The 53,136-nt window shown below is 49.2% G+C and overlaps 2 protein-coding genes across 2 annotated transcripts; both read right to left on the bottom strand.

Annotated features, from left to right (window-relative positions):
• Positions 1 to 493: 493 nt before the first annotated feature.
• On the bottom strand, positions 494 to 22,641 carry SYDE1 (synapse defective Rho GTPase homolog 1). Its single transcript, XM_056848315.1, has 8 exons — positions 22,575 to 22,641; positions 16,391 to 17,059; positions 10,756 to 11,484; positions 7,152 to 7,369; positions 6,575 to 6,701; positions 5,370 to 5,521; positions 1,981 to 2,203; positions 494 to 918 (listed from the first exon to the last, which is right to left on the bottom strand). The coding sequence occupies exons 1-8, from the start codon at positions 22,639 to 22,641 to the stop codon at positions 494 to 496; spliced, it is 2,610 nt and encodes an 869-aa protein (XP_056704293.1).
• Positions 22,642 to 27,811: 5,170 nt separating this feature from the next.
• Positions 27,812 to 52,266, bottom strand: ILVBL (ilvB acetolactate synthase like). The gene is made up of 15 exons (XM_056847799.1): positions 52,132 to 52,266; positions 50,598 to 50,799; positions 49,434 to 49,561; positions 47,695 to 47,833; positions 42,750 to 42,861; positions 41,468 to 41,567; positions 39,519 to 39,616; positions 38,362 to 38,498; positions 36,766 to 36,900; positions 35,663 to 35,777; positions 34,784 to 34,953; positions 33,204 to 33,274; positions 31,098 to 31,169; positions 28,761 to 28,866; positions 27,812 to 27,990 (listed from the first exon to the last, which is right to left on the bottom strand). Exons 1-15 carry the CDS (start codon positions 52,264 to 52,266, stop codon positions 27,812 to 27,814), a joined length of 1,899 nt encoding a protein of 632 aa, XP_056703777.1.
• Positions 52,267 to 53,136: the final 870 nt, after the last annotated feature.

Raw genomic sequence — 53,136 nt, 5'->3', positions numbered from 1 at the left:
GGTGACCTTGGGGGCCTTGGCAATCTCTCAGCCTAACCTACTGCCACTGGTTGCTGTTGTGGGGGTTAAGTGGAGGCGGGGAGGGGGGAATGATGTGAAAAGCCACCTTGAGTCAAGGCAAAAACGGGATATAAATAAAAAATAATAATAATATGTGGGCAAATTAAGGCACAATTCTCCCCTGTGACTTCTTATACTTATCCGTTTCTTGTTTGTTACATAGCAGTTTCTCCTGAAACCAGTTTTCTAAAAGTTCTGTCCTCCCCCTTCCAGACTAATCAAGTGAAAAAGACCTTCAAGGACACTTCAGTTAGTTTCTCTCCTGCTACAGCACCATTCCTCGTTCTTACAAATGCAGGCTTTCATCACCAGAAGTCTGGCATTTCTTGGCTATAAACCCTGAACAGAGGAAAGCTACGTCCGAGTCCTTCCGTAAGACCCCGAAAGGTTCGGAAGCTCCTGGGCTTCACTCTGACCGTCCCGAGAAAACGGATCACAGGCAGACGTTGATCTGTTTGCGGAGTTCGTGCTCCAGGTCCAGCAGGAGAGCATCGAAGTCCTTCAGGCTGATCCTTCGGCTGAAGGTGGCTTCTGGATCCTCCACCAAGGCAAAGATGCTCTGGCCGCGGCATCTCAGACCGTCTCGCGGGGCAACCCCTTCGCCGTCTTCGTCACGGTCGCTCCCGCTCCCAGCTAACTCATCTTGGTCCTCGCTTCCCCCGGGGGGGCCTGGTAACAGCTGTTGCCCGCATACGCTCCAGTCCCCAGCATAGCGATGGCTAGGAGGGCTTTCCAGGCCTCTGGGATGGCTCCGAACTACAACTGGGGGTTGCTGCAGAGGCAGGACCAGAGATAGGTGACCTGGCCGATGTTCCCTGGAAAGGGGGCGTTCCTCCCCGCCGGCCATCCTACGCTGAGCTACAGAAACAGGAAAGCAAATTAAGCAGCTGAACAAGGGGTAGTTTTTCCCCCCAAGGATAAGAAGTGAGGAAGTCAGAGACTAAATCAGGGGACATCTGACTCCTCACCTTCCTTCATCCTTTCCTCCCTACCCCTCCTTGCTGCCAAGAAGTTATTGTCCTTTGCACACCAGTGTTTCCTTGCGACACCCTAGTCCCAGGTCTAATGACCATCGAGGTGAAAGCAGGCTTCAACACCATAACTAGAGATCACGCGAAGTGATGGTATCGCTTTACTCTGCTCTGGTTAGACCTCACCTAGAGTACTGTGTTCAGTTCTGGGCACTGCAATTTAAGAAAGATGTAGACAAGCTGGAACGTGTCCAGAGGAGGGCAACAAAGATGGTGAGGGATACGGAGACCAAGTCCTATGAGGAAAGGTTGAAGGAGTTGGGTATGTTTAGCCTGCAGAGGAGAAGATTGAGAGGGGACATGATAACCATCTTCAAGTACTTGAAGGGCTGCCATAGAGAGGAGGGTGCCGAGTTGTTTTCTGTTGCCCCAGAAGGTCAGACCAGAACCAATAGGTTGAAATTAAATCAAAAGAGTTTCTGTCTAGACATTAGGAAGAATTTCCTAACAGTGAGAGCGTCTCCTCAGTGGAACAGGCTTCCTCGGGAGGTGGTGAGCGCTCCTTCCCTGGAGGAGAGGCTAGATGGCCATCTGTCAGCAATGCTGATTCTATGACCTGAGGCAGATCATGAGAGGGAGGGCACCTTGGCCATCTTCTGAGCATGGAGTCAGGGTCACTGGAGGTGTGCAGGGAGGAGGTAGTTGTGAATTTCCTGCCTTGTGCAGGGGGTTGGACTAGATGACCCTGGTGGTCCCTTCCAACTCTATGATTCTATGTAATAATTAACAAGTGCCCAGCAACCTAATCTGAGGGACACCCTTTTCCCAGGCAGGAAGGCAAACCTTCATTCGATGATAACCTTAAGTATAAGTTAGGATCCTGGTGCACTGCACACCTCCCCCTCCAACACTCGGTGCATGCGCCGCCCCCCACCTGAGGTTTGCTCACCCGGCCAGGCCCGCAGCAGGTAATGCAGAACTTCAATGTGGTGCTTGAAGTCCACGGTGCTGGAAACAGTGGGGTGCTGGGAGCAGAGGTCCCCTGTCCTCCCAGGACCCTGGCTGAGCAAAACAGGCCCAAAGCACACGGCAAGGTTCTGGGCGTTCATGCGGTTGAAGTCGTAAAACGCGGCGACCAAGCTGAGGTGGTCCAGCAGCAGCCGCAGGGTTGCCTGGAAAATGGAAGCATCGGGTTCCGGAAACTGAAGCAAATAACGACGATCTGAAACTTAACCTGGAGATACTCTCAGAGGGCAGCAGTGTTGGACTGCAGTAGAACAGCTAGATAGCACCTTGGAGACCAACATGATTTTCGGTGTAAGTAATTATGGGTATTAAGTAAAAGGTAAAGGTCCCCTGTGCAAGCACCGGGTCATTCCTGACCCATGGGGTGATGCCCCAACGTTTTCTAGGCAGACTTTGTTTGCAGGGTGGTTTGCCACTGCCTTCCCCAGTCATCTTCCCTTTACCCCCAGGGAGCTGGGGACTCATTTGACCGACCTTGGAAGGATGGAAGGCTGAGTCAACCTTGAGCCGGCTACCTGAAACCGACTTCCTCCGGGATCGAACTCAGGTCGTGAGCAGAGCTTGGACCGCAGTGCTGCCACTTACCTCTCTGCGCCACGGGGCTCACTAATGGTGGGTATTAAATAATTATAAATAATATTTCGACCAAAGAGAATAGATGGACTGTAGTTCAGACTAACATACTAGCTATAAATGATTAGAAGTTTATATTCTATGCCTTATAGCTAAAAGGCTTATACTGATCATATTAAAAATAATAAATATGTAGTGTTATTTAATCTTTAATGATGCTAAGTGAGAGGATTCGTATAAAGTTCTAGTATCACAGAACAGCAAACACTTTGGCCATTTTTGCATGGTCAATTTTGATGCTGGCTCAAAGCTCTTTTTTAAAATGCGACTTTAAAAATGCCTTTTCACGGTCCCCGGCGCAAAAGGAGAAGTTCCACTCCCCCCCCCGCTCGCCTGATCCTTTGTTCCTGTTTGCATAGCCATTAGCATGTGCATAGCTAACGAGCCTCTGTTGTTTTGCATTGTTCCTTGAGGGGGATTCTTCGCGGCAGGCACCAAAGGTTGTGTTAAATGGGCTCTTTAGTAATGCGAAGCTGATAAGCGCCGGCTTCGCAGTCACTTCCGGAATGACGGTTCAGTGTGCAAAATTCCCAAAAAAAATGGGGGGCAATTCAGCCTGGAACGCGCTGCCAATTACCATGCAAAAACGGCCATAATGTAATTCAAATAGTCTGCATGAAAGTGTCAGTATATACATAGATAGTTTTTGCTTTGTAATAGATTTTTGTCAAAAATAAAAGAGGTGTATATTTTAGTGAAGCTAACCACTTACCAAAACAATACTGATATTAATAGTGTAGACCTGCTATGGACAAGAACCATTCAAAGAATGGAAATGTCCATTTTATAATAAGATATAGTTTCAGTTAAGCGAGAAGGGGGGACGAATGCAGGGTCGTAAAGTATTTTATGTGACTTTATGTGATGATGTGACTATTTGTTTCTAGTTGAGAGCCAGCGTGGTGTAGTGGTTAAGAGCGGTGGTTTGGAGCGGTGGAGTCTGATCTGGAGAACTGGGTTTGATTCCCCACTCCTCCACACGAGCGGTGAACTGGATTTGTTTCCCCAGCTGGGTGACCTTGGGCTAGTCACAGCTCTCTCAGCCCCACCGACCTCACAGGGTGTCTGTTGCGGGGAGGGGGAAGGTGAATGTAAGCCGGTTTGATTCTCCTGTAAGTGGTAGAGAAAGTTGGCATATAAAAACCAACTCCTCCTCTTCTTAATTGCAGAATTATATTTTGTATTTTAATGTAATACAGATTATATTGTCATTGATACCTTGATGTGAGCCGCTCTGAGCCCGGCCTTGGCTGGGATAGAATGGGGTACAAGTTTAAAAATTAGATAAGTAAATAAATAAATCTACTGACAGAGGGTGTGCTTAGTCCCTTGTGGGAACTGTAATCGATGCTCTCTGTCGTTCAGAGCTTGCTGAATGCTTCTCTTGTTTTTCCCGTATTCTGTCATGTTTTCTTGTCTGCTTACAAGTAATATATATCCCGAAGGGCTCTCTGCTACTGGAAGCCCTACAGTTAATTAACGCATCTTGCAATCCTGTTCTTGCAGTAAAAGCGACAGCGGAGGCTAATCTGGTGAACCGGGTTGGTTTCCCCGCTCCTACTCATGAAGCCAGCTGGGAGACGTTGGGCTAGTCACAGCTCTCTCAGCCCCACCTACCTCACGGGGTGTCTGTTGTGGGGAGGGGAGGGTGACTGTAAGCCGATTTGATTCTTTATTAAATGGTGGAGAAAGTCGGCATTTAAAAACCAACTCCTCTTCTTCTTTTACAGATTTCAGCTCTGCATCTGTGGGGCTAGCTCATTTCTGCAGATGGGCTAACACTCTTTGAAGGGAAGTCCTGTCAGTGTGGGGATACTAGAAAGGCTCAGTGTTGAGAAGGGAAGCATGATCCTTCCAATGGGATGGAAAGTGCTGTCAAGTTAGCGCCGACTTATGGTGACCCCATAGGGTTTTCAAAGCAAGAAATCAACAACCCGGGGCTTCCTTGGTGGTCTCCCATCCCAAGTGCTAACCAGGGCCGACCCTGCTTAGCTCCTGAGATCTGACAAGATCAGGCTACCCTGGGCCATCCAGGTCAAGGCAGACAAACAGAGGGGATTTGCCATGGCCTGCTTCTGGGTAGCAACCCAGGACTTCCTTGGTGGTCTTCCACCCAAGTGCTAACCAGGGCTGACCTTGCTTAGCTCCTGAGATCTGACAAGATCAAGCTAGCCTGGGCTGTCCAGGTCAGGGCGTGGGAAGTCTAGGGCAATGTTATTTGTATGCCAAACCATGCCCCCATTTTGGTCAACCAGCCCCATGTCACATTGTAGAAGAAGAAAAAGAAGAGTTGGGTTTTATATGCCGACTTTCTCTACCACTTAAGGGAGAATCAAACCGGCTTACAATCGCCTTCCCTTCCTCTCCCCACAACAGACACCCTGTGAGGTAGGTGGGGCTGAGAGAGTTCTAAGAGAGCTGTGACTGGGCCAAGGTCACCCAGCTGGCTTCATGTGTAGGAGCGGGGAAACCAACCCGGTTCACCAGATTAGCCTCTGCTGCTCATGTGGAGGAGTGGGGACTCAAACCCGGTTCTCCAGATCAGAGTCCACCGTTCCAAACTGCTGCTCTTAACCACTACTCCACACTGGCTCTCCCTGGCCCCCAGCAGAGAGAACTGACAAAAGAATCAACAAACCCCAGAACAAGGGCACCTTGAGGCAAGATTTGGGCACTTACCTGCTCAGCCTCTGGCAAGCAATCCAAAAGACCTGTTGTCTCCTCGGCTTCTTGGCCCGCTGCCCGGTTAGACATCGCTTCTAGTACCGCCTGGTAGAGATGGCTAGTGATGAGGGGCGTCGGCAGCTCACGCAAATAGTCTTTCAGGATGCCTGGGGAGGGGAGCAGAAAAAACAACACCTCAGCCTTTCCAAGAACATAAGAAAAGCCATGTTTCATCAGACCATGGTGCCTGTATTCCACCTCACCTAATAAAATAGGCATGCTCCTCTGGAGAGAATAGGGATGCATCATAAGAACATAAGCAAAGCCCTGCTGGATCAGACCCAGGCCCATCAAGTCCAGCAGTCTGTCCACACAGTGGCCAACCAGGTGCCTCCAGGAAGCCCACAAGCAAGACGACTGCAGCAGCATTATCCCGCCTGTGTTCCACAACACCTCATATAATAGGCCTGTTCCTCTGATCCTGGAGAGAATAGGTGTGCATCATAAGAACATAAGAAAGGCCATACTGGAACAGACAACGGCCCATCAAGTCCAGCAGTCTGTTCACACAGTGGCCAACCTCGTGTCTCTCGGACGCCCACAAACAAGACTGCAGGAGCATTATCCTGCCTATGTTCCCAAGCAGCACCTAATATAATGGGCATGCTCCTATGATCCTGGAGAGAATAGGCATGCATCATGACTAGTATCCATTTTGACTAGTAGCCATGGATAGCCCTCTCCTCCATGAACATGTCCACTCCCCTCTTCAAGCCTTCCAAGTTGGCAGCCATCACCACGTCCTGGGGCAGGGAGTTCCACAGTTTCTCTGTGTTAAGAACATAAGAAAAACTGTGCTGAATCAGACCAAGGCCCATCAAGTCCAGCAGCCTGGCTTTCTCTACCACTTAAGGAAGAATCAAACCGGCTTACAATCACCTTCTCTTCCCCTCCTCACAACAGACACCCTGTGAGGTAGGTGGGGCTGAGAGAGCTCTAAGAGAGCTGTAACTAGCCCAAGGTCACCCAGCTGGCTTCATGTGGAGGAGTGGGGAAACCAACCTGGTTCTCCAGATTCACCGCTCATGTGGAGGAGCGGGGAATCAAACCCGGTTCTCCAGATCAGAGTCCACCACTCCAAACCACCGCTCTTAACCACTGCACCACGCTAGCTCTCCATTCTAGTAAAGGGAAGCGCAGGTAGGAGTTGGGCAGCTGACCTGTAATGGCATTGATATCTGGGTAGAACTCTTCCGAGAGCACCACGCCAGAACTGTCCTTCTCAAAGGCATCACGCAGCTCCTTCTTCACCACCGCTGAGCCACATAAGCGATACAGACCCACAACCTACAAGCAAAGAGATACTGGTCACCGGGGCAAACAGGCATCCCTCCAGGCAACAGAGGAAGGGAAGCTCTGACGTCGGCTAGGGGGAAAAGCCAGACCTCTCCTGTCCCAATAGGCCCAGGTACTTAAATGGAGACCCTGACCTGGATGGCCCGATCTCATCACACCTCGGAAGCTAAGCAGGGTCGGCCCAGGTTAGTACTTGGATGGGAGACCACCAAGGAAGTCCAGGGTTGCTGTGCAGAGGCAGGCACTGGCAAACCACCTCTGCTAGTCTCTTGCCATGAAAACCCCAAAAGGGGTCGCAATAAGTAGGCTGCGACTTGACAGCACTTTACACAAACACACACACCCCTAGATGGAGAGGGCACTCAGCTAATACATATCCCAGCAACCTTAGCAGCCCATTCTCCATCCCCCCGTTTGCCACGGTCACGGGAGGCCATTTACCTTCAGTCCTCGTTTCTCAATCTGATCCACACACTTCTGGATCAGCAGCGGCACCTTGACAGCGGCCCTCTCCCTGTCCACCAGCTGGCTCAGCTTCACGCCAAAGACCTGTGGCTCGCGGATGCCGCCGGCTGGCTCGCGTTGATCCAGCAGGATGAGCTTGATGTAAAGGAGCCCCCGCGGCTGCAGCTGCACAGCCAGCTGCTGAGACCTGCAACCTGAAAGACAGGCGGGGCAGGAGGAGGAGGCGGCAGCTGTAAGGACCACCATGCCTCTCTTCTCCCACCCACCCACCCAACTTGGGCCAAGCGAACCCATTCAATTAGTCCCAGCCCTGCCTGGGTGTGCCCAGGTCTGGACTCTAACCCACTGCGTCTCCTTCCCCCATCCTTTTCCCAAACTTAGGAATCTGTGGAGGGGCTGTGGATCAGTGGTAGAGCATGCAGAAGGTCCCAGGTTCAACCCCCGGCATCTCCAGTTAAAGTTTGTGTTTTCCTCAGTGGCTGGGGAGCAGTAGTTGAGGTTGCTGTGTGTGTGAGTGAGTGAGTGAGTGCCTGTAGCCTGCTGGAGGGGAATTTCTGACTGGTTCTCTTTGTTGTTTTATCTAGCTGTAGCTGGCTGAAGGTAATTGCTATGATGTTGATTGCTGAGGGGTGGGGCTGAGAGTATTTAAACAGGCTCTGCTTGCCAGAGGCGCGAGCCGAAGGGCGGGCTCTTGACCTGGGGCTCTTGGCCTGGGGGTCGTGTCTGGGGGCCTTGAAACAAAGTTTGTATTTGTAGCGTACTCTGAAACCAGGAGTGTCGTGAAGCTTTTAGTAGGGTTACCATTGAGGGAGTGTGCAAGACACCATGCCATGTCTGCAATGAATCAAAGCGGAACGGCTGGTGAGAGAGTGGAGGCAGTGACGTGTAAGGTTTGTGGAATGTTTGTTTTCCTACCTGAGGGTAACTGCAATTACACATGCAGTAAGTGTAAGTTGGCGGTTCTACTGGAGGAGAAAGTCAGGGGACTTGAGGCACGCTTGTCTACACTGCAGAGTATAAAAGAGGGGGAGGAGTGCATGGACCAAACTCTTGAAAACCTCTTGGGAGGACAAGAGGAGGAGGGCCAAATAACTCAGTGTAGGGAGGGGGACCCATCTCAGAAGGACAATATGTGGAAAAATGTTACCAGCAGAAATAGGAAAGTCAGGAGACATTCTGTTCCTCTGCTGCTTAGCAATCGGTTTCAAAACCTCCCTATAGATGCTGAACCTGGATCATTGGAACAAAGGGGTAGAGGGTAAAGTGTGCCGACCGGACTTGTTGTCTCGAGAGGTGTGTTGTCTGCCGGGAGCGCGTATCCAGGATGCGACAGAAAGTCTGGATAGAGTTGTTAGACCCACAGATCATTATCCCTTCTTATTCATGTGGGAACAAACGATACTGCCTGGCACAGCCCAGAAAGTATTAAAAGGCACTATACAGCTTTGGGTAAAAAGGTGAAGGAACTGGGAGCACAGGTTGTGTTTTCGTCGGTTCATCCCATAGTAGGCCGTAGATTGGGAAAAGAACGAAAAATTCTGGAAATAAATTAGTGGCTGCGTCGATGGTGTCGCCAGGAAAGGTTTGGTTTTTTGGACCATGGCTTACGCTACCTGGATAATGCTCTTCTATCGGGAGATGGTTTGCACCTCTCAAAGGTGGGTAAAGATGTGTTTGGCCACAGCCTTGCAAGCCTGATAAGGAGGGCTTTAAACTAAATCTTCCGGGGGAGCGAGACGTAAATTTAAAGCCTCAAGTGAGGACAATAACCGCAAATATAGATATGAACGATTTGCAGAGGGTAGCACATACGCAAGGAAAGACAGTTCAAAAACATAACAATGGGAGGGAGACAATCTTAAATAAGCTGCCAAGAAGAAGGACCTGTGGTCTGAGGTGTCTCTACACTAATGCACAGAGCATGGGAAATAAGCAAGATGAACTAGAACTTTTAATAGCAAAAAGCAAATATGATATAATAGGCATTACGGAAACCTGGTGGGACAAGTCTCGTGATTGGAATGTATTAACTGAAGGGTATAACCTATTTCAGAGAAAGACCAAATCGGAAGGGGGGAGGGGTAGCATTATACGTTAGGGATGATTACACCTGCGAGGACCCAGGACTTAAACGCTGGAACCCAGCTTGAAACCATCTGGGTAAAAATTAAGGGAGAGAAAAATAATGATGTCATTTTGGGGGTCTATTATAGGTCTATTATAGACCCCCAAGCCAAACTGAAGAGTTAGATTATGCTTTCCTGGAACAGATGTCCAAACATTCAAAAAAAGAAAGATGTAGTAGTAATGGGAGATTTCAATTATCCTGACATCTGTTGGAAGGCTAACTCTGCCAAAACAACTAGGTCTGACAAATTCCTCACTTCCCTTGCAGACAACTTCATAGTCCAAAAAGTGGAAGAAGCAACAAGGGGAACAGCCATTTTGGATCTGATCTTAACCAATTATGATGACTTGGTTTATGGAGTAGAAGGAGTGGGATCTTTAGGTGGGAGTGACCATGTTCTCCTGGAGTTTGTTATACAGCAGAAAGGAGAAGCAAGAAATAGTCACACATGTATTCTAGAAAAGAGCAAGAGTCCAGTAGCACCTTAAAGACTAAAAAAAGTATTTTCTGGCAGGGTATGAGCTTTCGTGAGCCACAGCTCACTTCTTCTGTGGCTCATGAAAGCTCATACCCTGCCAGAAAATATTTTTGTTAGTCTTTAAGGTGCTACTGGACTCTTGCTCTTTTCTACTACTGCAGACAAACACGGCTACCTACTGTGAATTATGTATTCTAGACTTTAGGAAAGCTGATTTCAATAAATTTAGGGAATTACTGGGTGTGATCCCGTTGGTGAGAATATTGAATGAGAAGAGAGTACATGAAGAATGGGAAATTCTTAAAAGGGAGATATTGAAGGCGCAATTTCAATCAATTCCCACGAGGAGAAAAAAAGGTAGAGGTTTGAAGAAACCTGAGTGGATGACTAAAGAACTTTTGGTTGAGATAGGATTTAAGAAGGTCATGTACAAGAAATGGAAAAAGGGAGAAATCAACAAAGAGGAATTCAAACAAGTAGCCAGCACATGTAGGGAGAAAGTCAGGAAGGCTAAAGCGCAGAATGAGCTCCGGCTAGCCAGGGAAGTTAAAAACAACAAAAAAGGGTTTTTTGGTTATGTCTATAACAAAAGGAAGATCAAGGTAACGATCAGGTCATTGCGTGGAGAGGATGGTGAGTTATTAACAGGGAAGGCAGAAAAGGCAGAATTACTCAACTCCTTTTTTGTATAAATCTTCTCCAAAAAGCAGATGATGAGAGGGAGGGCATCTTGGCCATCTTCTGGGCATGGAATGGGGGGGGTCACTGGGGGTGTGGAGGGGGAGGTAGTTGTGAATTTCCTGCCTTGTGCAGGGGGTTGGACTAGATGACGCTGGTGGTCCCTTCCAACTCTATGATTCTGCATGCCAAGAAGATGCTCTACCACTGAGCCACAGCCCCTCCCCATCCATCACACTGGTACCTGCTCGTATTTTAATTTCGATACGCCCTCCTGTTCTTGCGGCTCACCTTACCTTGAAAAACAATGGGAAGAAACATAGTTCCGTGGCAGCAGACACGGTTCCTCTGTACCGCTGGGTCACAGGAGAAGATCACAATTTTGAGGAGCTGGGCATTTTCGAGCTCCAGCTGGAAAGAATGGTTGAGACTGAGGAAGGCTGTCTGGCAGGGGAGCAGCGCCGTCCGGGCCTTGTTGACCGAGTCCACTTGGAGGGCGCAGAAGACCTCCTTGGCTTCAGCTCTGGGGGGCCTGAAGTCCTGCACCCCCAGCAGGTGGACGCTGACGACCCCGGAGATATGCTGCAGACAACCGGGATGCTCGGCGAATCTGTAGGGCTGGAAGGAGCCGCCTTCGAGCCCCATGCCTGCATTGTCAGTCCTGGCCAGGAGCTCGGGGGAATCGCCGCCGCTCAAGGAGTCCCCTTTGGTCACGGCTGCTCCCCGGGCTGTGTGCTGCCGAGAAGCCACGCTACTGTCCAGGTGGTAGCGGCTGATGACATTGCGCGACTCCTTGGGGGAAGAGCCCCCCTCCGCCTCTGGCCCCCGGGGACGGAAGCTGCGCAGGCTTAGCCTTCGCCTCAGCTCCGGCAGCTTCTTCATCTTCATGGAGAGGCTTCGCACTGGGCCTGGGGACTTTGTCTTGCAGAGAAGGGGGTCCTTCTTATGGGCGCCGGGGCTCTGGGACGTCGATACGGCGCCCGTTGTCCTTTCTTCGGGACCCGCACGTGAGACTGGCACCTTTCCTGAGGAGAGACACGGCTTGAGACAGGCCAAACCACATGCGAGTTATCCTAGCGGGGACCCAATATTGCTGGAAACCCCTGGGGCGCTCAAGAGGGAAAGCAGATCCATGGAACAAGATGTGACAAGTGAAGGGGGCAGGGATGCGATACGGGGAAGTCTCCCAGAGAGGGAGATTCGTCCTACAAAAATAACAACGGTCTAGAATAATTTAGGGAGGGAAGGTGACACAGTATAGCCAGATCTCGCCAGATCTCGGAAGCTAAGCAGGGTCAATAGAATCATAGAGTTGGAAGGAACCACCAGGGTCATCTAGTCCAACACCCTGAACAATGCAGGAAATTCACAACTACTTTTCCCCCCCACACACACACACACCCAGTGACCCCATACTTCATGCCCAGAAGTTGGCCAAGATGCCCTCCCTCTCACGATCTGCCTAAGGTCACAGAATCAGCATTGCTGACGGATGGCCATCCAGCCTCTTCTTAAAACCCTCCTGGGAAGGAGTGCTCACCACCTCCCCAGGAAGCCTGTTACACTGAGGAACCGCTCTGTTAGAAAGTTCTTCCTAATGTCTAGACTGAAACTCTTGGAAGGGAAACCACCATGAAAGACTGGGCAGAGGAAGGGAATGGCAAACCATCTCCACTTCTCTGCTTGCCTTGAAATCCCCTTGCTGGGGTTGCCATAAGTCGCAACTTGACATCACTTACATATATAGAAGAAGAGGAAGAGGGTTAGTTTTTATACCCCGATTTTCTCTACCTTTAAGGAGTCTCAAACTGGCTTACCATCAACTTCTCCCAGATCCTAGTCCAACATTTTAACCACTACCTCCCGCTGGCTTTGATATTCCAGAGTCACAACCCTATATAAACAATCTAGCTCTCTTTAACGTCTCATAAAAGAGCTCATTGAAAAGACTGGGAGTTGCTGTCCTCTTCGGTCATTCCTGTGCCTTTCACTAACAAAACACACACAAAAAGACGTTCTCTGTGAATCAGACCTCAGTAACTTTCCTGGGCTGGAACTGCACGGATCCCGCTAAGCTGTTTCAGCCCAGGAGTGAAGACATTTCCAAAGATTTCCCTTCTGACAGAACTATTTAATCAGCGGGTTGAAATGAAATCAAAAGAGTTTCCGTCTAGACATTAGGAAGAACTTTCTAACCGTCAGAGTGGTTCCTTAGTGGAACAGGCTTCCTCGGGAGGTGGTGGGCTCTCCTTCCCTGGAGGTTTTTAAGCAGAGGCTAGATGGCCATCTGTCAGCAATGCTGATTCTATGACCTTAGGCAGATCATGAGAGGGAGGGCATGTTGGCCATCTTCTGGGCATGGAGTTGGGGTCGCTGGGTGTGTGTGCGGGGGGGGGGGAAGTAGTTGTGAATTATCTGCATTGTGCAGGCTGGACTAGATGACCCTGGCGGTCTGTTCCAACTCTATGATTCTATTATTATAGTAAATATATTAGTTCATTTGTGGTAAGAATTCACACCACATAATATGCAAAGTAACAAAATATCAGAGTAGGATCAAAATGGCAAATTAATACAAATGAGCCTGAAACTGATTGAGGTGCTGCGGGGAGGGTAATTTGGCTCTCTGGGGAGGAGAAAACAGGACGGTCAGGAGAAATATTCCCTGGGGAGCAGCTAACAGCTGAGCAGGAAATAGCATTGCCAGCTCCGGGTTGGGAAATGCCTGGAGCTTTTGGGGGTGGAGTTTGAGGAGGGCGAGGTTTGGGGAGGGGAGAGACTTCAGTGGGGTATAATGCCATAGAGTCCACCTTCCAAAGTGGCTGTTGTCTCCAGCGGAAGTTATCTCTGTTGCCCGGAGATCGGTTGTCATCCCAGGAGATCTCCAGCCACCACCTGGAGGTTGTAATCAAAAAACCGCTTGCAAGTGCTTAATCAGGAGTGTGGAATTCAAAATATAGCACAAAACAATTGTTTCTAAAATAAAGAAACCAAACAATAGCAACTCATGCTATTACAGATATATATTGGAAACATTCAATAACCACAATTCTGGAGCAAAGAAATGTGTATCACAATTGGTCTAAGTAAGACCCCAGCTCTCAGCATAAGGCTTTACAATGCAAAATATAAGCCAAAACAAAAAGAGCCATTAAAATTAGAATACAAGAGCACAGGTCCCGCATACGGAATTGAAATTTGGAAGCGCCACTTACCGTCCATTACTTAGAAAAGAAGCATCAAGATTCTGTAATGCAATTCTTTGTTGTTTGGCAATATAAGGGCAAGTTCTTTTCAATTACTGATGTAGATCGTCATATGTCTCAACAGGAGTCCCGTTTTATATTTATGTTCAATTCCCTAGTCCCTAATGGCCTCAATACTTTTATGGACCTTTCCAGCTTTCTGTAAGTTTTTACTACAAATACACGTGGCACTTTAAAAAAAGACATGGTGCTACATATAGAGTTAATACGGTAATGAGTTGCTTGCTCTGAGACCCTTTTTAATGACGTGACTTTGTTACTGAATTAGACGTCCTACTTTGCCGTCCAGATACATAGGAAAGGTACACTCCTTCATGCATTGATTGGTACGATATTTTAATTATTTATTCTATTTATGAGCATTTTATAATGAATGGCATACTGTAGAACTATGTACTTTCTTGCAGAACAGTGCACGGAAAGATTGAAGGCTTGAAAAAGTCTACACGAAATGGAATTATACCGGATCTCCATTGCTCTACATCTTGTTTCCGTGGTTTACTGATGCACTTTATGAAATTGAAATTATTAATACGGACTGAATAAGGACTGAGCATTTTGGCTTATATTTTGCATTGTAAAGCCTTATGCTGAGAGCTGGGGTCTTACTTAGACCAATTGTGATATACATTTCTTTGCTCCAGAATTGTGGTTATTGAATGTTTCCAATATATATCTGTAATAGCATGAGTTGCTATTGTTTGGTTTCTTTATTTTAGAAACAATTGTTTTGTGCTATATTTTGAATTCCACACCACCTGGAGGTTGGCAACCCCAGCAGGAAACCCTTTGTCATTAGAAACCGGCAGGCAAATCAGATCAGGGGAAAGCCAAGTAGAAGAGGAGGAGGAAGAAGAGTTGGTTCTTATACCCCGCTTTTCTCTACCTTTAAGGAGTCTCAAGGAGCCCCGTGGCGCAGAGTGGTAAGCTGCAGTACTGCAGTCAAAAGCTCTGCTCACGACCTGAGTTCGATCGCGAAGGAAGTTGGTTTCAGGTAGCCGGCTCAGGGCTGACTCAGCCTTCCATCCTTCCGAGGTCGGTAAAATGAGTACCCCGCTTGCTGGGGGTAAAGGGAAGACGACTGGGGAAGGCACTGGCAAACCACCCCGCAAACAAATTCTGCCTTGGAAACGTCGGGATGTGACGTCACCAACTGGCCTTACCATGGTAGAAACAAGAGCCTGGCTTATGTCAATCAAGTATTGGCTGCAGATACACTTCCAAGCCGATCCCAGGAGCTTTTTACACCATATGCTGTCTGAATTCAACATCTCTAACTGGTACATTAGTATAATGGGTAAAATAAAATGGGTCTTTTCATTGATTCTCTGTTTACACTTCCCTTCCTAAGTGCATATCAAATGGTTAAACGTAGAATTCTGGACATTGAATTACAAACCCTTGATAGCCTTGCCAAAAAAATTTGCTCCCCTTTGAGTTTTGAAATCCCCCTAACTACCGGTCGACTGGCTCCTTATTTGTCTGCCCTATATGCCCCGCAAATGCGCAGAGCATTTGCACTTGCTAGGTGCAATGCTCTCCCTTCAGCTGTTACTTTTGGACAATATAACCAAACCAGTCATTCGGCGAACCTATGTCCCTGCAACTCAAATTCAATTGAGTCGGTTTCCCATATCCTTCTTTATTGTCCTCAGTTTGATATTATTCGTCACAATCTACTCGATCCTATTTTAAGGATAGGAGGGGGCGGAGGTGCAGAGTCGCGGCCCGGGCAGGCTGGGCCGGCTGGCCAGAGGGCTGGGGAAGCACGCCCCCTGCAGCCGGAGGGCGAGGAGTCACAGGGAGTCGGCTGCGGCCGAGGTAGGTGAGGGGCAGGGCGGGGACGTGGGGAAGAGTGGGCCAGGGGCGCTGCCTTCTGCCTCGCCCTCCGCTTCGGAGTCTCCCTCGCTGCGGCAGGGCTGGCACTTAACTCACACACACACACACACACACAGATGCACATTTCCCCCCAACCAAATTCTCAAAACTCTGCAGGGGGGCTTAATTTTGAGTTTGGAGGACGCGCATGGGGGAAGATGTGCATCTACGGAGCAGCAAAGGCAAGGCAAAACCTCCCGTGCACTCGGTGAATAATTTTGGGGCTGAAACTTGTCAAAGTGTTGCGGGGTGTGGCAACGGAAATGATCCGTGAACACATAAAGGTGCCTTCTACTGAATCGGAAGTCAGTATTGTCTACTCAGACTGGCAGGATCTCAGGCTGAGGTCTTTCGCATCACCTACTTGCCTAATCCCTTTAACTGGGGATGCCGGGGATTGAACCTGGGACCTTCTGCATGCCAAGCAGATGCTCTACTGCTGAGCCACGGCCCCTCCCCTAAAAGGTCAGTGTTCTATGTTGAACATATAAACAGTGTACCTACCTATATAGTTTAAGTTTAAGAAATTTGGCTCTCAAAAGAAATCTCAATCATTGTACTGTTGATATTTGGTTCTGTTGACTAATGAGTTTGCCGACCACTGCTCCAGCATCTCCAGTTAAAGAGACCAGGCAAGTAGGTGATGTGAAAGACCTCAGCCTGAGACCCTGGAGAGTTGCTGCCAGTCTGAGTAGAGAACACTGATTTGGATGGACCAAAGGTCTGATTCAGTAGAAGGCAGCTTTGTGTGTTCATGTGGGGATGTAGAAGAAAAACAAATCCTCACCACATGCCTGGTGCTGCTGCCTGCTCCACTCCTCAGCTTGCGTCGCTGGCTTTGTCTGGCTCGGCGGAGACCGCCGCGAGGCCCCCTCCTGCACAGCTTCGCCCTCCCCAAGCCTCTTCTTCCTCGCCTCCTTGTTCCCCACACCGCTGCCCCTCGCCCTTTCAGGATACGGGGGCCGCGGGTCCTCGTCCTCCGGGATGGGGTTGTACCAGATCTCCCCTTCGCGACTGCAGATGGTGATGGAGGCCTTCCGCTCGGCGCCGGAGACACCGGCTGGCTCGTCGGCCCCTGGGGCTTTCCCCGAGGAGAGCACCCAGTCCCGGCTGCTCCTCTCCAGGCTCTGCAAGTAAGCACCCTGGCTGCTGCACTTGAGGCCTGCGCTGGAGCCGCAAGCCTCCATGGGGCCGGTCAGTGTCTCAGCAGCCTCCCTGGGCCTGATGGCCGTCGCGGTGGCGAGGGGAAGGCTCTCCGGAGACGGTGTTTCATCCTGGGCCGCCGGTGCTTGTGGCGCGCTTGAGAGGCATGGCTTCCTGCTGGGGACACTTGACTCCAACCTGGTCCAGTTCTGCTTCTTGGACAAAGGAACAGCAGCCGCTTTCCGGCCTCTATTGTCCTCTTGACCAGATGCTACGGAGGGCCCTGAGGCACCCAGGGGCTCCAAAGGGCAACCTGGGAGGGGGACAGAAAAACCAGCATGTTGAACTGTTCCAAACTCACCCATATGGGGGTCAAGAAAAGAGTAGTTAGATTATGAGATTCAATGTGAGCAAGTGTAAAGTGACACATATTGGGGCAAAAAATCCCAACTTCACATATACACTGACGGGAGCTGTGCTGGCAGCGACAGACCAAGAAAGGGATCTTGGGGTGGTAGTGGATAGCTCAATGAAAATGTCAACCCAGTGTGCGGCTGCTGTAAAAAAGGCAAATTCCATGCTGGCCATAATTAGACGAGGAAGAGAGAATAAAACTGCTGATAATCATACTGCCCTTGTACAAATCTATGGTGAGACCACACTTGGAATACTGTGTACAGTTCTGGTCACCAGACCTAAAAAAGGATATCACAGAGCTTGAGAAGGTGCAGAAAAGAGCAATCAAAATGATTAGGGGACTAGAGCAACTGTCCTATGGGGAGCGGTTAAGACGCTTAGGGCTGTTTAGCTTGGAAAGAAGGCGGCTGAGGGGAGACATGATAGAGGTCTATAAAATTATGCATGGTTTGGGAAGAGTCAACAGGGAGAAGTTTTTCTCCCTCTCCCATAATACTAGAATGCGGGGTCATCTGCTGAAGCTGGAGGGTGAGAGATTCAAAACAGAGAAAAGGAAGTATTTTTTCACACAATGCATAGTTAAATTGTGGAACTCCCTGCTCCCAAATGTGGCGATGGCTGCCAACTTGGAAGGCTTTAAGAGGGGAGTGGACATGTTCATGGAGGAAAGGGGTATTCATGGCTACAAGTTAAAATGGATATTACTCATGATGCATACCTATTCTCTCCAGGATCAGAGGAGCATGCCAAATATATTAGGTGCTGTGGAACACAGGCAGGATAAATGCTGCTGCAGTCGTCTTGCCTGTGGGCTTCCTAGAGGCACCTAGCTGGCCGCTGAGTGAACAGACTGCTGGACTTGATGGGCCTGGGTCTGATCCAGCAGGGCTTTTCTTGTGTTCTTATGTTCTCAAAAGTCAGAAAAGCTTTAATAACAAAGAGGAGGGAAGGTGGTGAAGCCGAAGACCGAGGCCTACGGTTGAGGGCAGCAAGTTTCCAACATAGCTGGTCAAGAGTTGTGACGCTTGCTATGAAAACCTGAACGCCGTCCTCAGCAGCTGCATTTCCATGGCTTTTATTTCCTTGAATAGTGTTGGATTCTAGCATTGTTGAATGATTACTGTGCCACTGGGTTTCTAAACTGAGGAGGAAAAGTCCCCAACCTCCTTCTTTGTCTCTCAACGTTTTGTAAGAGGAGGAGGAAGAAGAAGAGTTGGTTTTTATATGCCAACTTTATCTTTTAAGGAGAATGAATTTCCTGCATTGTGCAGGGGGTTGGACGAGATGACCCTGGTGGTCCCCTCCAACTCTATGATTCTAAGCCTCTATTAGGACAAGTTTTTCTGTCTCTCCAGGCCTGTTAGCAACCCTAGCTATCCACATTCTAGGAGTGTTCTTAGTTTGAAAGTTAACCATGGAGGGATTTTTATTGCCACCGCCGTCGTCCATGAAATACTCGGGGTCTTCCTTGCTAAAACAGAAAGCGATTTCCAGCCGATCCACAGAGCCAATCTGAACGGAAGGCCTTCCCCTGCTGAGATGCCTACAAAGACACCGCATTTGCTCTTTGAACACATGAAGCTGCCTTATACTGAATCAGACCACCGGTCCATCAAAGTCAGTACTGTCTACTCAGACCGGCAGCAGCTCTCCAGGGTCTCAGGCAGAGGTCTTTCCCATCACCTACCTGCCTCATCCCTTTAACTGGAAATGCCAGGGATTGAACCTGGCACCTTCTACATGCCAAGCAGATGCTCTGTCACTGAGCCACGGCTCCTCCCCTAAAATAGCACATAACATATGGGATGTAGGAATGAAGTTTGAAGAAATTTAACACATAACACACGAAGCTGCCTTCTACTGAATCAGACTCTTGGTCCATCGAAATCAGTATTGTCTATTCAGACCGGAGATGCCGGGGATTGAACCTGGGACCTTCTGCATGCCAAGCAGATGCTCTACCACTGAACCACGGCCCCTCCCCATTCAACCCCCCTCTTTCTCTCTCATCCTTTCGTGTGGCTTCCTGGCCCTGACAACAGAATCTGCCGTTGATCTCTCAGGAATGCAAACATGCTGTAAACTAAGCAGCTCACGAAAGCCTCTGCCAAGGACAGTCTTCGAGGGAAGGGGAGGGAAAGAACCCCCCCCAAAAAAAGTCTTGCAGGGCTTCGGACCAATCCAGTCCCGGCTTGGCCTAAGGACACGCAGCCCAGGCCTGCGCTAAAACGGAGGGCCGGAAGTCCCTCCCCGGCTCCCAGCTGCTCAGACCTGGTGCCAAATTGGATTTCCTGCTGTTTACTGCACAGCCCCTTCTCCGGCCAAGACACAGCTCCCTTTGTAAGGCAGTCCCCAGCGCAAGAACCGGGCCCCTTGTTTGTATCCCAGGAATGAAGATGCAAACCCCAGAACGGGCAGCTGAGAAGAGAAACAGGAAAGCACAAGACGATCATCTGGGTGTTTCACTTTGCTTGCTGGAATTATCCTGCTTTTGGGGGGGGGGTGGAAGGAAAAGAAGGAGAAGAAGAAGAGTTGGTTTTTATATGCCGACTTTCTCTACCACTTATTTATTTATTTTTCATCCTTCTAGCCCGCCCTCCCCCAGCCAAGGCCGGGCTCAGGGCGGGTTACAACATTTAAAAATCTTACAATATGACTACAAAATATATAAAACCATTTAAAACCATTCCCTTAATTATAAAACGATGGCTGCCGTATAGGTAAAGTGCCCTCTGTTGCAGATAATGCCGACCATAAATTAATATCTAAAACTAGGTCGGCTACCCGCCCCCGCCCCCCAGTACGTTGACTGTAAGTTAAGAAGAAGTGGGGGGAGGGAGTAGGGAGGGCAGCACTGGTCTCACCTGGTCTTACCTGCAGCTGTCCTCATCCATAGGCCTGGCAGAATAGCTCTGTCTTACAGGTCCTGCAGGGCCCTGATGTTACTAGGCAGAGCATTCCACCTGGCCCTGGTCGAGGACAGCCGCACGCTCCTCGGGCCAGGGACCACCAACAGGTTGTTATCAGCAGAGCGTAATGCTCTTCGGGGGGTATACCAGGAGAGACGGTCCCGAAGATACGAAGGTCCCAGACCGTGTAAGGCGTTAAAGGTTAAAACCAGCACCTTAAACCTGATTCTGTGCTCCAGCTGGAGCCAGTGCAGTTGCCGGAGCGTTGGCTGTATATGATCTCGGGGCGAGGCCCCAGTAAGGAGCCTTGCCGCCGCATTTTGTACCAGCTGGAGCCTCTGGGTCAGCCTTAAGGGCAGCCCTACGTAGAGCGAGTTACAGTAGTCTAAGGGAGAATCAAGCCAGCTGACAAACACCTTCCCTTCCCCAAAACAGACACTCTGTGGGATAGGTGGGGCTGAGAGAGCTGTGACTAGCCCATGGTCACCCAGCTGGCTTCGTGTGGAGGAGCAGGGAAACCAACCCCGTTCACCAGATTAGCCTCCGCCGCTCATGTGGAGGAGCAGGGAATTGAACCCGGTTCTCCACCACTCTTAACCACCACACCACGCTGGATCTCCTTTCCCCGAATGCACCTACAAAAGAGTTGAGATAATCAGCTGGTTTGATTCTTCCTTAAGTGGTAGAGAAAGTCGGCATATAAAAACCAACTCTTCTTCTTCTTCCCTCCTCCTCCTCCTCCTCTCAGATTTGAGTTTGACACACCAACCATTACACCATGCTGGCTCTAAACCTGGTTTTCCATCTTTTATATAACATATTTATACGAACACTTATGTGCCCCCCCTCACCACCCAGGAGCAGCAGGAGCTGGTGCCAAGGCAAGCATCAGCCCAATGCAGCCTCCCCGCCCCCATCCAGGTCCGGCACCCCCAGCCCGACTGGGAAAGTAGTTGGCTGCCCGTTGCTAGGGTTGCCACCTCCAGGTTGAGAAATTCCTGGAGGCTTTGTGGGTGGAGGCTGGAGAGGGCAGGATTTTGGGAGGGAGCTCAGGAAGGTATAATGCCGCAGAGTCCACCCTCTGGTTGCCAACCTCCAGGCAGCAACTGGAGATCTCCTGGCTTTACAACTGATCTCCAGACAGCCAAGATCAGTTCCCCTGGAGAAAATGGCTGCTTTGGAAGGTGGACTCTATGGCATTGAGCCCCCCTCCCCAAACCCCGCCCTCCCCAGGCTCCATCCCCAAAATCTCCAGGTATTTCCCAACGCAGAGATGGCAACCCTAGTCCACCCTCCAAAGCAGCCCCTTTCTCCAGGGAAACTGATCTCTATATCCTGGAGATGGGCTGTGATTCCAGAAGGTCTCCAGGCCCCTCACAGGTACATAAGAAAGGCCCTTCTGGGTCAGACCAGGGTCCATCAAGCCCAGCAGTCTGTTCACACAGTGGCCAACCAGGAGCCTCTAGGAAGCCCACAAACAAGACGGTTGCAGCAGCATTATCCTGCCTTTCTTCCACACCACCTAATATAACAGGCCTGCTCCTCTGATCCTGGAGAGAACAGGTGTGCATCATGACTAAGATTTATTTTGACTAACAGACATGGACAGCCCTATTCTCCATAAGAACATAAGGGAAGTCCTGCGGGATCAGACCCAGGCCCATCAAGTCCAGGAACCAGGTGCCTCTAGGAAGCCCACAAGCAAGACAGCTGCAGCAGCATTTATCCTGCCTGTGTTAAGAACGTAAGAAAGGTCCTGCTGGATCAGACTAAGGCCCATCACGTCCAGCAGTCTGTTCACACGGCGGCCAACCAGGTGCCTCCAGGAAGCCCACAAGGAAGATGACTGCAGCAACACCATCCTGCCTGTGTTTCACAGCACCTAATATAATGGGCATGCTCCTCTGATCCTGGAGAGAATAGGTCTGCATCATGACTAGTATCCATTTAGACTAGTAGCCACGGATAGCCCTCTCCTCCATGAACGTGTCCCCTCCCCTCTTCAAGCCTTCCAAGTTGGCAGCCATCACCACATAAGAGCAAAAGGAAAGCCCTGCTGGATCAGACCCAGGCCCATCCAGTCCAGCAGTGTGGGGCCCACCAGTTGCCTCCAAGAAGCCCACAAGCAAGACGGCTGCAGCCTCCTCCTCCTCCAGGGCACCTAAGAGAACAGGCCTGCTCCTCTGGGACAGGAGAGAGTAGGTGTGCATCATGACCAGCATCCATATTGACTAGTAGCCATGGCTAGCCCTCTCCTCCATGAGCATGCCCGCTCCCCTCTCGACGCCTTCCAAGTTGGCAGCCGTCACCACGTCCTGGGGCAGGGAGTTGCACGAGTTAACCCCGGCGGCCCGGGAAGAAGCGCTCCCTCTGGTCTGCTCGGGATCTGTCCCCGTCCAGCCCCGGCCCGAGGGGAGAGGGAGAGCAGCTCCCGCCGCCCTCTCCCCCGCGCGCGGGCCGGGAGGTTGGCAAGCGCGCGAGCCCCGCCCCGCCCGGTCCCACCTGGCTCGGTGCGCCGCGCCTGGCGGCTCTCCTGGCGGCGCAGGCGGGAGAAGGGGCTGCGGAGCATGGCCGGCGCAAGAGCCCCGTCCGCCGCGCCTGGGCGCTGGCCGCCGGACCTCCCTCCCTCCGGCCCTCCCTCCGGCCCAGGCTCCCGGAGGGGAGGGGAGGGGAGGGGAGGGGCTGCGGGAGGCCGTCCACTAAGGGCTAGGGGGGAAGGGGGGCCAAGCCCCGCCTGGGAACGCTCCTCCGGCGCAGCGGCGGGTCGCCAGCTCCCGGCCGGGACATTCCGGGAGGTTTCTGGGGCGGTGGGCTGCGTGCCGGCGCCGGGGTGGCCTCGGGCCGTCTTCGCCTCGCTTGAGCAGCGACGCTCCACGCGGGAGCCTGGAGTTGGAAGGGGGCCGCCCGGGGTCATCTAGTCCAACCCCCTGCACAACGCAAGACATTCACAACAACTTCTCCCCCCCCCCGCACACACACACCCAGTGACCCCTACTGCGTGCCCAGAAGATGGCCAAGGCGCCCTCCCTCTCTCTCTCTTTTTTTTAATTTTCTTATTAAGTCACATTCGATTTCAATATTGTCATCTTCAGAGTTACATAAAATGAAACCGTTTCAAACTAATCAGCCTAATCAGCATTGACTTTTCTGACTTCCCCTCTCCCCTCCTGTATCAAATTAATATCTATATAATCCCCTCTGTATTTGTTTTCTAATTCATTCTAATTCATTATATCATTTCTATAAACTACATATAATCATCCTATATACTTTAATTATTGAATACTTCATCCTTTCATCATTGATCAGTTGAATTAGATTAAATCATAGCCTTTAACATTTCCCCTATTTAATTCGTTTTCACAATATGTTATCCATGCCTCCCATTCTCTCACCTATTCTTCATTGTCTTTTTGATTTACTAAAGCAGTAAGTTTAGCCATTTCTGCTAGTTCAAACATTTTATTTATCCAGTCATTCTTGTCTGGTATCTCAGACATTTTCCATTTAGCTGCATAGAAAGGTGCCCTCCCTCTCATCTGCTTAAGGTCATAGGATCAGCTTTGCTGACAGATGGCCATCTAGCCTCTGCTTCAAAACCTGCAGGGAAGGAGAGCTCACCACCTCCCGAGGAAGCCTGTTCCACCGAGGAACCGCTCTGACTGTTAGAAAATTCTTCCTACTGTCTAGACGAAAACTCTTCTGATCCACACTGCACCATCCAATCCTTTTCTTATGCCCGGGAGGTTTTGCCTTAGATTTGCCACTTTCTAGATGCACGTTTCCCATCCAAATTCTCAAAACTCAAAAATAAGCCCCCAGGCAGAGTTTTGAGAATTCAGATGGGGGAAATGTGCATCGAGCAAGGAAAATCCAAGGTGAAACCGCCCATGAGCTTTGAGAATTTGGATGGGAAACATGTGCATCTAGAAAGTGGCAACTCCAAGGCAAAAGCTCCCCTGCATAAATGTCCCTAAAGGGTTTGGCCTCATAGGGGCGGGGGGGGGGGGTTGTTTCTAATTTGTATCATGATTGAGCCCTTTTAAAGAAGTACAGCTTATTACTAGAATATAGGGGTATTTTTAAAATTTGATTCATTAAACATTAGTGTCAGTTGTTCTCCCACCCCAAGGCCACGTATGCATGGGCCATATTTTGCCTTGGATTTGCCACTCTCTAGATGCACGTTTTCCCCACCTGAATTCTCAAAACTCTGCATGGGGGCTTATTTTAGGGTTTCGAGAATTTGGACGGGAACAAATGTGCATCTAGAAAGTGGAAAATCCAAGATGGTGAGGGGTCTGGAGACCAAGTCCTATGAGGAAAGGTTGAAGGAGCTGGGGATGTTTAGCCTGAAGAGAAGACTGAGAGGGGGTATGATAACCATCTTCAAGGACTTGAAGGGCTGTCATATAGAGGATGGTGCTGAGGGGTTTTCTGTTGCCCCAGAAGGTCGGACCAGAACCAACGGGTTGAAATTAAATCAAGAGTTTCCGTCTAGACATTAGGAAGAATTTCCTAACAGTCACAGCGGTTCTTCAGTGGAACAGGCTTCCTTGGGAGGTGGTGAGCTCTCCTTCCCTGGAGGTTTTTAAGCAGAGGCTAGATGGCCATCTGTCAGCAATGCTGATTCTATGACCTTAAGCAGACTATGAGAAGGAGGGCATCTTGGCCATCTTCTGGGCATGGAGTAGGGGTCACTGGGTGCGTGTGGGGGGGGGGAGGCAGCTGTGAATTTCCTGCGTTGTGCAGGGGGTTGGAGTAGATGACCCTGGTGGTCCCTTCCAACTCTATGATTCTATGATTCCAAGTAAAGAGTTTATCAATATGCAACCTCTGCTGTCTGAATTGTTTATGCTAGGTACTGGAAATCCAACATAATTCCTGACATCACAGAGTGGAATATTAAACTTTCCGATTTTGCTCTGATGGCTAGGCGAACCCACCTGATTAACAAGAAAACAATAGATGAATTTGGGATGAGATGGCAACTCTTTTATGATTATTATTCACTTGACAAATAAATTATTCTCTGCATTAAGATACCAATATAGACATGTTATAAGAACATGTCTAGTAAGGTTCAGGATGTTTTAAATGTTTCACTTAAACAATAGAAGTCACAGTATTAGTTTTCTTCAAGATTAAGTCACGTTGAGATCTGGGGGATGTATTATGTTTTAGTGAGTTTTAAGAAGTTTTAATGTTTTAGATGAGTTACAAGCTTTGATATTAGTTTTTCCCCCTCTTCTGTTAAGTTTGGATCAAGTCGGGGCCCGGACGATGAAATAGGCTTAACCCCTGTTCCCCATCCCTCTTTTTCTTTTTCTGTACCCTTTTATACCCCCTTAAAAAAATTAAATTTAAAAAAGTGTGCGTGAAAAGTGCCCTCAAGTGCAAGAGAGGTTCAGAGGGGGTTTGCCATGGCCTGCCTCTGTGTAGCAATCCTGGACTTTCTTGGTGGTCTCCCATCCAAATACTAACTGGGGCTGATCCTGCCTGGCTTCTGATGAGATCGGGCTAACCTGGGGCATGAATACTAATCATGATGCATCCCTATTCTCTCCAGTATCAAAGGAGCAGGCCTATTATGTTAGGTGCTATGGAACACAGGCAGGATAAATGCTGCTGCAGTCGTCTTGTTCGAGGGCTTCCTAGAGGCACCTGGTTGGCCACGGTGTGAACATACTGCTGGACTTGATGGGCCTTGGTCTGATCCAGCAGGGCTTTTCTTATGTTCTTATGATGCATACTTATTCTCTCTAGTATCAGAGCACACCTATTATATTAGGTGCTGTGGAGCACAGGCAGGATGGTGCTGCTGCAGTCGTCTTGCTTGTGGGCTTCCTAGAGGCCCCTGATTGGCCACTGGGTGAACAGACTGCTGGACTTGATGGTCCTGGGTCTGATCCAGCAGGGCCTTTCTTATGTTCTTATGATGCATACTTATTCTCTCTAGTATCAGAGCACACCTATTATATTAGGTGTTGTGGAACACAGGCAGGATAAATGCTGCTGCAGTCGTCTTGCTTCTGGGCTTCCTAGAGGCCCCTGATTGGCCACTGGGTGAACAGACTGCTGGACTTGATGGTCCTGGGTCTGATCCACCAGGCCTTTTCTTATGTTCTTACGACATCAAGGCAAGAGGTGTTTAATGCTAGGGTGAAAATATGTGACTGGCCCAAGGTCACCAAGCAAGCTTCCATGGCAGAGGGGGGGATTTGAACCTGGGTCTCCAAGGCCTTAGCAACTGATCTGGAGTCAGCTGTAACCAGCATTACCGAATGAGGGCACACCAATCTGACTCCCCGGGTGGGAAGAAGGAGAGTTGATTTGTATATGCCAACTTTCTCTACCACTTAAGGGAGACTCAAACAGGCTTACAATCGCCTTCCCTTCCCCTCCCCACAACACCTGGGAGGTGGGTGGGGCTGAGAGAGCTGTGACTTACCCAAGGTCACCCAGCTGGCTGCACGCGTAGGAGCAGGGAAACCAACCCGGTTCACCAGATTAGCGTCTGCCACTCATGTGGAGGGGTGGGGAAATCAAACCCGGTTCTCCAGATGAGAATCCATCGCTCCAAACCACAATGATTACACAGCATTGTTGCAAACTCTGTGAACCAAACATTTATCAGCCACCCAGCTGAGTGCATCAACCAGAGGACATCACATACATGTCACAATTCTACCTTAGAGGGTGGGGGATCATAATCCCCTGGAAATTATCGAGCCTACCTAGAGAATGCGTCTGTAAGGAATTCCTGAGCGCATAAATCTCCTTGTAAGTGGTGAAGTGGAAGGGAAAGTGGGGAGGGTTTTATCTGCCTGACATCCAATCCACGAGTAAGAATATTCTTAATGAAGTTTTAAAAGGGATAGTGGGCTATATAGCTGTGATAAATATCGCATTATATGATACAGGAAAGATCGAACTCATTGTTCAGACCATTGGGGGTCAGGGTTCCGAAAGCATGAATAAGGCGGGATTCCTGTTGGAGCAAAATTTTCTTGGCGTTCTGCATCTGAAATGGTTTCGATTTGAACTGCCACATTACAAAAAATAGAATATCTGTATCAGAATGATGAAGGTCGATATAATGTTGCACCACTACACCACGCTGGAAGAGCCAGACGACACTTTTTTGAGTGAAGAAGGGCAAGGGAGTGGGGAGAACAGACCAGGACGGAAAAGAACAACAGTCGCATATTCAACAGCTTAAATTTATTTCCGAACCTTTTAAATCAAACCTTCTCTACTGTCCTGGTCCCCTCAGATGAGAGGCCTCTCAACACTCAGTGGCAACTGGTCAGGCGAGCATGGCTATGCCTGAACGGGCAGGCTGGGGGGGGGACGCACTGCTTTATCCGTGAGAGCCGCCGTACCGCAGCACAGGAGGGAACTGCCACCAAAGCAGACCCCAGCAGTTTCCCCAAGAAACCGGTTTGTTCAATTACTGCCCCAGACAATATCCAGACAGCAAGCGGAGGCTTTAACGGCCGGATGGAAGGGTTAAACAGTTAAGGCAGACTGATAACTTGCAGAAGGGACTGAGGAAGGCCCTGTTGAGCCAAGGCAGAGGGTAGCGCTCCTGGCAGCCCTGGGCACCAACTCAAAGACCAGGCCTTTCCGTCGGCCTGCCCGTTCGCCCGTGAGTCATCCAGCCGAGTCCGATTCTCTCTGGCAGAGGCAGAAGCCACATCACTGACTCCTCGCGTCTTGAGGGCCCGACTTAGCCTCTAGACAGCGATGGAGCCGTCGCGGAAGTTCGTCTTCCCGATGAGGGCGTTGATGAGGGCGGGCCGCCCGCTCCGGCACTCCGCCTGCGCGGCTCGGATGACATCGTCCATCTGCTCTTCATTCTGGCGGGAGAGCAGGAAGCCCTTCCCGCCTAAGCCTTCCGCCACCACGTGGTAATCTGTGGAGAAGACAACGAGATGCGTTTCAGAGGGGAGCTGCGATAGTCTGCAGGGGAACAGCTAGATTCGAATACAGTAGCACCGCACAGACCAACAAGGGTTTTTTTTGGGGGGGGGGAGCTTTCACATGAAGCTGCCTTATACTGAACCAGACCCTTGGTCCATCAAAGTCAGTATTGTCTACTCAGACCAGCAGCGGCTCTCCAGGGTCTCAGGCAGAGGTCTTTCACATCACCTACTTGCCTGGTCCCTTTAACTGGAGATGCTGGGGATTGAACCAGGGACCTTCTGCATGCCGAGCAGATGCTCTACCACTGAGCCACAGCCTTTCCCAAACTAAATCAGACCCTTGGTCCATCAAAGTCAGTATTGTCTACTCAGACCGGCAGCAGCTCTCCAGGGTCTCAGCCAGGGGTCTTTCCTATCACCTCCTTGCCTGGTCCCTTTAACTGGAGATGCCGGGGATTGAACCTGGGACCTTCTGCATGCCAAGCAGATGCTCTACCGCTGAGCCACGGCCCCTCCCCAGATTCCTAAATTTGGGGAAAGGATTGGGGAAGGAGATGCAGTGTGTTGTGCGACGTGCACTGTGTGACTTGAAGGAAAGCTGCGGTGGCCTTTTTGTGTTTCTGCGGCGGCCGTTTTGTGGCTGCGGCCACCACTTTATGGTCAGAATTCCAAAAGCTCCTGCAGGCGCAAAAAAAAAAAAAAGTTGGGGGCTCCGGGTTTCAGGCGTGACTCCGAATGCTGTTTAGACCTGTCAGCTCACCCAAGTAATCCAGGTTACAGGCGACGCTGCTTCCGAGCATGGGGACCTGCTCTCGGGAGATCTGGCTCCAACAGGCATCATTCCCCACCAGGGCGATGACGGGCGTCTGACGGAGCAACAGAGGGATACAGAACCAGAGTTCAGAAAGCTGATCCAACCGTCCTTCCCCAGCAGTCCTTTTGTTCTCAGGCCACCTGGACAGGAGCGGGGGTTGACCGCGCAGTTATATGACCGATGAAGCAATTGCCCAAAGAAGAAGAAGGGGGTTGGACTAGATGACCCTGGTAGTCCCTTCCAACTCTTATGATTCTATGATTCCTAAAAGAAGAGTTGGCTCTTATACCCCAATTTTCTCTACATTTACTAAAGAGAATCAAACCGTCTTGAAATCTCCTTCCCTTCCCCTCCCTCCAACAGACACCATGTGAGGTAATTGGGGCTGGGAGAGTTCTGAGAGAACTGTGACTGGCCCAGGGTCACCCAGCAGGCTTCATGTGGAGAAGTGGTGAATTGAACCTGGTTCTCCAGATTATAGTCCACCGCCAGCATGGTCTAGTGATCAGATCAGATTTTTTAATACGGCCCAAGCCAATAAAGCAGCAGTACACACAGTCTAGGAGAGAGTAGGAATCAATTGTCAGTTCTCACAATGGTGGGATGTGAGCAGTGGGGTGCCTCAGGGATCTGTGTTGGGACCGGTGCTTTTCAACCTGTTCATCAATGACCTGGAGTTGGGGTTAAACAGTGAAGTAGCCAAGTTTGCAGATGACACCAAATTATTTAGGGTGGTTAAAACAAAATTGGACTGCGAAGAGCTCCAGAAGGATCTCTGCATACTGGAAGAATGGGCATTAAAATGGCAAATGAGATTCAATGTGAGTAAAGTGACACATATTGGGGCAAAAAATCCCAACTTCACATATACACTGACGGGAGCTGTGCTGGCAGCGACAGACCAAGAAAGGGATCTTGGGGTGGTAGTGGATAGCTCAATGAAAATGTCAACCCAGTGTGCGGCTGCTGTAAAAAAGGCAAATTCCATGCTGGCCATAATTAGACGAGGAAGAGAGAATAAAACTGCTGATATCATACTGCCCTTGTACAAATCTATGGTGAGACCACACTTGGAATACTGTGTAGAGTTCTGGTCACAACACCTAAAAAAGGATATTGCACAGCTTGAGAAGGTGCAGAAAAGAGCAACCAAAATGATTAGGGGACTAGAGCAACTGTCCTATGGGGAGCGGTTAAGACGCTTAGGGCTGTTTAGCTTGGAAAGAAGGCGGCTGAGGGGAGACATGACAGAGGTCTATAAAATTATGCATGGTTTGGAGAGAGACAACAGGGAGAAGTTTTTCTCCCTCTCCCATAATACTAGAATGCGGGGTCATCTGCTGAAGCTGGAGGGTGAGAGATTCAAAACAGAGAAAAGGAAGTATTTTTTCACACAACTCATAGTTAAATAATGGAACTCCCTGCCCCAGGATGTAGTGATGGCTGCCAGCTAGGAGGGCTTTAAAAGGGGAGTGGACATATTCATGGAGGAAAGGGGTATTCATGGCTATTAGTTAGAATGGATACTAGTCGTGCTGTATACCTATTCTCTCTAGTATCAGAGGAGCATGCCTATTATATTGGGTGCGGTGGAACACAGGCAGGATGGTGCTGCTGCAGTCGTCTTGCTTGTGGGCTTCCCAGAGGCACCTGATTGGCCACTGTGTGAACAGTCTGCTGGACTTGATGGGCCTCGGTCTGATCCAGCAGGGCTTTTCTTATGTTCTTATGTCCAGTGGTTAAGAGCAGCACACTCTCATCTGGAGAACCAGGTTCGATTCCCCACTCCTCCACATGAGCGGCGGACTCTACTCTGGAGAATCTGATTTGTTTCCCCACTCCTCCACATGAGCAGCGGACTCTTAATTTCTCACTCCTCCACATGACTCTTAATTCCTCGCTCCTCCATCTGTCAGCAATGCTGATTCTGTGACCTTAGGCAGATGATGAGAGGGAGGTTATCTTGGCCATCTTCTGGTCACCAGGGATGTGTGTGTGGGGGGGGGGGGGGAGGAAGTTGTGAATTTCCTGCATTGTGAGGTGATCCAATCCAGGGCCCGATCCATCCCTATGAGGGGCCCCCGCTGCCAGGCATATCTCCCTCTCCTCCTCAGTTCCTGACATTTATTTCTTTACTTGCTTCATTTATACCCAACTTGCTTCATTTAAACTCAGGGTTAGAAATGGAAAAGGACGGGAAACCCCACGTATGTTGCCTTGAGCTCCTCGGAAGGAGGATGGGATTAAAAAAAATTGCAATTTGATAGTTAATCCGTAATTTACCTTATGTCGCACAAAGGTGTCAAACTCCATTACGCTGAACCCGAGAGAGCCATCTCCATACAGAATCCAGACCTGGCAAGGTGTAAAAAGAAAAAAAAGGAGGTCAAGTATAGTAGCCAGGAACTACAGAGGAGGGTGATGCGGGAACCCCACAAGATTTCACCACCCGGCTGCCCCAGGGGGAGCAGCTGTGAGAGGGCTACTCAACATGGAGCACGAAAACGGACCCAAGACGACGGTATTATCAACAGCGATCTTTTCTTTCCCCCCCTCTCATAATTTATTTTTAAAAACACAAATACAAAAGGGGTGCAAATCTATAAGTAGAAAAGAGCAAGAGTCTGGTAGCACCTTAAAGATTGACAATGTTTCTGGCAGGGTACGGAGCTTTCATGAGCCACAGCTCACTTTTTCAGATAACAGATGGAACGTGAGTCCATCTATCCTTAAGTAGAGCCGAGTGAATTAGACACACAACGGAAATGGAAATGCCCAAAGCAAGTAAATGACATTAGCAGGTGTGATTGGCTTAGGTGTGATATGCAGTAGTAGGCCTGGAGAAATCAGCATTGCTAATGAGACAGGAATCCCAGGTCCCTATTCAATCCAGGAGAATGCATTGCCTTGAGCTTCATTATTAGTATTAATTCATTAGCAGGCATGATTGGATCAGGTGTGATATGCAGAGAGGTAATAGGCGTGGAGAAATCAGCATTGGTAATGAGACAGGAATCCCAGATCTCTATTAAGTCCTGGAGAATGCATAGTCTTGAGCTTCATTATTAGTTCTAATTCAGCATTCTCTCTTTCTAATCTCCCTTCGAAATGCCTTTGTAAGAGAACTGCTCCTCTTAAAGCAGCAACTGAATGTCCTGGAAGGTTAAAATGTTCCCCCACGGGTTTCTGAATGTTGTGGTTTAATAAGTAATTATGCTTAGGATGGCAACAGCCAGTGATTCTAATGGAGGCAGGACTATCTTCTTGTCAGAGGGAGGGGAATGGAGGAGGAGAAAACATTCCCAAAAAGGAAAACACAGCATTGCTCCTTGGTGTTGAGAGTTCTCAGCCAAACCTATTTTGGCTCTGAGGATCATTCCTCAGTAAGGCTGCAGAGACCGCAGTTTGCATATCTGAAAGGAGGAATGTGGAGCGCTTTGAAGCCAAGAAGCCTGTAGCCACAAGCAAGATGTCCATAGAAAAGCAGAATACACTGGTGGGTGGCAGCAATCTTTCCAAGAGGGACCCCCTAGGAGCTAAAATGACCAAAGAAGAAGGCACACCTACCAAAGGATATTGCAGAGCTTGAGGTGAGAAAAAAGCAACCAAAATGATCAGGGGACCAGAGCAACTGCCCTGAGGAGCGGTTAAAATGCTTAGGGCTGCTTAGCTTGGAAAGAAGGTGGTTAAGGGGAGAAATGATAGAGGTCTATAAAATCATGTATGGTATGGAGAAAGTGGGCAGGGAGAAGCTTTTCTCTCTCTCTTATCATACTAAAATGCGGGGGCATCTGCTGAAGCTGTTGAGTGACAGATTCAAAACAGGTAAAAGGAAGCACTGAATTGTGGAACTCCCTGCCCCAGGATGTGGTGATGGCCGCCAGCTTGGAAGGCTTTAAGAGGGGAGTGGACCTGTTCATGGAGAAAAGGGCTATTCATGGCTACTAGTAAAAATGGATGCTAGTCATGATGCACACCTATTCTCTCCACTACCAGAGGAGCATGCCTATTATATTAGGTGCTGTGGAACACTGGCAGGACAATGCTGCTGCAGTCGTCTCACTTGTGGGCTTCCTAGAGGCACCTGGTCGGCCACTGTGCAAACAGACTACTGGACCTGATGGGCCTTGGTCTGATCCAGCAGGGCTTTTCTTATGTTCTTAAGGCAGCAGGAAAAGAGGAAGACCCAACAGGAGATGAATTGACTCTATCAAAGGAAGCCACGGCCTTCAGTTAGCAAGACCTGAGCAAGGCTGTTAACGAGAGGATGTTTTGGAGGACGTTGAGTCACAGGGTCACCGTAAGTCGGAAGTGACTTTGAGGGCACTTCAGACGCGCACACATCCCACTGAAGCTCCTGCTCTTGGCCTCTTAGTATGGAGTACTAACCTCAGACTCCGGTCTGCAGAGCTTGGCTCCCAAGGCAAAGCCCCCGCCAACTCCCAGGGTCCCGAAAGCTCCTGTGGTGGGAAGAGATGGTGGATCAGTGATGGGTTGTCTAGTCCACATTTCCTGTCCTTAGACAGGAAATCTGCTGGATATCCAGCATAGAATCATAGAGTTGGAAGGGACCACCAGGGTCATCTAGTCCAACCCCCTGCACAATGCAGGAAATGCACAACTACCTCCCCCCACACACACACCCAGTGAACCCTACTCTATGCCCAGAAGATGGCCAAGGTGCACTCCCTCTCATCATCTGCCTCAGGTCATAAAATCAGCATTGCTGACAGATGGCCATCTAACATAGCTCTAGCATAACTCTGAAGACGTGAGCCCATGGGGGATGGCTGGCACAGCTGCCTTGAGGTCTTTGACCTGCCACAGGCCATAGGTCAGTGTTGTTGAAAGAAAGTTGGGCCGTCCGGCTCTCCTCCACAGTCGTGGTGGGATGGTAGGAGAGGGGCTCTTAATCTGTAGAACAGGGGGACCTGCAAGCACCTTTGGAATGCTGACACAGCGTGGTAGGCTAAGCCCCCAAAAATGGCCGCCACAGGAAGCGGAGCCAGCCACAAAATGGCTGCCGCAGCTTGCCTTCAATCACGCAGTGAAGATCCTTGTGCCGTGGTGGCAGCTGCTGCTGAACCTATAACTGCTCATTCTAAGGCCTTAGGCAGATCACGAGAGGGAGGGCAGGAAGGTTTGCGGCAATGTTTGGCTCTTGTGGCCCTTTCTTGCATGCCCAGGGTAGTGCCGATCGCCCCTTTGGGGTCAGGAGGCAATTTTCCTCCAGGCCAGATTGGCCAGGGATCATGGAGGGTGGGGTTTTGAGTTTTTTTGCCATCTTCTGGGTGTGGAGTAGGGGTCATTAGGGGTGTGGAGGGGGAGGTAGTTGTGAAATTCCTGCATTGTGCAGGGGGCTGGACTAGATAACCCTGGTGGTCCCCTCCAACTCTGTGATTCTATGGTACTCTCTGCCATCCCAGATCACTCAGTCCAACCCCCTAACAAAAGATCACTTGCCTAAAAAGCTTTACCTCGCCGTGTTTGTTCATCTCAGTTTTTCGGAATACCGCCACCGAGTGGTTTGCCCACTTATTATTTGACAACCCCTCGTCTTTCTAGAGCCTTCTGCTCAGCTAGACTGAATGCCAACCCCTCTGTGGTTATGCAGGGCAGAATTTTGAACATACCATACCCAGACACGACCTGTCCTTGCCCTTTTGGCTCTACTGATTCACTAGCTCATGCCCTCTTGGGATGCCGCTTTTATGAGGAACTTAGATCACGTTATATCTTTCCCCTTTTAATATATAAATCTAATGCCTCTGTGTCCAACATAATGCCTTTTTTATTAAGTGACCGGGATCCCAAGGCTACATTGTCAGTGGCAAGATTGATCTCAGTCCTCACATCCCTGCAACGTTAGATTTAAAACCACGCTGCTCAAGATCAATGGATCAAGGAGCTTCAAAGAGATGAAAGGAAAGGAAAAAGCTTTACCAGCCCCCGCCCCGCTCTCACGTTACCTGGATCCAGCCATGCCAGCGGACGAGGGGGCTGCACGATATAGGCGGCGCTCCCCACGAAGTCACCCCCGTCCACCACCAGCACGCTGTCTTCGGGAAGCAAGCTGTCAACGTGATGCAGCACCTTCAGCGGGTTGAGGTGCTGCTCCATCGGCTCCTCCGCCTTCTCGCTGCGGAGGGAGGGATGGTCAGGAGAGGTCAGAAGCCGGCCCCCCACCAGGCACACACACACCCCGCCCCAGAAGAGCACACAGTTATGCAAGGACAGATATTTTCCCATATCAAATCTACGGCCTATTTTTACTTCTATACGTAGTTAGAAATAATAATCAACAGTAGATTCTGCATTCTAGATGTCCGCCAACCTGCTCCGCCATCCTAAAGCTCGAACCAAGAGGCCCCAGAGGCACACTAGAAAGGCAGAGGAACTTTCTAACAGTCAGAGCGGTTCCTCAGTGGAACAGGCTTTCTCAGGAGGTGGCAAGCTCTCCTTCCCTGGAGGTTTTCAAACAGAGGCTAAATGGCCATCTTTCAACAATGCTGATTCTATGACCTTAGGCAGATGATGAGAGGGAAAGGCACCTTGGCCATCTTCTGGGCATGGAGTAGAGGTCACTGGGGGTGTGGGCGGGGAGGTAGTTGTGAATTTCCTGCATTGTGCAAGGGGTTGAACTAGATGACCCTGGTGGTCCCTTCCAACTCTATGATTCTATTATTCCAACAGAGACCGCTGCGTTGGCCGCCCAACCATCTCCCCATTCCATGGACAGGAACAGCCATCAGCGTCAGTTGGAAACTTCCAGACGGGCTCCAATGACTAGATCCATCTGCCTCTAGGGGGTGGATCATCCTAATATAGGAACCTGCGCAGTTTCTAACCTGTTTATTTTCTCCTTCACCCGATCCGTCTCCTTCAGGCTCAGTGCCCACTCCTGAGGGCAGGAGTATCCCTTGAGTCCTTTGTTCAGCTGCACCAGGAAGGATCCTGCATCCGCTGTAGAAGAAGAGGAGTTGGTTTTTATACCCTGCTTTACCTTTAAGGAGTCTCAAAGTGTCTCACAATCACATTCTCTTCCTCTCCTCACAGCAAGCGCCTTGTGAGGTAGGTGAGGCTGAGAGAGTTCAGAGAGAACCGTGACTAGCCTAAGGTCACCCAGCAGGCTTCATGCAGAGGAGTGGAGACCCAAACCCATATTCTCCAGACTAGAATCCACTGCTCAAGTGGAGGAGTGGGGAATCAAACCGGGTTCACCAGGTTCAATTCTGCCGCTCATGTGGAGTGGGAAATCAAACCCAGTTCTCCCGATTAGAGTCTGCCTCTCATGTGGACGAGTGGGGAATCGAACCCGGTTCTCCAGATTAGAGTCCGCTTCTCATAATCACTACACTACACTGGCTGTAGGAAAGGAATTCAAGAATCCTGGAACCCACAAATCTGCGCCGGATAGTAGAGGCCCAGCACAGCCGCGGCATTCTTGGCAGCGGCATTCTTGGCAGCGGTCACTCTTCATGTGGAAGAGTGGAGAATTGAACCCAGTTCTCCAGATTAGAGTGCCTCTCATGTGGAGGAGTGGAGAATCGAACCCAGTTCTCCAGATTAGAGTCTGCCTCTCATGTGGAGGAGTGGGGAATCGAACCCAGTTCTCCAGATTAGAGTCTGCCTCTCATGGGGAGGAGTGGAGAATCGAACCCAGTTCTCCAGATTAGAGTCTGCCTCTCATGTGGACGAGTGGAGAATCAAACCAGGTTCTCCAGATTAGAGTCCGCTTCTCTTAACCACTACACCACGCTGGCTGTAGGAAAGGAATTCAAGAATCCTGGAACCCACAAATCTGCGCCGGGTAGTAGAGGCCCAGCACAGCTGCGGCATTCTTGGCAGCGGTCGCCGGCCTCACTGTTGCCTCCCTCCGGCAATCCTGCTCTTCCAAATCCCAGGGCCTTCCCCACCGCTCCCACGCTGTAGACCCTGGTGGGCAATTTACCTCTAATGGCCAAATGGGGTTTCCAGAAGATGTGGGCATTCTTGAGCAGCTGAGCTCGGTCTCGGTTGACTGCAATGACTTTGCTGCGCCTGCTCAGGACGCGCCCGAAGGACAGGCGGAAATCGCAGACAGTACCTGGAGAAAAAGAATTTACGGGATCAGGTGAATCACTGTATGGTCGGACACCTACGGAATTACTTGCCCTTCTCTGAACTATGCCCCCCCTCCAAATACCCCCAATGCTTCCAGAAAGCCCCCCTTTCCTTACTGTCCCACCAATCAAAAGAAGCTCGTCTGGCGGGCACACAAGAGGGAGCCTTCTCGGTGGCAGCCCCACGATTATGGAACAACCCTCCCAAGGGAGGTGCACCTGGCCCCCCTCCTCACTGTTGATCTTCAGGAGGCAGCTGAAGACAGTTTCATTTAGAAAAAAGAGAAAAGGGGGAATGAAACCCAACCTAGAAAACAGAAGCTGGGTACCCAAGGTTGGGTGGGATAAATAAAATATATAGATAATGAAAATGTAATTTATTTAAGGCTCTACGTCAAGATAAAAATTATTTAAAAACATTAAAACAGCACAATGGCATTTCCTAAGGTTGATATACTATAATCACATGGTAAGATTGTCTCAAGCTGTTATACTGAGCTGTATATGTCTCCCATACAAAATATGTGTGGTTATCAACCTTGTAAAACAGTTGTCTTACCAGATGTTTGTATAATTGGTAATATACAACCTGTATACATGCCTGGTCTGATATATAACTGTCTCTATATGTTTGTATAACTGGAAATAGACTATACAAACTATATACGTGCCTGGTCTGATATATAACTGTCTCTATATGTTTGTCTCTATATATAACTGTCTCTATATGTTTGTATATCTGGAAATAGACTATACAACCTATATACATGCCTGGTCTGATATATAACTGTCTCTATATGTTTGTATGTTTGGAAATAGACTATACAACCTATATACATGCCTGGTCTGATATATAACTGTCTCTATATGTTTGTATAACTGGAAATAGACTATACAACCTGTATACATGCCTGGTCTGAAATATAATTGTCTGTCTATGTTTGTATAACTGGAAATACGTGTGTATGTTTTACATGGGTTTCAATTGACCACTGAGGAAGGCCAAATAGGTCGAAATGTGTCTGGCACGTGGTTACAGTATATCAACCTTAGGAAATACCATCGTGCTGTTTTTAACTATTTTTAAAAAATAATTTTTATCTTGACATATCGCCTTAAATAAATTATATTTTCATTATCTATATATTTTATTTATCCCACCCAACCTTGGGTACCTAGGGACAGTTTTATTTAGGACAGCATTTGACTGGTTTAGTTTTTATTTACCGGCAGTCCTAATTAGAGTTTTAAAACTTGTAACGTTTTGCATGTTTGTGTTTTTTTATCATTGCTGCTGTATCTTCATCGTATTTATTTTGTTTGAAATCGTTTTATGTGCATTGTAAGCGGCCTTGAGTTGCACAAGGGAGAAAAGCGGCTAATAAAGGTTTTAAATAAATACAAGAAATAAATAAACGAACTTCAGAGCCAGATTCTCGGCTTACCTGCCAGGATTACCACGTCTGCCTCCTTGAGCGCCTCTCGGCGATTCTGACGGATGTGCAGGGGACTATTCTTTCCCAGCATGCCACGGGCCATGCCTCCCAAGAAGCAAGGAATCCCCAGTTCTTCTAACGAAGTCCTGCGAGAAAAGCAGAAGCTCTTTGCACGGAGGATTGGCCACCACCGGCAAAATCCCCTCTGGCTTGTGACCCTCAGCCACCCCTCTGCACCAATACAGACCCATATTTCCCTTTGCTCCCGGTTGTTAGAATCATAGAGTTGGAAGGGACCACCAGGGTCATCTAGTCCAACCCCCTGCACAATGCAGGAAATTCACAATTACCCCCACACCCCCAGTGACCCCTACTCCATGCCCAGAAGATGGCCAAGATGTCCTCCCTCTCATCACCTGCCTAAGAACAAACTAGCAAGTAGAAAACAAAGAGGACCATAGATTAAGAGCATAGAGATATGACATAATATACTGCCTAAGTAGGAAAGAATAATAGTATGTATGTGTTAGTTTTATCAAAATTTTGTATTTCTACCCAGAACGCATGAACACATGAAGCTGCCTTATACTGAACCAGACCCCCGGTCCATCAAAGTCAGTATTGTCTACTCAGACCGGCAGTGGCTCTCCAGGGTCTCAGGCAGAGGTCTTTCCCATCACCTACTTGCCTGGTCCCTTTAACTGGAGATGCCGGGGACTGAACCTGGGACCTACTGCATGCCAAGCAGATGCTCTACCACTGAGCCACAGCCCCGCCCCCAGAACCTTTCAGCACTATTTTCTACTTTTCTGCATTTTTTTCTATTTTTAATTTCGGGTTTCATTTATGTGTTTATTTGTTTATTTATGATAGAGAGAGAGAGAGAGAGAGAGAGAGAGAGAGAGAGATTGAAATGGAAATGACATATGAATAATAAATACATAAATACATAAAATATAAATGAATATATATTGAAATGAAAAATGAAACATGAATAAAAATAAATAAACAGTGACAGTGCACCTGAGCCAGTAGCAGTCTACCACAAAGCCTAGTGGCTTTCCAGCGCCACAATCAAGACGCAGATGGCGATCTCTGCAGAGGGCCGCCATCACAGGCGGGGGCCTTTCTTGGGATTTCTCCAAGGGCCGCAGAGCACCACTCACCTGAGCACCTCTACGGGAGTCGGGGGCAAGGTCACCTGGCTGCCGAGAAGGATGACCGGCTTCTTGGCCCGGCTGATGAGCTCCACGCACTGCTGAACCTGCACAGAGAACGATGCTCAGGTAAGGGCCAAGCAGGGATGGACCCTGGCCCAGAGCAACGACACCGGGTCAGGACTGGACTGGGTTTGATTCTCTGGGGATCCAGGGAGCAGAATTCTCTTAACGTCAGGCCTTAGGGGAAGGGTGTACAGGGAAGAGAAACCAAAGAGGCTGCAACAAGACCAGGTGGCTATTTTTCCATCTTGGCACATGCCAAGCGGAGATCGTTCAGTTGCCCCTTTGCTGTTGTTATTTGTGCACATTGTGACACACGGTGCCAAACGTCTGTTAACATAAGAAAGGCCCTGCTGGATCAGAACACACAACAACATTGGCTGACTGGCCTAAAACGAACACTGACCCAACTTAAAACTTTTCTCCCTCTCTCATAATACCAGAACGTGGGGGACATCTGCTGAAGGTGGAGGGTGAGAGATTCAAAACTGATAAAAGGAGGTATTTCTTCACACAACGCATAGTTAACTTGTGGAACTCCCTGCCCCAGGATGTGGTGACAGCTGCCAACTTGGAAGGCTTGAAGAGGGGAGTGGACATGTTCATGGAAGAGAAAAGTATTCATGGCTACTAGTAATAATGGATGCTAGTCATGATGCATACCTCTTCCTCCAGAATCAGAGGAGCATGCTGAATATATTAGGTGCTGTGAAACACAGGCAGGATAATGCTGCTGCAGTCGTCTTGTTTGTGGGCTTCCTGGAGGCACCTGGTTGGCCTCTGTGTGAACAGACTGCTGGACTTGATGGGCCTTGGTCTGATCCAGCAGGGCCTTTCTTACATTCTTATGATGCACACCTATTCTCTCCAGGTTCAGAGGAGCATGCCCATTATCTTAGGTGCTGTGAAACACAGGCAGGATAATGCTGCTGCAGTCATCTTGTTTGTGAGCTTCCTGGAGGCACCTGGTTGGCTACCGTGTGAACGGACTGCTGGACTTGATGGACCTTTGTCTGATCCAGCAAGGCTTTTTTTATGTTCTTAAGTTAACAGACGTTTGGCACTACCTAACTTAGCTTCTGCGAACTGATAAGCGCGGGCTAGCCTGGCCCATTCGGGTCAGGAGTCCATCTTTAAGGAGCCTCGAAGCAGCTTACAATCGCCTTCCCTTCCCCGCCCCACAACAGACACCTTGTGAGGTAGATGGGGCTGAGAGAGTTCGGAGAGGACTGTGATTGGCCTAAGGTCACCCAGCTGGCTTCATGTGGAGGAGTGGGGAAACTAACCCGGTTCTCCAGATTAGCGTCTGGAGTAGTGGGGAATCGAACCCATTCCTCTGGATTAAGTCCATCACTCTTAACCATTACCCCTTCTGGCTCTCTAACTTCCAGTTGAACATGTGGCTCCCCTGATAAATGGGTGCACCAACAGTGGCTCATTTCAGCCAGTGTGGTGTAGTGGTTAAGAGCGGTGGTTTGAAGAGGTGGACTCTGATCTGGAGAACCAGGTTTGATTCCCCACTCCTCCACATGAGTGGGGGAGGCTAATCTGGTGAACCGGGCTGGTTTTCCCACTCCTCCACATGAAGCCAGCTGGGTGACCTTGGGCCAGTCGCAGAAGAAGAAGAGTTGGTTTTTATATGCTGACTTTCTCTACCACTTCAGGAAGAATCAAACCGGCTTACAATCTCCTTCCCTTCCCCTCCCCACAACAGACAACCTGTGAGGTAGGTGGGGGCTGAGAAAGTGTGACTAGTGCCTTCTCCCTCTCTGCAGAAGTCGTGAAATGAGTGACAAACGGGAAAAACAAACCACAAGCACTCCCTCCCTTTCTCGTTTTTTCAACTGGGCTCAGTTGAGTTTTGGACACTCTGGGCTGTCCTCTTGACGCCTCACCTGCTCCTTGGTGGCACATGGCACCTTTACTGGCAGAGGTGAAACGTCCCTCGCCTCCCACGCCCCGGCAAACAGGTTCGCCACGTAGCTGCGCAGATACCTAGGAAAGAGGACAGGACTGCTGAAACCAAGTGCCTAACAATGGCTGTAATTATTATTATTGTTGTTTATTTGATTTTATAGTCCGCACAGGAGAATGTAGTCCACGGTGGAGAAGATGCCGAACCTCAGCTTCTGGTTCTGTTGCCCAAAATAGGAGTGTTTAAAAATCGCTCCAAACGTCTGGGTGTTTAGGGAGTTGCTGGTAGTAAAGGTGGAAATCTGCAACCGGGAAGGGGAAAAAATCCCACCCCTGTACAATAAAACAGACTCTACTGAGAGCAAAGGATACACATCTCAAGGGAGAACTGCCAAAGTTTGATAAAATGCTATGCGTGATTTGAGACATTAAAGAAAAATGCCGCTACATTTTAAACCGCTCTAGAAGTTCAAGGGGGATTGCATGATAACAAGGCTTTAATTCAACCATCACATGGAGGGTGCTGAGTTGTTCTCTGTTGCCCCAGAAGGTCAGACCAGAACCAACTGGTTGAAATCAAATCAAAAGAGTTTCTGTCTAGACATTAGGAAGAACTATCTAACAGTCAGAGCAGTTCCTCAGTGGAACGGGCTTCCTCGGGAGGTGGTGAACTCTCCTTCCCTGGAGGTTTTTAAGCAGAGGCTAGATGGCCATCTGTCAGCAATGCTGATTCTGTGACCTTAGGCAGATGATGAGAGGGAGGACACCTTGGCCATCTTCTGGGCATGCAGTAGGGGTCACAGTTGGAAGGGACCACCAAGTTGTTTTCTGTTGCCCCAGAAGGTCGAACCAGAACCAACAGGTTTAAATTAAATCACATGAGTTTCCGTCTAGACATTAGGAAGAACTTTCTAACAGTCAGAGCGGTTCCTCAGTGGAACAGGCTTCCTCGGGAGGTGGTGAGCTCTCCTTCCCTGGAGGTTTTCAAGCAGAGGCTAGATGGCCATCTGTCAGCCATGCTGTTTCTATGTCCTTAGGGAGATCATGAGAGGGAGGGCATCTTGGCCATCTTCTAGGCATGGAGTAGGAGGTCACTGGGATGTGTGGGGGGGAGGTAGTTGTGAATTTCCCACATTGTGCAGGGGGTTGGGCTAGATGACCCTGGTGGTCCCTTCCAATCCTATGATTCTGTGAAACCAACTATTGCTCTGGCCCTCACTAGGTAACGGGTTTGCAGAGAGTTGTGAACGCCAGTTAACTCACCAGTTCACCACGTTTCCCACCAGGCCCTTGGGGGCCTCTGCTTTCACCAGCTCTCTCCGGACCAGATGGCAGGGATACAACACGTCCAAAGGGAACTCCACAAACACGGGACCTGCAAAGACAGCCAGGGCCCCTTCACACATCAGAGTACAAAGATTGAGCCTGGGGTCTCTACCTTGTGCCTGACGTAGAGCAGCTTGAGGTACTGGTTCTCTGATCAGGATCTAGACCAGCGGTTCCCAAACATTTTGGCCACCGCCATCCCCTCGGTCCCACAGACTCAACCCCATGTTAATGTGTTAAGAATGGCTTGAAATAGATGACCCTGGCTTCCGCATTCCTCCTGTGCCATTTTCTCAAACCACACATGGTGGCATATTTGATGCCACTTGTTTATGCAACATTTTGACAAGATACAATTAATCTTCACATGCTTGCATTTTCTAACGATGCTTGCATTTTCCAACGATGCTTGCATTTTCTAACATCTTGCCTAATTAAAGAAAACTTTTTTTTTTCAACAAAAGATACCCTTGGAAGGTTTCCTGCCTAGTTTTCTCACAATTATCTCCCTTGTACAGATTTAAAGACAAACAACTTTTATGAGATAGATCCTGGAGATATCTGTTGCAACATGTTTTAAATAGATAAACTCTTTTTTTATTATTAGATCGATCCTGGAGATATCTGCCGCAACTAGTTTAGAACTATCTCATCCAGATTCTTTAAGTGGGCGCAGGAGCAAACATCACGTTACGCTACCCTTCCCAATGAGTATGAATTAGGCTAACAGGGTAATTCCCCATACATGGTATTCCCTAATACTATGTATGGGTGTGAAAGCTGGACATTGAAGAAAGCTGATCCCTTTGAAATGTGGTGTTGGAGGAGAGTGGTACGGATACCCTGGACTGCCCAAAAAACCAAATCAGTGGGTTATAGATCAAATCAAGCCTGAACTGACCCTAGAAGCTGAAGTAACTAAACTGAGCTATTGTATTTTGGTCACATAATGAGAAGACAAGAGTCACTGGAAAAGACAATCATGCTAGGAAAAGTTGAGGGCAGCAGGAAAAGAGGAAGACCCAACAAGAGATGGATTGACTCTATAAAGGAAGCCACAGCCATAAATGTGCAAGACCTGAGCAAGGCTGTCAAAGATAGGGCATTTTGAAGGACATTGATTCATAGGGTCACCATGTGTCGGAAGCGACTTGATGGCACTTAATACACACACACACAAAGGGGTAATTACTGGACTATCAGTGAGGCAGCAAGTTACTAATTTACTATTAACTGGTAAACTCACATGACTCTTCTGGATATCGAACGAGTGTCTGAAGACAGAATTCATGCAGGTGGCTTGGAATGAGGATGGCCCACATCCTCCAGTGGGGGACTTTCTCAAGGAGAGAAAAGCCACTCAAAGCAAAGCAAGCAGCCAATTAGGGGAGGGGCTGCGGCTCAGTGGTAGAGCCTCTGCTTGGCATGCAGAAGGTCCCAGGTTCAATCCCCGGCATCTCCAATTTAAAGGAACCAGACAGGTAGGCGATGTGAACAGACCTCAGCCTGATATCATGGAGAGCCGCTGCTGGTCTGAATAGACAATACTGACTCTGATGGACCGAGGGTCTGATTCAGTAGAAGGCAGCTTCATGTGTTCAAGGGCACTGTGTAGAGCCAGCGTGGTGTTGTGGTTAGGAGCGATGGACTCTAATCTGGAGAACTGGGTTCGATTTCCCCACTCCTCCACATGCAGCCAGCTGGGTGACTTTGGGCCAATCACAGTTCTCTCCAAACCTTCTCAGCCCCACCTACCTCACAAGATGCCTGTTGTGGGGAGGGGAAGGGAAGGAGATTGTAAGCCAGTTTGAGTCTCCTTAAAAGGTAGAGAAAATCAGCATATAAAAACCAACTCTTCTTCTTCTAGGGCCTACCCACTTAATAAGAGTTTTGCTTATGAACTGAGATAGGGAGGAGCTGACCTGTATTGCTTGTATGTTTTTCTCACAAGACAACTTTGTGAAGGTTTCCTGCTTGGTTTGCGGGTCTTGGTTCAACAAACAGAATTCACAATTATCTCATTTGTACTATCGGATTTAAAGACTGACAAGACAACTTTCCTTAGGTAGACCCTGGAGCTATCAGACCCTAAATACTTTAAACAGATGAAGCCCTTTAGAACTGTTTAGTCCAGATTCTCTAAATGGTTGCAGGAGGAAAGCATCCTGTTACATGATCTATCTGTTGATGGCCTCCGAGGTTGAGGATGGGGTGCAGCATGGTGTAGTGGTTAAGAGCGGTGGTTTGGAGCGGTAGACTCTGATCTGGAAAGCAGGTTTGATTCCCCCACTCCTCCACATGAGCGGCGGAGGCTCATCTGGTGAACGGGGTTGGTTCCCCCACTCCTACACATGAAGCCAGCTGGGTGACTTTGGGCTAGACACCCAGCTGGACACCTGGGGATTGAATCCTAGAGTTGGAAGAGACCACCAGAGCCATCTAGTCCAACCCCCTGCACAATGCAGGAATTTCACAATCACCTCACCCCCCCACACCCCCAGAGACCCCTACTCCATGCCCAGAAGATGGCAACAAAAACCTTCCAGGATCCCTGGCCAATCTGGCCTAGAGAAAAAATTCCTTCCTGACACCAAAGTGGCAATCGGCATTTCCCTGGGCATGAAAGAAAGGGCCACGAGAGTCAAGCCCTGGTGCAGTCCTTTCTGCCCTCCCTCTCATGATCTGCCTAAGTTCAACGGTTGCTAGAACAAATCTTGCGAAATATTGGAAAAGCAATAAATTCCCTGATTTAAATAACTGGCTTGATAAGGTTAAAGAAACCTATGCTTTAAATAAGTTGACGTATTATAACGACGACAAAAATACGGAAAAACTGGGCGCTCGCTGGAATTTACAATTTAAAGGATAGAAAAAACACTACAAGGTGTAAATTGCAGAGAGGTAGTGATGTAATAATCATGTGGATCTTAGATAAACAGATAGAGTATTGCTTGGTTCACTGTTATGGGTATTTTAGTTATATTAGCAGCACGGTTTTAGTTTCTTTTCAAGAATTTGTATTTTGAGTATTTTAGTAATGTTATATTTCCATTTTCTTTTATTGTTATATTGTCATTTTCTCTTAGTAAAAAACAAACAAACAAATTGATTCTTGGGGTATGAGCTTTCGAGATTCAAAACTCCCTTTGGATACCTGACAAAGAGAGCTCTGTCAATCGAAAGTTCATGATCTGAAAACCTTGCTGGTCACGAAGGGGCTACTGGACTTGGACATAGTTGCTGTACTGCAGACCAACATCCTGAGAAAAAGTCTGCATGTTAACTCTTCAAACAAAACCCTGACCGTGGCCAGCCAACGGCAATTTCCCACTGCAAACCTGGTTTAAAGCAGGGGTGTCGAACTCATTTGTCACAAGGGCTGGATATAACAGAAATGTCACTTGGTCGGGTCTGGTCTCCCCAGCCCAGGTCGGGACTGGGGGAGGGTGGCTGCCTTGGCTGGCTTGTGGGCCGGAGAAGAGTCAGCACAGTGTAGTGGTTAAGAGCAGTGGACTCTGATCTGGAGAAGCGGGTTTGATTCCCCACTCCTCCACGTGAGCGGCGAATGCCAATCTGGTGAACTGGATTTGTTTCCCTGCTCCTCCACATGAAGCCAGCTGGGTGACCTTGGGCTAGTCACACTTTCTCAGCTCCACCTACCTCACAGGGTGCCTGCTGTGGGGAGGGGAAGGGAAGGCGATTGTAAGCCGGTTTGATTCTTCCTTAAGTGCTAGAGAAAGTTGGCATATAAAAACCAACTCTTCTTCAAGGGGCTGGATATGGCCCCTGGGACATAGGTTTGACACCCCTAGTTTGAAGGCTGTCTTCTGTGTCATAAGGGCTGAGCATTGAAAAAGACAGAACCAAAAGAGCATAGGAAAGACAGGAAAAGTTGAGGTGAAGAAAGAAGGGGGGGGGGGAATTATTGGTAGCATGTGTGTAAGAAAAACTAGTCCACAGAGAAGTCCCGGCAGACAGTATTCCCAAGTGCTTCTGCCAGAGTGGAAAAGAACTGACTAAAAGTCAGCTTTCCAAATCAAAGCTCTGCATAAGGACAAAGTCCATGTGTGTGATGTATAGGGAGGGGCAGTGGCTCAGTGGCAGAGCATCTGCCTGGCATGCAGAAGGTCCCAGGTTCAATCCCCAGCATCTCCAGTTAAAGGGACTAGGCAGGTAAGTGATGGGAGAGACCTCTGCCTGAGACCCTGGAGAGCCGCCGCCGGTCTGTGCAGACAATACTGACTTTGATGGACCGAAGGTCTGGTTCAGTATCAGGCAGCTTCATGTGTTCAAGGTAGACACTACCTACGCATTTGATATAGTTTTGGGGTGAGGGCCGTGGCTCAGTGGCAGAATATCTGCTTGGCTCGCAGAAGGTCCCAGGTTCAACCCCTGGAATCTCCAGTTAAAGGGACCAGGCAAGGAGGTGATGTGAAAGACCCCTGCCTGAGACCCTGGAGAGCCTTGGAGTAGGGGCCGTGGCTGAGTGGTAGAGCATCTGCTTGGCATGCAGAAGGTCCCAGGTTCAACCCCCGGCATCTCCAGTTAAAAAGACCGGGCATGTAGGTGATGTGAAAGACCGCTGCCTGAGACCCTAGACAGCTGTTGCTAGTCAGAGTAGACAATGCTGACTTTGATGGACTGAGGGTCTGATTCAGCATAAGGCGGCTTCACGTGTTAAAAACACAGCAGTGCCCAAAAGCGTCGACTCCCACCGCCGTCCCCCGCCACCAACGAGAGACAGAGGCAGCAGAGAAGAAAGACACAGACAGCCATTTTGTGGACCGCAGCAGTAACGCCACATGACCACACGCCGCTCCTCTCCTGCCGCTCACCGACCCGGAGGCAAGCGGAACAGACTTGTGGCGAGCGAGCAGCATACCTGGTGTGTCGCACTGAGCCACGGCGATGGCCTTCCGCAGCACGGGGACAATCTCCCGCACGGTCTTCACCGTGGCACAGAACTTGCAGAGGGGCTTGAAGAGAGACAGCTGGTCGATGTCCTGGAGAGCGCCTCGCCCCTGGGGGAGAAGAGAAGAAAACCTCAGCCGCACCCCCACAACCCTCGCCCCACACACACAGCGGGGTCTTGCCTTCGGGCACGCCTCCAGTGCTCACCAGTCACAGAACCACTGAGAGGGCCAGCAGAGGTGCAGTGCTGGAGAACACAGCCAGAGCCTGACTATTTAGAATCATAGAGATGGAAGGGACCACCCAGGGTCATCTAGTCCAACCCCCTGCACAATGCGGGAAATTCACAGCTACCTCCCCCCACACACTCCCAATGACCCCTTCTCCATACCCAGAAGATGGCCAAGATGCCCTCCCTCTCATGAACTGCCTAAGGTCATAGAATCAGCATTGCTGACAGATGGCCATCTAGCCTCTGCTTCAAAACCTCCAGGGAAGGAGAGCTCACCGCCTCCCGAGGAAGCCTGTTCCACTGAGGAACCGCTCTAACTGTTAGAAAATTCTTCCTAATGTCTAGACGGAAACTCTTTTGATTTAATTTCAACCCATTGGTTTTGGTCCGACCTTCTGGGGTAACAGAAAACAACTCAGCACCCTCCTCTCTATGACAGCCCTTCAAGTACTTGAAGATGGTTCTCATATCCCCTCTGTCTTCTCTCCAGGCGAAACATACCCAACTCCTTCAACCTTTCCTCATAAGACTTGGTCTCCAGACCCCTCACCATCTTTGTTGCCCTTCTCTGGACACGTTCCAGCTTGTCTGCATCTTGCTTAAATTTAAATTATTAAAATATTTACATCCTACCTTTCCTCACGGTTCAAGGCGACTTACGATAATCGTTAAAAACATTTCCCGTTAAAACCAAACATAAAATTAGCCATCCCCAAATCTCTCCCTCAAAAAATGCCTGCCGTTAACCCCCACCTCAAAAGCCTTGGGAAATAGAATCATAAAGTTGGAAGGGGCCAGAAAGGCCGTCTAGTCCAACCCCCTGCTCAATGCAGGATCAGCCAAGAGAATCCCTGACAAGTGTTTGTCCAGCCTCCACTTAAAGACTACCAGTGAGGGGGAGCTCACCACCTCCCCAGTTAGAAGAAGAGTTGGTTTTTATATGCCGGCTTTCTCTCCCACTTAAGGAAGAATAAAACCAGCTTACAACCACCTTCCCTTCCCCTCCCCACAACAGACACCTTGTGAGGTAGGTGTGGCTGAGAGAGCTGTGACTAAGCCCAACGTCTCCCAGCCAGCTTCTTGTGTAGGAGTGGGGAAACAAATCCAGTTCCCCAGATTAGCCTCCTCCGCTCATGTGTGGAGGAGTGGAGAATCAAACCTGGTTCTCTAGATCAGAGTCCACCGCTCCTAACGACTACACCACGCTGGCTCTCAATGTCACAGCCACCACCTTGAATTTAACTTGGAAACAGACCGGTGTAGCTGTTTCAAAACGGGCAGCTCATGCTCCCGGCAGCTGGCCCCTGACAACAGTCAGTCTGCCGCATTCTGGACCAGTTGTTGTTTCCGGGGTGTCTTCAAGGGCAGCCCCTGTGGAGAATCTTGCAGTAATCCAGCCGTGAGGTTACAGAGGCGCGGATCAGACCAGCCAGGAGAAACCCGTTCTGAACCCACAGCCAGGAGCTCCTGCCCCCTACCTTCTGCAGTGTAGCCGCAGCCCCTCCGATCAGCAGCACAGGAGACTCCGCCATCTGCGCATTCTTCATGGCCGTCACGGTGTTCGTCACTCCCGGTCCCGCTGTAACTGCGGCCACTCCCACCGTCCCTGTGCCAGAAAAGAGGGGTTATCCTGTGCCCCCCGGCCTCTGCCCATCATCAACCAAAATATTAAATAGGGGAGTGGTACCCAAAGTACATATAGAGAGAGAGAGAGAGAAAGGGAGAGAGAGAAAATAGCACTATGCACCTGAATGTAATAATTTATATAATTTCCAAAAAAGGTGATTTCTGATTTCAAATATCAATTTATAATTTTCAAACCACTTCTGTCGAAACAAAGCAAACTATTTTTTGCAAGGTTTCACGATAAAACCTTGTTTCACATCACAGCTTCATCAGAAGTCTGTCACTTTATATCTTGCCAGGGTGGTGCAGTGGTTTGGAGCGGTGGGCTCTGATCTGGAGAACCGGGTTTGATTCCCCCAATCCTCCACATGAGCGGCGGACGCCAATCTGGTGAACTGGGTTGGTTTCCCCGCTCCTCCACATGAAGTCAGCTGGGTGACCTTGGGCTAGTCACAGCTCTCTTAGAGCTCTCTCAGCCCAACCTACCTCACAGGGTGTCTGTTGTGGGGAGGGAAAGGGAAGGCGATTTTAAGCCGGTTTGATTCTCCCTTAAGTGGTAGAGAAAGTTGGCATATAAAAACCAACTCTCTTCATCTGCTTATACAGGAGAATCTTGACTGCTCCATTAAGTCTCTCTGCCAATCTAAACAGAATAATCTTCTTGGTAACAGGATTTGAATCAGAGAGGCTTAATGGAGTAGTCAAGATTCTCCTGTATAAGCAAGATATAAAGCAACAGCTTCGGATGAAGCTGTGATGTGATTTTCAAACCACTTCTGTCAAAACAAAGCAAACCATTTTCATAAGGTTTCACGATATATCCATGTTTCACATCAAGGATGTATCGCGAAACCTTAGAAAAATTGTTTGCTTTGTTTCGACAGAAGTGGCTTGGAAATTATAAATTGATATTTGAAATAAAAATCACCTTTTTTGGAAATTATATAAATTATTACGTTCAGGTGCATAGTGGTATTTTTTCTCTCTCAACATCAACCAAAAGCACAGAGGGGTACCTGAGAGCCGGGCCACGGCATCGGCCGCAAACACAGCCGTCGCTTCGTGCCTCGTGTCCACCACGCGGATGCCCATCTTCTCACTGGCCACCAGGATAGGAGAAATGTGTCCTCCCACCAGCGTGAAGATGTGGCGCACGCCGTGGGCTTTCAGCACTTCCGCCACAGTCTCCCCACCATGCCGAGGGCTCTGGGTGTCCACCTGAAACAAACACAGTTTGGAGGGGCCGCAGCTCGGTGGTAGAGCCTCTGCTTGGCATGCAGAAGGTCCCAGGTTCAATCCCCGGCATCTCCGGTTAAAGGGACTGAGCAAGTAGGTCACAGCCCATCCCCAAATTCTGAACATATGAAGCTGCCTTATATTGAACCAGACCCTGGGTCCATCAAAGTCAGTATTGTCTACTCAGACCAGCAGCGGCTCTCCAGGGTCTCAAACAGGGGTCTTTCTCATCACCTACCTGCCTAGTCCCTTTAACTGGAGATGCCAGGTGCCACTGAGCCACGGCCCCTCCCCTCATAATGCTGGACACTGCAATCCTAAACACACTTCTATTACTCTTAGGACTGCACTGTTAGCTTTCTACAAGCAAAACTGTAAGGAGCACATCAAAATTATTTAATGCTGTAGCTTGACTCAATGTACAGTATGACAAAAATTATGCGAGTCAAACTTTGTATTATAAAGCATTTCACTCATTCAAAAGTCAAGTCTCCCCGCCCCCCCATTGCTTCCCAGTTTTCCTGGTTTTTTATTTGCCTGGTCCTTCACGTGACTAGTCGGGACCAGAACGCACAGGGAGACAACAGAGTTTGCAGAACAAAGACATCTCAGATCCCCAGCTCTTGAAAGCCTCGTGACGATCTGTCTGGCATCTCGGCTGTTCAGCAAAAATTCCCCAACGTGTCGGATTCTTAGCCCAGAACCACTCTTAAAAAACTTTTTAAAAAGCCAAGATTCTTTGGAGAGGAACATTTTTTGAATTTAGCACGGCAGTACGCACAACAATCGAAGTCCCACAAATTCCTATCATGCTTCTGACGCATAGCAGGAGGGGCGGAAGATCAGGATCGGTCACTTGCTGCCAACATTTTACCACGCCATTTGAACAGAAATCTTACGGTGGCTAAAAATGCAAATGCAATCTTGGCCTGTATCAACAGCAGCATCGTGTCCAGAGAACGCGAAGTGATGGTATCGCTTTACTCTGCTCTGGTTAGACCTCCCCTATTATGTTCAGTTTTGGGCACCGCAATTTAAGAAAGAGGTAGACAAGCTGGAACGTGTCCAGAGGAGGACAGCTGCATGCTCCTCGGTCCGGGGATCACCAGTAGATTGTCGTTCATCGAGCATAAGTCTCCCTGAGGGGCATACCAGGAGAGGGGGGTCAGCACGACCGAATCCCAGGGTAACACCCCTAACAGAGGGCAGCTGGGTAAATGCGGCCACGCTTTGGGTCTACAACGTTGAAACCACACGCACCTTCTTGGGAGAGGGTATAGGTATCCGAAGACAGTAACCGGTTTCGGGATTTACCTGATGCCAAAGCCGGTAGATCAATCCCAGTTTGTGAGCTGACACGAAAGTCACCGTTAGCAACCCCAGCAGTGCCGAGAGCCATAGCGAAGGGCCGGCTGGGGCCAAAGCAATAAGAGAAGCGAAAGGATCCATTCAGTCAGCTAAGCAAGCGGTCCTGGCCTGAAAAAAAGAGGACAACGGGTCAACGCCATTCTCTGACTCGGGTACATCCGCACCAGCTGTGCTTTACCCCTTCAGACACACAACACTGATTTATTTTTATTTCGCTTCCCTGAGGCGAAAGACAAGGAAGAATTATTATTTCTCACGAGGGGCCTGGGATTCCCACCTTACCAAATACCTGTTGAGCCTCGGACACCCAAGTTCAGCTGCCAAAAGCTACTATATTGTCACAGCACGAGAAATAATGAGAGAGATTTGGTTCTTCGTGGCCAGGAAGTCTCCGAGCTTCGCAGGCCGCACCAATCGCTATGTCTACAGATCCATCACTAACATTTCTGAGTAGAGAGCTGTCACTTGTCAGTGAAGGAAAAGCAGCTAGAATTGCCTGCTATGTAGGCACAAAAGCGCCCCATAAATATGTAAATACTGCCATTGTTATCATAGGTATACAGAAAGAGAACTTTGTTATATAGCTTGGGTGGTGTTTTGCTATGTAAATATTTTAAAAATATAAAAACATATGAAAGGCCATGTTGGATCAGACCACGGCCCATCCAGTCCAGCAGCCTGTTCACACAGTGGCCAACCAGGTGCCTCCAGGAAGCCCCCAAACAAGACGACTGCAGCAGCACCATCCTGCCCGTGCTCCACAGCACCTAATATAATAGGCATGCTCCTCTGATCCTGGAAAGAATAGGTATGCATCATGACTAGTAGCCATTTTGCCTAGTAGCCATGAATACTCTTCTCCTCCATGAACCTGTCACTCCCCTCTTAAAGCCTTCCAAGTTGGCAGCCATTGCCACATCCTGGGGCAGGGAGTTCCACTATTTAGCCATG

The sequence above is a fragment of the Euleptes europaea genome, chromosome 4 (assembly GCF_029931775.1).
Source record: "Euleptes europaea isolate rEulEur1 chromosome 4, rEulEur1.hap1, whole genome shotgun sequence".
NCBI classification, from domain to species: domain Eukaryota; kingdom Metazoa; phylum Chordata; class Lepidosauria; order Squamata; family Sphaerodactylidae; genus Euleptes; species Euleptes europaea.
The sequence above is the reverse complement of the archived record's forward strand: the minus strand, read 5'-3'. Positions and strand labels throughout refer to the sequence as shown.

Excerpts from the sequence above, each read along its gene's own strand:
- ILVBL (XM_056847799.1), bottom strand. The coding sequence starts at position 52,266 with ATGGATCCTTTCGCTTCTCTTATTGCTTTGGCCCCAGCCGGCCCTTCG. Across the intron at positions 47,834-49,433 it reads CTGCGGCTACACTGCAGAAG|GGGCGAGGCGCTCTCCAGGA; the intron begins GTAGGGGGCAGG and ends CTTCTCCCCCAG. Across the intron at positions 42,862-47,694 it reads GGCTCAGTGCGACACACCAG|GTCCCGTGTTTGTGGAGTTC; the intron begins GTATGCTGCTCG and ends CTGTCTTTGCAG.
- SYDE1 (XM_056848315.1), bottom strand. The coding sequence starts at position 22,641 with ATGCTCCGCAGCCCCTTCTCCCGCCTGCGCCGCCAGGAGAGCCGCCAG. Across the intron at positions 11,485-16,390 it reads GCAGCAGCACCAGGCATGTG|GAAAGGTGCCAGTCTCACGT; the intron begins GTGAGGATTTGT and ends GTCTCTCCTCAG. Across the intron at positions 2,204-5,369 it reads GCTTGCCAGAGGCTGAGCAG|GCAACCCTGCGGCTGCTGCT; the intron begins GTAAGTGCCCAA and ends TCCATTTTCCAG.